This window comes from Amia ocellicauda, chromosome 8, assembly GCF_036373705.1.
Source record: "Amia ocellicauda isolate fAmiCal2 chromosome 8, fAmiCal2.hap1, whole genome shotgun sequence".
In the NCBI taxonomy this organism is placed as follows: domain Eukaryota; kingdom Metazoa; phylum Chordata; class Actinopteri; order Amiiformes; family Amiidae; genus Amia; species Amia ocellicauda.
This window is the reverse complement of record NC_089857.1, coordinates 26712274-26775011: the sequence shown is the minus strand read 5'-3', so window position 1 is coordinate 26775011 and position 62738 is coordinate 26712274. Positions and strand designations below refer to the sequence as shown.

The window sequence follows — 62738 nt, the reverse complement described above, 5'->3', positions numbered from 1 at the left end:
TCGACTTCCGTCATGAGAGGGGAATATGTGGCATGGTGTTAGGAGGAGCAAAAAGTCACTCCATCTCCCAGATGCACTAGGGTATGAATCAACACATGGGAGCAGATGACTTGCAGGGTTCCTGTTATTGGCCCAGGTCCTGCATAGAAGCAGGAAGAGGAGACGTCCAACTTGTTGGGGAGTAGCAGCTGGTTGGGAAGTTGGTGAGAGGGAGTGATTGGAGAGTTCATCTGCAACCTCACTAGGGAGCAGATGCCTGAGTGTGCTGGGGAGAAAAAGACCTCATGGCAACTGAACTTTGCTTTTGGACTTGGACTTGGAATACAGACTGTGCTTTGGAGAGTTTGCTGCGTGTTTGTTTCTCTGTCTTGTGCCATCAGTAGTTTAGCTGCCCAGCTTGTTAGAGAAGGACCTCAAGAAGTGTGGTTAGGCTCAAGAGGGAACACATTTTTCATTGATTTATTTAACCCCTTCACTGTAAATAAATAAAAGCTCCTCCATTTGCACCATATCACTGCCTTTGTGTATCGGATAGAGCCTAGCACTGTGGGACCACTGTGTTATAATATTGAAAACATTACAAAACAAGAAAAAATAGCACAGAGTGTAATAGGTCCGATTCTGTTCCACAGCAGAAAGAAAATATGTGATTAAGGGCAAAAAGAACCACTATTCTCTGTTATCAATAGTCAGTGCCAAATACCGTATGTGAAGATGATAACATTCCCCTACTGGTTTAAACATGTTGCAATGTTTGCATCATTATTAATCATTAAGGCAACTTTTAAAAGAGCTCATCTTTCTCTTGCTCTATTTTAAGTAAATGATAACATCAGCTGCTCAGGTTCATCCCAGTTGAAATCCCAGCAGTGAACAGTTATCTATGACTCCCTTATCTCTTCTCCTTGAACTTGAGTGGTTAAAATAAACCATTTGCCTGTCTTGAACAAATATCAGTGTGGAGCCCCTTCCAAATTGCATAACTGCCGGTGTTGACGACATTTTTCTTGCCACAGGATTCTAACTTGCAAAAACACTGGCGTTGGGTTCTTGTCCTGTTTTCCAAGCCATGAATTACATTATTGTAATGGACGGTTTCCTAATTTTAATATATGTTACATGATTGTTTATTTCCATCAAAAACAGATGCCTTTTGTATGTCAGGTTTCCTGGGTCAACCAAAAAGGTGCTAGTTTATTTAGCATAAGTTTGTGTATGTTAGCTGTGCCTTACAAGTAAATAATCATTTTTTATCTATTGTCAAAAGGCAATGTTTATGCTATATAATGAGATGTTAAGCTAAACAGCAAAAGTTTCCCAGAACGTCCAGGAGTCTACCTGAACCATTGTACCATTCACCCGTCTCCTGCAAATGAACAAAAACCTCTCAGATGATATGTTTAACCCTCAAGAACCCCTGCATTCAGATTTTTCATGACATCACTTCCCTGTGCCATAAAAAAAAGCCATCTGGAAAAAAAATCCTCTTTCTATGTATATACCTAAAAATGGTGTTGTCCATACAACTGAAAATGTTACACAGTGCCCAATGACATTGGTGGGCATCTTTCAAATTCATAAGTGCTGGAAATAATGCAGGAACATCACACCGTGAGAAGATGACTGTCCATAGAGGTGCAGCACAGACAGCAGAATTATGACCATTTATGAAAGTAATTTTTTTAATACATATGTACTATCATAGCCTGGTGTCCAAATAATAAAATAACCTGCTTTTTCTAATTTTATATGATAAAAGTACGAACCCTGGTGTGTGTTAATGTGTATATACACCGATCAGCCATAACATTATGATCACCTGCCTAATATTGTGTAGGTCCCAAAACAGCCCTGACCCTTCAAGGCATGGACTCCACTAGACCTCTGAAGGTGTGCTGTGGTATCTGGCACCAAGACGTTAGCAGCAGATTCTTTAAGTCCTGTAAGTTGCGAGGTGGGGCCTCCATGGATCGGACTTGTTTATCCAGCACATCCCACAGATGCTCGATTGGATTGAGATCTGGGGAATTTGGAGGCCAAGTCAACACCTTGAACTCATGATTCATCAGACCAGGCCACCTTCTTCCATTGCTCCGTGGCCCAGTTCTGATGCTCACGTGCCCATTGTAGGCGCTTTCCGCCGTGGACAGGGGTCAGCATGGGCACCCTGACTGGTCTGCGGCTACGCAGCCCCATACCCAACAAACTGCGATGCACTGTGTGTTCTGACACCTTGCTATCAGAACCAGCATTCACTTTTTCAGCAATTTGAGCTACAGTAGCTCGTCTGTTGGATCGGACCACACGGGCCAGCCTTTGCTCCCCATGTCCATCAGTGAGCCTTGGCCGCCCATGACCCTGTCGCCGGTTTAGTGCTTTTCCTTCCTTGGACCACTTTTGATAGGTACTGACCACTGCAGACCGGGAACACCCCACAAGAGCTGCAGTTTTGGAGATGCTCTGACCCAGTCGTCTAGCCATCACAATTTGGCCCTTGTCAAAGTCGCTCAGATCCTTACGCTTGCCCATTTTTCCTGCTTCTAACACATCAACTTTGAGGACAAAATGTTCACTTGCTGCCTAATATATCCCACCCACTGACAGGTGCCATGATAACGTGATTATCAGTGTTATTCACTTCACCTGTCAGTGGTCATAATGTTATGGCTGATCGGTGTATGTATGTATATATTAACTTTTTATGAGTGTTTTTATATATATATATATATATATATATATATATATATATTATAGCGACCTTGCCTCGAGACAGAGTTTTTCCAAAACAAAAAAAGGTACTTCCCTTTCCCCCTTTTTCTTTCAGATTCTCTAAACACACAGATGTTTCTCTCTATTAAACTCCCGCTCAACTCAAACCCTAACCCGTCACCATGCCCTTATATATTCCCCTATCTGGTGACTCCCTCCCGTCCAATAACCGCTCTCCGGCTGTACCACCCTGAGACGGGGGGAGCCACACAGACATACTTACCCAAATATATCCCTCCCTAACCCAACACAAGAATGCCCCACATGTAACACCCATTCACACTCATGCACACACACACATAGACAGACAGAGTCCCTGAACTGACTCACCCACCCTGCATACACACTTTTACACTTTACACTTTTTAAGGGCGTCTGCCAAGAAAGACCCTTATGTGGCTGATGTCTTGCTTGATGATTATCCATAGACAATGGAGTAAAATCAATCAAAATTATAATTTCTGATAATAGCGAGTCCTAATTTGAAAAGCCAGAGAGAAATATCAACAAGTACAACAAGGGAAATAATTAAAAAATCAAAGTACATTTTTTAAGAAGCGGCTGCTCACCATAAAACATGATGTAGTCATGAAATGCATCAATGCAAAACATTTATCAGTCTGATTGGACTTTATGTTCTTCTAATTCAGTATAAACCACATTGATGTAGGCTAATGTAAGCTACTGTTGACTCTGTACTGCAGGAATATCGGAAATACATTTTTAAAATATTGTTTTTCAATTGTAAAACTTTTGTATTTTTTTCATTAAGAGTTTTTGTTTGTCCACTGGCTTCTTTATTGCTTGTTTTCCAGCTGTGAGCAGTTGGTGAATCACTGCAAAATGATTAATCTCATAGTAAAACTGGATAGTGCAAACATGAAGGGAAAGCAAGATTCTACCTAATTACAATATTTACCTTCCCAAACATATTTTTAAATACATTTTATTACAAAAGTCACCTATGAAGTCAGAAGGTGTAACTCTTTCGCAGTTTGCTAGTATCACCCAAGCAACCTGTTATATCATTTGAGGAGTGAAAAGGTCAGGGAGGATTAAATATAAGAAGAATACTCTTATGTTATGAGGAACATGATTTAAACCTGTGAGGAAACCAGTGGGTGTGAAATTTTAAACACGTGCAAAATATATATATATATATATATATATATTGGAAGTTTCAAGTCCAATTTCATCATGTTGCCGGAGATCAGGGGCGATTGCAAACAAAATGTTGAAACAGTACAATGATTGGAAAGAGGAGAGCTTTGTGTAAGACTGAAATGTTACAATCATTTTATATTCATGTTTTATAAACATTTTGGGCATCTTCATAAAATTAGATTGCAATACATTAATGATGCATCATGAAGCTGTGTAAACAAGTTAAAGCATTTACAATGAATTACTGATCTATAACGTTTAAAAATTGTACACGGTAATTTAATTCATTTACTGAGCTTTCTTTCTTTTTTTCAGCTACAGAGTGATTTAAGACTTCCATCACCTCATACAATGTATACATTATACTTTTATGACTATTACAGCTTAGAATGAATATTATTTCTCTAGCATGTTTGCAAAGCAGGCATATTCAGTTAGCACAAATACTGTCCCTTTCTCTTGCCAGTGACAGTGTAACACACTTATAAGCTTTAGCCCCATCTTAATGAGGGTGCGCAATCCTGAACACTTGCAATGTTGATCTTTATTTGGAAATATTATCATACCATAAGATGGTACCATAAGATGTGTAGCAGTAAATGGAACCACATCCCTTAGATTACTCATATCATGACATTATAATGTCTGTGCTTATTCAAACCTGAAACTAGGTATTATTCCCTCTTTCTGACAAGCATGTGAGTTTTTGTCTGGCCCTCTGTGTCCAACATTTTTTTTAAATTTTATTCCCATAAGACACAGTAGTCTCAGCACACCATCCTCCATTCCACCTCACTAGCAGGTTAAATTGATATGAAGTTCTATTCTCAAACAGTTTGCAGTCAAATTGATTTTTGGGATGGAATATGGAACAAGACGAGTCTGTCCCCATCACGGGTATCTTTCACTATTATCTCACTGAGTAGATTCACATTTGTCCCCCTGGTAAGACACAGAGTCAACCAGTTTTGGAAACCTCTATGCTTACAGTCCTATGACAAAAAGAAAACTTAAATTAAAAAGATATTCAAAATAAAACAGTTTTTTAAGCAGACAGGCTTACATGTAGAGAAAACTAAACATATGGGAGAATAAAAGGGACTATCTGAGTATGGGTCTGATAAGAATCTATCAAGTCAAATAAGAATCAAGTCAAACAAGGTTTTTGGTATTCTGCCTGGATCGTTACAATATCTAATTGGTAACCTGCAACTTGCCACCACAACCACAACTTTGGCCTCATGCTTCCAGACTTCTCAAGGTCACATCTACAAGTGATTGCAAATAATCTCTGACTCTCCGGGGTATTTTTTAAATGTGGTAATTAGGGCTGACTAAGTTATAAAACTCTTGTTTTGAAATATAAGCCTATATACAAAGGAATGGAAAAAATAAGATTTTACTACTGTTAACAGTGTCACTTCAACACTCATCTGAACTAACTTACTTGTGTGTGCGTGAGAGAGAGAGATGGTGGGAGAGATCTCTTAATGAAATGTGGATTTATAGGCTACATTTTAATAAATAAATTAAACTGGAGTTAAGGAAGTCAATATTGTGAGAAAAGGAAAACAATTAGATATTTGTGCTTGTTTGAAGTTTGTGTTGGTGAGTGATTTGCTATACAAGCAGAGTGGGATTAATGGATTATTCTATTTAGAGGGAAACCGGGGGCGTGCAGAGACATTGAGAGCTTAGTATGTTGAGTCTTCATATATGAATAAACAAAATCATATACTCTTATGTAAAATGAATAGATTGTGTATTCAGTTCATGTATGTTGTTACAATGCATTTGTTGTGGTTAAAGTTGTGTTAAATGTTGTGTAAGGAATGACAACTCCGAGACAGCTGTTTCCAGTAAAACATGTAAAGATTTAATCTCGAGAGCCAAAGTCCTCGCTCTGTACACAGTAATCAATGACGTATCACAACAGTACTATACATCCAACATAACTACGTAGTACCCACACTGTAGAACTGTGTGTTACTGTAACTCACTGCAGCACTGTAACTCAGTGTGCAGACATAACAGCATTATGGAAAGGGAATTGTGGTTTAAAGCCCCCTTACCCAGTCTGGACTACACATTGGTATAATCAAATGTAATGATATGTCATGTGTGCATGTGGTATGAACATTGCTATTGTGCTTTAGTGTTTTCATAGTAATTACTGACACAATGGGGGAATAATATGGAATCTTCTGAGAAGGGAAAAGCCAGGACTTTCAGAGTTGTGTCAGTCATTCAAAGGGAAGGGAGTGGTGCTTGAGATACTTAATGTCTGATAGCATTCAGTAGTATGATTATTTTGTTTGTTTGTTCTTTATTGTCTGTTTATTTTGTTTTAGCTTGTGACTAGCATTTGCTATTTTCCAGTTTAAGGTTATTAGGTTTTATTTTATTTTTTGCTTTGTTTTTTGTTTTGTTGTTATTTCATTCACTCAAAGGACCTATCATTGTTCCAGCTGATATCCCCTAAGAGCAATCAACTGTTTGTTTGGAATCTGCTTTTTTCCTCTGAGCTTTCCCATCATTTCCCTTCATTATTAACATTGCTGTGGGTTCTTCTACTAACATGTGTATGTAATTTATATTTGTCTTCTGTGCTCACTGCTTAACTGTTTCTTGTTTTCCTCAGTTTTTGACATTTTGGAATTTTGTGTTTAGTACTTTTAAATGGGAATTTCATGCAACTCACTTGAAGTCAGTTGGAAGCCGTATGTCAAACTGCCTTGAAATATTGTACAGTCATTATAATTTGTGATTTGGTCAAGGTCCAACTTTTCTCAATATGCACCAAACACTGTCTTGTGCTTGATGAACCATTTTAATAATTCAAATGTATTTTTGATTTGATATGTTGATATGTATGAAGCAAATCATATATGCTGTAATTAGCTTTATACACACTACAAAGCACAATATATTTATTAAACAAGTGCTAAAAATGTATCAGCAAGACATAATCTTTCAAGTACAGCTTAACAAGTTAAGTGAGGACTTGGACTTCTGTTTCCATTCTGAGAACACTTGCTCAGCAGTGTCTAGGGGTATTTTTAAAGAGGGGTCAGTTGTCCATTTAGGCACAGAATGTCAGTCAGCTTGTATGTCATCACGCTTCCTAAAGTGTGACCTTTAATATATGTGGTACATATGTTATACACCTTTAACCCTAAAGATGATTTGTCGGGATCTCAACTATGGAAAGGAAAGTTACAGGTATTTTGTGGAAACTGCTGTTTGGGGGGATTTAAAACACATCCAACTGGAATCACAAGGCACATTTCTGTCCCAAAGATATTGGTGTAAAGTGTTTTTCCTATTATATGAAAATATGTTAAGAGGACAGTTTGGGGTAAAAGTAAGCTGGCATGGGCTGGTACAAAAATAATAATAAATAAGAAGAATAACCATTTGAGGTAAAAGACCAATCCGAGAAGCTGACAACAATGGCCGCAAAAAGATCCCATCTTAAAATTGCCAAAAAAAAGAGCTTCCAAGTGCATACAGTGCATTTAGCAACAGCAATTTGGCCGCCGATGTTTTGCCGTCAGCGAGAAATGACAATAACCATTGATCATTTATTTACACCTTTACACCGATCCATGCTTCCAACTATTGTGTGGACAAAACCACAGCCAGCTCCACTGCGTTTTTCGTCTGTAGCTATAAGGCCCTTTCTTCTCAGTATCAAAGTACATGCACTCATGGCACACTAAAGTGATCAATAACAACTGGCCCAGATTTTCAGTGACAGCGCACAAAGCGCACAAAGCCCCTACAGGGAGACATCATAGACCCTACTTTACATACCATGGCCAGAATGTTGTCTCTTTCTGAAGCTCTCTGTAGCGTACAAGTGTCTGCTCATACTCAGCAACCATGGAACCAGGACTGTAGACCCTCTGCTGAGGAGCTTCACAGCTTCTTGGAGATGGCTTCACCGAGCAGGAGGGGACTATCATTAGAAGGGTGTATGCCTGGCAGTGTTGTTTGTGATTTCGACGGCCTGGATACATTTTAACACAGTGTAATGTCGATAAGGGCACACAGTTTGTTTACCTCCAGCAGTTACAGGAAGTCTATTTACGCAGGCAAATAGGTTGAAGTGGAGATGGTGTAAAGGATAATATAGCGGTCACTTAAGGCTGGGACTGGAAAATGGGTCCCTAAAGGCTGGTACTGTCTAAGAAAATCATATATTTTGACCCATCCATCCATCCACTGTCAACTACCACAACACCCAGTTCAGGGACACAGTTTATAACATTATAATATGGAGAAACATTACTATTCAATACAAATTTCTAGAACCTTCTAATATTTCAAATGTGCAAATTACACATAATAACAAAAATAAACTGGTTATTTTATAAGAAAATCAATACAATAATGATAGATAGATAGTGTTGGGAGGGTTACTTTGAAAAAAACATTATTTTACAGAATACAAGTTACTTTCTTTGGGATGTGCTGCACTTTTGTGTCGAGATTCATAATGAAGCTGCACAAAGTGACAATATCGTAACAGACTCCCACACAGTAAATAGCCTATCTGCAAACAAATACACACTCCATTTGTCCTCAATGTATTTATCATTATTTTTTAATGAAGAAATCACTATAATCAAGGGGACAATAAGCCAGATTTAAAAGTTCAGTTAAAAGCTAAAAGAGATAGTAGTCCCCCAGGAACAGGGAAAGGGGAATAGCCTGATAAAGAGGATGAAGTAAAAGGAACAGAACATGAACACAGTGAGAACACAGTCTTACTGAGAGAGGATCTGGCATGAGTGCAAGAAATGCAACTTCAATAACATTGTGCTCTGAGCAGAAAGGTTAACTTTGGAGTCTGGACTGTTGTCATTTACGCCTGTGTCAGAACACTAGGGGAGAGTGTAGCATTACCTTTATTTCTTCATGAGCTCAGCAAAGGAAAAAAAATATTTAAATGAAAACTTTCTGTATACTTTGATGCTCTGGTAAAAAGCTTGGCACCTTCCATTGTCACGTATTGGAAAACAAAACAAACAAACAAGAATGCAAAATGTGGGTCTCAGACAGCTCTGCATCAGCTACTTACTGTTCCTGCTGTTGCCAGTGTGCAGCTTCCAGCACTTTAAATAGAAAAGCTATATTTAAAAAAATCAAACACTTTACTGCAACAGGGATTTTCTGTTCTATATGCCCCGTGGAGATTTTTCAAACAAACGAAAAGCAGACTTTGTATTTGGCGCCGACCTCTTATTAAGCATTAAAATCCTTCCTTGATATTAATACTTGATCTCCGCCACTATGCCTCACACTGATAAAACGTCTTAATTAGTTCAAAACACAACAGCAGCCAATCACCCAATTAACAATTGTGAACTACTGTTGAAAATATGTGTTTAAAGCACTTGTTTAATAATGGGATGCACAGAAATGTTTAATTAGGCTTGTAAACTTATCCCAGTTGATTGTTAAGCAGTCAAAATGTGCACTTCTGAGAACTCCAGGGGCTGGGCTCTCAAACACCCACATTCAGGGAACTGGATCTCCACTGAAATCTGGAATTCAAATCAAGCTTCCTTCATTACAGTGATGCAGTTTCAGCAAAAGCATTTTACAATTTGAAAAAGAGTAAACGATTTCACGTTTCTAGTGTAACTGCATGAAGGCACATGGAGAGAAAAGAAGTCCTTTGTTACAGTGAGACTCATGGAAATATGGAAGGAGAACTTCAAGAAGAAAGTTGTGCATTTCCTGTGCCACTCACTTATTCCATTACTTCCATCAATCTAACCATATGGAGCCAATCTATATTGTTATCAAATGGCAGAAATATGAGATCCTTATATGCCAAAACGGGTCCCATTTTGTATATTTAAAATATATGGGATAACTATATTTTAGTCTGTAATCCATGTTTATCTTATATGTTGAAAATATATTGTAGAAATTAACCTCATTGTTTATTGTATGTATAGTATACATTTATATATTCAATCATATGTTAAATATATATTGAGATTACTGCTTGTCTTTCTTTCTCTGGAAAGCTATACATTTATATTCATTGATTAATCCGCCCTATTACTTGGAATGGTTGAGAAACCACTTCAATGTTCTCACTTGCTCCAGGACTTGAATACACTTTACACTTTACTTCAACTTTAGTGCTGATTTCAAATGTGGCACTTAATGCACTGCCTGCTCTTTCCCTTCTCGTAATGCTGACTAACATTACGTTTATTGCTCTTGTTAAATTCTTGCTTATCCGTTCAGTTTTTATTTTGCTGGTGTCAACATTATTTATCCACTTTGTGGATATATGATGTATTGTGTTGCATTTGCCAGCCTTTTCTTATGCACTACTCAATGCTGTGTAGTCAAGAGGGGAGGGAGGAATCATGTTGACAGAGGCCTCTGCAGGAGAAAGGCAGTAGTACACTAGTACACCTCAATTACATAATTGAAAAACAAAACAAAAAAAAACACATTTCAATGCCTTTCAGGGGAGTCTGACCATGCTTGCTTGAGGTCTGGGTTGCCAAGTGAGTTGCCTAGTGTCCCCTGTGCTCCGTCATTATTTATAAGCATGGGTTTACAGGATTATTACCAAAATGCTCTCACCTGTAAACCACCAGGAAATTAGTGGTATGCATCCTTTTTTTTTCTACATTTATCTAGTGTTAAATAGAGACACAGTATCTTACTCTTTCCTCTCTCTCTCTCACTCATATGAAATAAATATATATTTTTATTGTATGGTAGAAATATGTGATCCTTATTTTTTCAAATGCCAAAACTGGCCCTTTTTGGCCCGAAAAAAATAATAACTTTTTCAACCTATCCCAAAAGCTTGAGCCTCAGAACTAAATAAAAATCACCAAAACTTATTTTGCATCTTAAATTATGGGATGGGATTATTTTTTTAAGGTAACTGTAAACTTTCAGCTGTCCCAATATCATACTCTTTAGTTCTCTGTGTGTGTGCATAAAAATTTACCATTTTGATCAAAACCTGTAATATCGGGGTTAGGTTTGGGTGGGGGGGGTTTGAATATATTATAGTTAAATTCCCTTTAAAGGTAATGCATTATAAACAAAGCAGAATCACACTAATGACATTTTGATATCACAAGGAGCTGACAAGAAGCTTGACAGCTTCACGGTCTACAATGGTCTCAGCAAGATATAATAGTGTTTGTAGTGATCCCTGTTAAGACAATACGATACACTTCTGTTACGTGATTTTTTAATGTGTTGTGTAAAATAAATACATTAATTAATTAACAGGGTGGGGGGAAAGCCAAGATATAGCTTGTGTTAGTTAATAAGCTGAAAAGCAAGTAAACTTGAACCACAGAGGAATGATCTGGATTAGAGGAGAGCAAGTCCAAGTTTAACACAGCTGGTGAAGACTCACCACTCCCGTGAGACTCTCAGCATGTCTGTGCTGAATGACAGGGTTTGGACTGTGCTACGTGTTAGCACAACGCTGTTCTAATCAGACGGGGCTAATCAGTGACTATAAAGATTGTCTCAGAAAGATAGAAAGCTGAAGCAAATCACACAAAGCTAATAAGGGCCATGCCAGCTATATACTTTCACCTATAGATATGCCTTTGGAGTAATTATTTTAAGAAACTGGTTAAACATTCAAATGCATGGTCAATAGAATGATACCTAAAAGAATGCATTTTCCATGATGCTGGCAAATTACCTTGCACGTGTAAAACTGAAATCCAGATGACTAAGTAGAGAAATCGTAAAATGTAACCATCTCTGTGGAATACAATTAGAAAGAAAATAGATTTTCTATTTTGCTATGTCAATTTGAAGATTTACAGCAAATTACACCTATACTTAATGCAATCATTGTCGGCTTTGGGAACAGCCATGGTATTTGGTCGTGTACGCTGCATAAGAAAAAAACAAAAATTTGTATTGCAAAGGAGTCACTCTTAATTATCTGCAAGGCCTGGGGCAGAATCACACACTATGATTTTTGGAATGGACGTGTCAGCAGCCAAATACTGGAAATGTAGTTTCTGTGCGCTGCCAACTTATGTTGGGAAAAGGTAATGTATGCCCAACTTCAATAATTTCTGGCTCTGCAATGTCAGATAATTATCATCCAATTGCCTAAAGCAAAAAATAAAAAAATAAAAAACACAAAAAAACAGCAGTTCTTTTCAAGTCCTGCCATCTGGTAAATGATTATGAATCAAACCTTGCCGCTCCCTCAGTGAGCAAGCATGACTGAAGATGCAGACTAGCACTCCTTTCTGTATTCCATAAAGTTTTAGCAATGAAACAGTACGCTGACACAGAATAATGACATTCCAACACTAAACATGAACAACTGTATCTTTTAGTAGGCCAGTCTAGTTTCTATTCTATTCACTTGTTATAACAGAAAAGGAGCAGAATGAAGGAGGTGTGACATGTCTGCCAGCAACAATCCTGTACATTTAGTGATATAGTAATGCTTTTCAACTGGATTTTTCATTGATTAGGGTTCCAGCTAGTTCCTAGTTGCCCTCTCATATGATGGGGGTTATGTTTCTGCTTGGTTTCCTGAGTGAAAATGAACCGCAGATTTGTTGTTGTGTGAAAAAATGTTTTTTTAAGGCCTTACTCCTAAAGTTGATCTGATATAAGAGCAAATTGCAATGTTCAGAATAAAGTGCTAAACATCTGCTGCTGATGTAACATGGCTGTAATGTTCCTTTCCTCATACTTTAAATCCTGAGGCGTTTTTAAACTTACATAACCAATACTGTTGGCCCTGGATTCAAACTACTGTCTATAAGTACCCCAGCTACATAGCCCAAACAAATGTCAAACTTACCTTGTCAATAGGACCAGTTTCTGAGCACAGAGGTGTTGTATACTCAGAAGAAGTTTGGGGCAATGACATTTCTGTAACTTAAATCTTAAAAGTGAGATGTGATTGCTTTCATAATGTCAGCATGCAGGCTAGGGAATATTCCCATGTGACTCCTGTCTGCTCAGATCCACTACCAGCTGAAAGAAGAATGCCCTGATGCTTCAAGTTTAACTTTTGTGAAAAACTGAAAAGTAAAAGAGATCAAAACAGATGCTTTCAGACATACATTTGATGCGAACCACACAGATGCAAATTGTTTTAGGTGAAGAAAAGGAGACTATAGACCCAGTATTGTAACAGTTAAAATATTTCAGTCATTCTCCGTTACCACTTAGAGTTCTGTCAACATGTTGATTGTATATTCATGTTCATGCTCATATTCCAATGTGTTGTGTTGTTATTTTCAAGTGTATTTGTGTGTGACTGTGGGGGTGGGGGGTGGGGAGGTTTAGATATAATTTATACTTTATCATTTTTTCTATCAATGTGATGGTTAAAGAATAAAGTGTTGTTACCCAGTAATTAATAACAATACCAACAGTGACTGTCTATTATAGGATAACATTATAACACAATGTTGTTCAGGTAAACACTGCAGTGGGATCCTGTAAAATCAGTGACATGCAATTTAAATAATTGTTGTGCTATGCAAGTTTGTAAAGTTTTCTTGCAGCTTTATCAGCTGGCCATGCTACACCCTCTGCATGCTTAAATTACTTAAAATTGAGTTTTCAGAAAAGGGCCAAAATTAATAATCTGAATCTGACAGTTTTCTGTGTTTATAAACCTGTCCAATTAAAGCTGATAGAATTCAACTGCACAAAGCATTAATCTTTTAGGGTGAAATATATAGGTCATGTGCACAAACAAAGTAGCTGTAATCAAGGACAGTGGACTGGTGTATAGGTTCAGTGCAGAAGAAAGGAGAGACAAAGGCGAGGTCAGCTACAGGTGAGGGAGGGTTCAATTCTTGCAGACAGGGTTAACTAGGGAATACAGTAGTCATAGTCAGAGAACAGGTTAGAGGTCAGTACATCGGCAAACAGAACCAGGGGAAATCCAAGGGACGTCAATGAGAAGGAATGCAGAAAGTCAGGAACACAGGTAAGCAAATTGAATGGACTGTTGCATGGGAGGGGCACAAGACTTCGCACTGGAGGTATGGCTGGGCTGGGTAAATATACACAGTAGTTTTTTCCCCCAGACTTTAATAATATGTCTTTTGAAAAGCACGTTTATATGTATGTTGATATTGAAATGCATTTTCTGAAAAATGTATTTAAAAATTCTCATGTCCATATAAACACTGTAATAAGTGCTAGACCAAGGGTCCCCAACCTTTTTCATCATGAGAGCTACTTTGCGTAAAGATCTTAGTCGGCGATCTCCGGTGCTGTTGGGGCAGGGGTCATTGCTGACAGTACCTTGTACACAGTCTGGGAGGGTGGGTGTTGTCCTCGGTCCCTGGGGGGAGGGCTGGGGGGGGTTCGCTAATGGCATTTTGTCCTCGGTCCCGGGTTGGGGGGGTGCTGGCAGCATGTTGTACTTGGTCCCGGGGGGGAGGGGGGGTGTGAGGACAGTACTTTCTTCCGGGTTCGGGGGGAGCCGCTATTTTGCTTGTATTTTCTAAATCATTAGGTGAGCCCCTCAGAGAGGTCCCGCAATCGACAGGTAGATCGCGATCGACCGGTTGGGGACCTCTGGGCTAGACCAAAGCAAAACTTTGACCTATTCACAAACTTGTTTGTAACATACAAACCTGTACCCTATCACAGCATAATTTGTTGTCAGGAGTCATTTTATACCAAATAATAAAGTCAAACAGGACAGGGTACACATTTGTAATTTGCAATTGGCCTAAGCAAAATGTCTAAATTGGATAGGCAAGGCAAATTTCAAGCATATAGATGCATATAGATGTATATAGCATATAGATGCATATAGATCCTTCCTAAAAAACAGACTTTTCCTGAAAATGAAAATTATAGAAACACCCCCCTCACACACAATTTTACAGGCCCCAAAATTGAACTTTTGGCATTCAAAGTTGTTGACTATTGTTCTTTCAGTCAATGTGAAGCTGAGAATTAATTTATTTTATTTACAAAAGACAACAGTCTTCTCTGGGGATGCTTAAGTTTACACAACCGTTTCCCTTTTCATTGCTTGTAGGAAGCGGGAGTTTTTCTTGCTATGGCAGTAACAAATGTGTCTTCCTTTCAGTTGTGTTGCAGAATATTTACCTGAATTAGAATACTTCATTATGAATACATCTTAGTCATACAGCAGTTCAATTGGTTAGGAAATATCTCTCAGATCTTAGAAGTCAAAGAAAGAACTTATTACACTGGTTCTAGTAGAAATGTATCATAGCTTTAGGGAGTTTATTGATGTTTCAGCCATGAAAAAAAGAAATATACGCCTATGGAGTGAAAATATTGTCATGTCGGGCCTGAAAAGGGTTGGAGAGGAACTTACACATCAGGCAAAGGAAGTAGTAAAATAAACCAATCCTTTATTGATTATTAATAAATAAAATTTTGATAAGTAGCCCAAAATAAAAATAATAATAAAGGATTCACACCTTCTGGCAATCCTGTGCTGTCCATTCCTAAAGCAGCACCTTTTCACTGTATTGAATACGCACTACGGCAATAAAATGTACAAATGGTGACATACAAGAAAATAAGGAAATAAATCAAATACGGTCCAACAGAGTACAGATACCATTTTATACTCTCAATTTACACAATAGATATAGAAATAGAAACAGTCTGATGATCAGGCATTTTTTAGTGTTATAGATACAGTGAGGAACCCATTGCGGTTTGTGCTGCGCCTCTGACTTTCCTGCATTCAATCAGTCTGTTCACACCTCTCAACCACAGGGGTTCAGTGGGTTCATTCTGGGCTTGTTTTCCATCAGGCTTTGGCTGCTGCAGCATGCCCCTTCAGCGGCTGATCATGTGGCAAAGGAGTGCACAGAAGACACTCCATGAACTGTTTCCCATTGGTGGAGAAGAATGTAAAATACTGTTTATGTGACCTGAGAAGGCACTGAGAGAGAGCTGTGGTGAGGTGACATTGCTCTCTGTTTGAAAAAGTAATCAGTTCAATGGGTTATACAGCCCATGGGGGTTGAGTGTATATAAGCATTGTTGATTTGCTGCCTTGCTAAGGAGACAGAATAATAAGCCATTACACTGTTTTGGTGGGAATTTTTTTCTGCTGCTCAGGAGATCAGAGAGGTGGAGTAATCAATGGTAATGGTAATCAGTAATCACTTCACTTTGTTTACATTGCAGTGTTGATGTTTTGCCTCCAATAAGTTTTTGCATATGTTACCTGCTATCACTTTAAACCTCACAGGGCCTTTATGATTTATAATTCATGTTAAACTCAAATGTCTGTAAATTATATCTTCGGTTTGGCCAGAGACTAGAAGCTTATCTATTAAATTAGTTATTTTCCCCTGAATGGGTTATTAACGCTCGTCTTTAAAGTGTTGCTTATAGTCAAGTCAGAGAGAACAGCTTTAATCCATCAAAATCCCAACCTAAGTGTCAAACAGACTTGGCTCAATCTGGCTACACCAGTTTCCTACAGTTTATACCACACATGATATAAATCTAGAAAGATACTGAAAGCTACACAGCACTAGCGCCAAGCCAGTGAACCCAATTGAACACCTGCGGGTTTTCTTGGACTGAGATCTGTGAAAACATTTAAAAAAAGCCTCCATCCCTGGTCCCCCTCTTTCACGTCCTGTGCCAGGATTGCAGATTTCATGCTCGCAAGTGTGTGAAAAGCACCACCACAAAAGTATTTACCTCACTTATAATTTGTCATGTGCTATGGATGTTTCCAGAATAAGCAGCTGTTCTTTCAGACTTGAGTTTCTCTTTAGTGAGCCGGCCATTATGCTGTGGTGAATATGGGGAATCTTCTTTATGTGTTTCTTATTCAGCAGTTTCATTTTATAATATAATCCTTTTTTTGGTAATACAGCATTCTAGATTGTTCATTAGTTTCCCTTTCAATAAGTGTTTATTTATTTCTCTAGCAGAGTAATGGAGCTTTCCATTCCCATGCAATGTGTTGCTCTACCTTACAACAGACAGGAGTGTTTGCTTTAATTTGCAAGTCATGGCATTAATAATTTATGTATTTAAATTTGGGTTATGACGCAACTATTGTTTGTATTTCATAAATCTATTGGACTTCATAGATAGGTAGCAAGTACAATATACTGTTGGGGGAAAATTACATTGATACGTTGCCAAACAAAAGGAAAAACACTAAGCAGTTATTGATGCTAAATTGGCTGCACTCATTAGTATCATGAAAGACTAGCAGATATAGCTGTGTGAATAGTTTTCAATAAGTTTTATGCATGACCACTTTGCATAAATGAATAAGTCATGTCTATAGTAAATAAACTATGTTTTGAGGACCAATAACTAATCTTTAGATGCTAGAAAAATAACAAATTTCAAGATGCTCCAGTGAATTTGCACAGTCTAATAAAGAACTTGACAAATAAATAATGTATGTGGTTGGCACATGCCACGCATTTACAAAGTACTGAAAAGATCCCCCTAAGATGTTGAATGTGTTTATGGGTTTGAGTATTTTGACCTCCCCTCAGGGAAAGTATTTGAAAACAACAACAACTCACTAGTCTCATGCAATTTTCGAATTACAAAATAAAGTTGTCTCTGATATTTATGTTAGCAAAAGGTCAAACAGAATAGATAACAACAGTTCACTCAAGGCAAACTACATGTTAAAAAAAAAGAAGAACTGGCACATTTTTCATTATGTTGATTTACAATTTGTGATTTAGCCACACACTGCACAGATTTTCACAGGAAACTGAGCCAGGATAGAAACTTTAAACATGTGCATGTGCATGTAAACCTCATGCTGTTAGATGCTTTAAATGGTCCTTTCTTGGATATTGATATTGGTGCAGAAAGACATTGGCAAATAATTAAGCTGTTACAAACCACTATTATTAGAGTGTGTTGCTTACCATAACAAAATCAAACCTTGGATGTACCCACTAAGAGAAAACTACCAATGCATTCAAGATAGCAATTATATTTTTGAGTAGAAGACCATTTACCTGATCTCTGTTTTCCCGAAGCCAAGTGTATCTTCAATCTTGGAGAAATGTCTGTTAGAAATGTTTGGTTTAGGGCATTTAGTTCAAAATGGCCACCTTGGAAGCATATAATGTATATAGTATATAATGGCTAGGTGTCTAGGTGCTAAATCAACAAAGCAAAATGGCTTCTGACCTCTGGCTTGAGGGGTCAAATAAGCAGTGTTGGTTAAAGAAGTTATTTGTATCATGGGTTAAAATGATTTAAACTGAAATAAAGATGTAATAGATTTGCTGATACTTAATTATTAAATAATATTTTGTGTTTGTTGGGGGGTGGAGATAACCTTCAACATGAACCTGTTCTTTTTGTTAATAAGTGTGAGAGTTGGTAAATAAACAACTGTCAAACAATTATTAATTAGAGATGTAAAGTTGATGTAACTTCACAGACGTTATCATTTCAAATCGGGGTACAATATAAATATTTGTATTGGCATGTCAGAAGCTGTAACTTTAGATGCAATGACTGATGGGTACTGATGGCCAGATATTAAATAAGCGTACAATGAGTTTATTGACTGCAGGAATTCTTCAATTCTGTGCTGCTGCTCACTAGGGTGGCAGTGGCAGGACCTGAACTGCAAGTTGAGAATTATCCTCTTTTTTAAATGAGCATTATCACACTGGATTTGTGTTCTGTCTCTCAGTGTAATTGAAATGGCTAAGGTAGAGTGGGTCTTAGACTGCAGGGAAAGGTATGACTAGAATCCCTAGATTAGGAGTAGATTGAGATCTTAAGAACATTATTGAAACTCTCAGCAGGGCGACTGTCTTAAAGCTCAGACCATCTTTCTCCATGTGCCAGAAAATCGAAGCAACACAATAACAGCGAAGCCATCGAAATGTTATTTATTTATGTGTTTGTTTGTTTGTTTATGTTATTATTATTAATAAAAATAATAACATCTATAAACTATGTCTTTACACTGCAGCAACATTTGACTGGATCTTTGTGTCTCTCATTTGTTAAACTGCCCAAACAGGTACTTATATATAAAGCATGTCAACTGATACATGCTTCCTTATTTACAACAATACAAAAGTAAACAACATAAAAATAATATTAACAACACAATGTTTTTTGGGGGGCTCCATATTGAAATCAGTCTTTTTGAACGTTTTAAAAAACATACATTTTGGAAGTATAAGTGACTGCAAGTGATGGCTTTTATAGTTCTAGTTAGAGAAGTTGCATATTCCAGTAAAAGGAATGTAAGGGATTTTCTGAGGAAAATTATCTGAATACCATTAAGGCACGACACTCACCAAACTTGTCTGGTTGGATCATCATGGTGAATTATGTTCCATTATTTGAAAGCACAGTGAAAGAATGTCAAAAACATAGGAAAACACATTCAAACTAAGCTAAAATCAGATTAATATCATGCTAAAACAGCAAATATCATGTGGTAAATGTATCACGTTAAACTTGAATAAGAGTACAATATGACACCCTGACATTATTATTATTATTAGTAGTAGTAGTATTGCATTAGCATTGTTAAATATTTTCTTTTGCCTTATATGAACAGATAATCCCCCATACATTACTTAAAACTGCCCTCTATTCTTTCTACCAGTCAGACTGGGGGAACAGCTAATCCATGTTACTTACTTGATGAATAAGAGTCAAATTTGCATAATCAATTCATGTTCAAGAGAAGCTAATCTAATATGTGGATAATAACAAAACAAACCAACAATACATATTGTCTATATTTATAATTAAACAATCCTATTACAAATGTATTATTATTATTATTATTATTGAATTCATAAAAGACTATTATATTGTTGTGCCATCTGGTAATATAGCAGCAGGGTCACTTTAGCACAGGTTTTAGTTTAGTTTAGGAGCAATGTTGAAAATCTGTCCTGTCTCAAATGTCCTGGGATAATTGGAACAGGTGTCAGATTCTATACAAAGGTCTTCAGCAGATTGCCCAAGGATTATATTCCCATGTAGAATTTAATTTCATATTGAGGCTCCTAAAGTTTAAAGGTTCAAATTGACACAGTCAGTCATCAGGAACCAATTTGTCACATCAGTGGGAGAATTGAGCATCTGCAGTTGTCACATCCTGCGTGGTATCTGATCAAGTCATTCACATGGAGAGCTCTTTTGCATACTTTTTGGATTTCGAGCTGATTATCGATCTGAGCTGAACTTTTCAAGCCCAGAAGGTCACAAGATAATTGGTTTGGCAGGGAAGTTTATCAATATTGTCATTGCTGAATGTATTAAAGTGCTTGTAAGAGCAATGATTGTGAAAGATGAGGAATAGTGACACTGACTACATCACATTTCTCTCCATAGCTTGTCTAATGAACAAACTCCTCCCAGCAGCCATTTTCTATGCCTTCACACAAAACTGTGCTAAACTGTTTAAATTACTGTATAATTAATTGGTATGTACTTGTAGATGAACATCCCCCTGCAATGGGCCATTAACATTCTGACATCAGGGAAATGTACCTGAATTCCTAATTTTATTTGCTTATTTCCATTGCTAACTACATAAATTAATGATTTGCTGAATAGTAGACTTTATTGTTTGCAACTTGTGTTCTATCAAAATGGATAAGAAGGTAGTAAGATAACTTTGTTCCAACTTTAATAATCTTATCTCCACCTGCTAATAGTTTGTTACCCAAACTGAAGTATCAGTACTTCCAAAAAATAAACCAACAACAACAAACTTCTGAGGAACTTTTGATGGGGGTCACCAGGAATGTCAAAGAATAAGGGCCCAAGAAGCTGAGTATACTGTAACACAAAACTAGTCAGCCTGGCCTTGTGTGCTTTCCAGCAGAGCTCAGACAAACTGGATGGGTTTCATAGCCTCCCACTGGTCAATATTATTTAATGGTTTCCTTGAGTCAGTAATCTCAAAATATTTGACTAAAATCTGATAAAATCACACCTGCTTGGGTCACTTTTGGTATTCTTTCTGAAAATGCACAATTTAGGTCAAAGTCAAAAATAGAATTCAATAAACCACATTGGATTACTAATGACTTCCCTTATTAGCTCTTCTTGTTTGAATGTGTTTCAAGTAAACACAACTACTGTTCCCCTTTCTCTTTCTTATATATATATATATATATATATATATATATATATACAGTGAGGAAAAAAAGTATTTGATCCCCTGCTGATTTTGTACGTTTGCCCACTGACAAAGAAATGATCAGTCTATAATGATCAGTCTATAACAGCGCTAACCACTACACCACCGTGTCGTCCATATATATATATATATATATATATATGTATATATACGTATATATATACGTATATATATACGTATATATACGTATATATACGTATATATATATACGTATATATACGTATATATATGTATATATATATATACGTATATATATGTATATATATATATGTATATATATCGAAGACACGGTGGTGTAGTGGTTAGCGCTGTCGCCTCACAGCTCCAGGGGTCCTGGATTCGAGTCTTGGCTCAGGGTGTCTGTCTGTGTGGAGTTTGCATGTTCTCCCACCATCCAAAGACATACAGGTTAGGTTAATTGGCCATGCTAAATTGCCCTGTGTGTGCGTGTGCCCAGCAATGGACTGGCATCCCATTCTGGGTTTGTTCCTGGCTTGCGCATATATGCCCTATATGTAAATTGTACATAGATGAGTTTTCCCTATGGGCCTCCATTGACGACAGGCGTCTGTACTATACACTCTTTAACTGGAATTGATAGAAGTAACTAAATGGACAGTGGCAGACCCCAACAGTTTATTTTGCGTTTTTCAACAGGCACTTCTTTCCTTTACATCAAATTTGTTCTGTATCTACACTATTAGCAAGAATTTGAGATAATAATATTAAGACCGAGCAGACATCACATGGAGAACACACCAGGAACACAAAATAAATCTATGCCTATAGTGTATGAATTCCACTTTCGTCAACAGCGGATTAAGATAACACAGACTTAAGCAGATTTTTTTTTTCTCAGACTCTTCAGGGGATTATTATATCAGTCATTTTAGAAGGATTTGGCCTCATACCTTTTCAGTACATTGTGCCGTTCCAGATTCTGTAAGTATGCTTTAAAACCCCATTAGAATAGGTAAAGCTGCCAATTACATCTGGAGACTTAAAAGTCACCCTAATCAATAGGCCTTCCTTCTTTGTTTCAATAACGTCACTCAGAACACTGACCTCAGCCATAACCTTCCCATAATCCACTGCAGGCAGCTTGCGAGAAAAAGCCTTTTGATGTCAATTGTCAGTGTGTTGACTTGGCATGTAGTCAGACTATGGATGTAGCTGGAACCAAAAGCGGAGAAACCTCTGCACACTTAACCTCATCAGATGAAGCAGCCGTCATGCTAACCTCTTACACTATACTCTTTCCATTTCTGTTTGATTACAAAATAATAATAATAATCCGAAAGTTAGAACCAGCCCATAAAAGGAGTGACTTTCTTTTCTCTCTCTCTCTCTCTCTCTCTCTCTCTCTCTCTCTCTCTCTCTCTCTCTCTTTTCTAGGTGCATTTACTCTGTTCCTAAAATAGACATCAGTGGAAATTCTGGCATGGGGCCATGAATGGGCTCCAGCTGGTGCCCACTGCTGCAAAGCAAAAAACAATCAACCCATTTTCATCTCTTTACAGAAACCTAGTACTAATAAGTGCTTACATTCCCCCACCAGGGAAGAGGGCGCAGCATGAGTGCAGCATGGGGAATTTGCCAACACTGGATCTCTCTGTAATTCTACATAGAAAAGCTGAAGGGGGGGGATCGTGGGGGCAGTGGTACTTGAATTATTCCAAATATTACTGGCCCAATTAAAATTCTCTATGGCCTGCATGGAACTCTTCCTCACATTTTACAAGGGCTGTTATTCTAGCCGTGCTGATGCTTGGGGTGTGAATACATTAGGAAAGTGCACATTCAGAAATACACCGATCAGCCATAACATTATGACCACATACAGGTGACGTGAATAACACTGATAATCTCGTTATCATGGCACCTGTCAGTGGGTGGGATATATTAGGCAGCAAGTGAACATTTTGTCCTCAAAGTTAATGTGTTAGAAGCAGGAAAAATGGGCAAGCGTAAGGATCTGAGCGACTTTGACGAGGGCCAAATTGTGATGGCTAGACGACTGGGTCAGAGCATCTCCAAAACTGCAGCTCTTGTGGGATGTTCCTGGTCTGCAGTGGTCAGTACCTATCAAAAGTGGTCCAAGGAAGGAAAAGCGGTGAACCGGCGACAGGGTCATGGGCGGCCAAGGCTCATTGATGCACGTGGGGAGCGAAGGCTGGCCCGTGTGGTCCGATCCAACAGACGAGCTACTGTAGCTCAAATTGCAGAAAAAGGTGCTGGTTCTGATAGAAAGGTGTCAGAACACACAGTGCATCGCAGCTGCGTAGCCGCAGACCAGTCAGGGTGCCCATGCTGACCCCTGTCCACTGCCGAAAGTGCCTACAATGGGCACGTGAGCATCAGAACTGGACCACGGAGCAATGGAAGAAGGTGGCCTGGTCTGATGAATCACATTTTCGTTTACATCACGTGGATGACCGGGTGTGTGTACGTCACTTACCTGGAGAACACATGGCACCAGCAGGGGCTGTTCTGAGGGGGTGCCAGGGCGGACCAGTGCCCCCGTGACAGCAAGCTTGGCCCCCCTGCGGCCCCCCTAATTATCACTGTCAGCCACCCCAACCCCCCTTCTAGCACTGCGGAAAAAACACTGTCAGCACCGCCGCCCCCCCCCCCGCAAGCACCACAGACAAAACAACGTCTGCACCCACGCTAGCACCGCAGATGAACCATCGTCAGCACCCCCCCCCGCCACTAGTACCATGCTTTGGGCAATGTTCTGCTGGGAAACCTTGGGTCCTGCCATTTATATGGATGTTACTATTCCCTGATGGCATTGGCCTCTTTCAGCAGGATAATGCACCCTGCCACAAAGCAAAAATGGTTCAGGAATGGTTTGAGGAACACAGCTACGAGTTCAAGGTGTTTACTTGGCCTCCAAATTCCCCAGATCTCAATCCAATCGAGCATCTGTGGGATGTGCTGGACAAACAGTCCGATCCATGGAGGCCCCACCTCGCAACTTACAGGACTTAAAGGCTCTGCTGCTAACGTCTTGGTGCCAGATACCACAGCACACCTTCAGAGCTCTAGTGGAGTCCATGCCTCGATGGGTCAGGGCAGTTTTGGTGGCAAAAGGGGGACCTACACAATATTACACAGGTGGTCATAATGTTATGGCTGATCGGTGTATATGTAATTAGTTTCCTACTACTCATGTATACACAGTGGCTATAGGAAGTATTCACCCTTCTTTAACTTTTTCACATTATGAAAGCAAATGGTTGCAATTGAGCTTATTTAAGATGTCATAGCAAAGGGGGTGAATCGTTCTCAAATTAAGACTTTTCAGGTTTAAATTTGTAATTTAATTCACTCCCCATCTGTGTTTTTAAATTATTCATTAAGTGTTGTTTCACAATACAAATTCTCTTACCTCAATGGGGAAAGCAATCCCATTTAAATGCATAAAAACTTCAGTTTGTAACACTACAAAATGTGAACAATTTCAAGGGGAGTGAATACTGTATTTGAATGTATATGTATATATATATATATATATATATATATAAATGAATGATGGAAGCAAAGGCCACAGTCTTCAAGGGTAATGTAAAAATAGTTAGGCCTGCTGCTCTTTTAGGTGTCACCTGTCACTGAGAGAAATTCAAGGAATACGGCAACCCTTTATGGTAGCATATTTTAAGGCCGTACAGTTTATCTTGCGCTTAGTTAAGGAGATTAGCTCAAGATCACCTTTATTATAAATATGTTTTTAGCTATTCATATTTTTACTTGGACCATTAATACTTTGTTTGACCTTATTTGTTTATTATCTGTTTGAAATTATTATTTATTTACAAACTTTGTGGTACAAATGTTCCTTAATTTAATGTGCTCATTTGAATGTACAGTATATATTTCATTCTATTATCTTATAGTTCTATCTACTGTCTTAAAGTTACAGTTTTTCTGAGTAATATTTTAGGATTTTCCATTTTGCACTAATTAAGCGTGGGAATCAGAAGATTCCTTTTCCCCCCATTTTCGGTATTAAATTCAAGCACTTTATGTTACAGTATGTGAGTTTTTTATCTTTTTCAGACATAGTTGGAATCATTACTGCTAAATGATAACAGGGGTGACAAGGGAATTCATTCACCAACAAACAAGAGAGGACCTCAAATTCACTTCCTCCTGCAAAAGTGCCCTACAAAACTCACTAACCCTGGTAATCGCCTGCACTCCTAATGATAAATAAGGATCGTGTAATTGTTATATGACAGGCGGGCTTGACACTTGCTATCTAAATTGACCATAATGATGTGGCAAAGTAGGTCACTGATAAGACCACTCCCAGCCCAATGACTGACCTTGCCAAAGGCCTGGCAGCCTATTTTGACAGTAAACATGGAGCAGATATGTATTGGTTGTGTCCATTTTCAACCTTTTACCCTAATAGCATGGACAATTGTAAAGCATTAGTCTTTCTCTTTGCATAATAACTTCACCAGTGTTATATGTATTAGGTCTGGAACTAGTTTGCTTTCCCTTGGGGAATCGTAATGGTCAGTTCATCAGGTGATTATGCTGGAAAGTGTCAAATAACAATCAACCCTTATGAAAGTTAACTGTAGTGTAACATGGTAAAACCACACTAAAATGTAGAAAAGTAAAGTGGAAGCATGGAGAGGTATCGTAAACCATGCTACAAACAATGGAGAAACCAACAAAAGATAAGACCATGCAAGGTAAAACTGCCATATTACCGTACACATTTACTGTGGTGGTGAAAATTCCACATCAAGTAATCACAGCAAAGGGATTATATGTACATTAATCCCAAGACACTAATGTTATTGGAGGATTAAGTCCTTCACAAGCCCATGGGACAGACGGTCAGAGCTGATGTCTATGCCAGGATTTTTAAATTTAAATAACCAAGGAATACAGATTACCTCCCATATGGAACAAATATATACATTTTTATTTTTATTTTAATACATAGTAAAATGTGTGATCCCTATATGTTATTGTAGAAATGTGTGATTCCTATCTTTTTCTTATGCCTTTCTTGTATATTTCAAATATGGCATACATTTTAAATGTATTTTAAACTGTAATCCATATAATATGTTGCAATTACTGTATATTGTAGAAATCAACCTGCACATTTCTTATCCACCACATTTTAAACATAATTGTTCCATTGTTCCATATGGGCTATGAAGGGGACACAATAGACCATCACAAGTTAAGCAGCATCAAACACTGTGACCCATGTCTACCATCGTTTATACTGGAGAAAGTGGGGTGGGGTAGCTTGTTCAGGGAAGTGAGAGGCAGTGTGCCATAGGGAATTTGAACTCTTGACCCCCACCCAAAGCCCTTACAACTATTCTACCTATTCTGTAATAATATAAACATAAAGCCATGTCCTTAAATGTCTTACTGGCAGCAACTGATACTGATACTGATCTTGATAATCACCAGCCACTATAGAAAATCGGATCACAAACACCTTCAACTAATTCTTCAGTGTTCAGGTGGACTGTAGTTCTACACCTCATTTCTTTATTGCAGTCTTACACTGTGTTATGTTTCTCTGTATAACTCTGAAGGTTGTATAACAGTAAGCAATTGCATTATACCACTCTACAATACAATAATAAAGTAGAGTTATAATATACTTGTACAACTGGTGTGTATTACTGATGCAATGTCTCAGCGGATTGTTATTACTGTATCAGGAAGCACTTCTCTTTTCAACGTGTTACATTTATTTCCAAATAATTGACTTCATAAATGTCACAATATAACAGTGTTCCTTTGTTATTTATTTTTTATTTTTTTACTTTTTCCACACACACAGTAGATTCTTGTTTTGTTCACAGCTGGGTTGTGGATACAGAATAGATGGCTTTTAAGTGAACATCAGTCATCTGCATGTAAACTTAAAGTGACATTAAAGTGCAAGAGGAAGTCTTGAAAACCTGCACATCAGTAACTTTGAGAAGCATTCTGCCCTAACCACAGTGTCTTAGTAGCAACCACACGATTGCAAAATGACTATTAATGTATCTGGGTGTTGCATTGACTAGTGAAATTTGATGCTGCAGAGTTAATCAAGCAGCATAAAGAGGTGTACTTGCAACTCACTGGTTTGCATACTCTTGCTAAATGCCTGTGGTAATCTATCAGTTTCAGACACAAAATAAACTTTATTGTTATTTTCTGTTCAAAGAAAACCAAAGTCACTAGTCACTAGTTTCTTTTCTGTTCCTTATTGGAATGCAATTGTTAAACGTGAAATGTGATGTCATACATTGAAGAATTATGGTTTTGAAATGACATTTAAAGATGTAATATGTCTCATTGTATTTTAGCACTTTGTAACACTCTGATAGGAAACCTGGAAATAACTCTTTAATCTTGTTGCATCTTACTTCTTCTTCTACCAGTTTACCAGATCTCACGGAGCTATCCAGCACTAACTCCTACCTCGCAACGATCTCCCCAGTAGTGGACAGTGTTTCCCAACCCTTGCTGAGAACAGCTTGCCGTCCCGCTGTCCCCTCCTAAGGTGCCGAATGGTTTGCCAAAACGACTTTGAAGCTATTCAATAGTCATTCTCCATGGCCTCTCCAAACTCCTCCCGCTTTCGCTTTGGTGACCTCTACTGCTGCAGCCCTCTTGACCAGCCGGTACCTCTCAATCGACTCCGGAGACCTAAACGCGAGCATCGCTTGGAAGGCCTCCTTCTTCGACTTGACAGCTTCCCTCACTGCCGGTGTCCACCAGTGGGTCCTAGGGTTGCCACCTTGACAGGCACCAACCACCTTCATGCCACAGCTTGTTGAGGCCGCCTCCGCAATTGAGGTCTTGAACAAGGTCCATTCAGACTCAATCTCCTTGACCTCACTCGGGATAAAGGTTCAGATCGGAGAGGCTGTTCCTCCCAATCACCACCTTCCAAGTATTTCCATCACTCCTTACGTGATCATTTAAGTCCCCTAATAAGACTACAGAGTTGGTAGGCTGCACCCTATCAAGCACCATACCCACCTTCTCCACCTCCTTGTTCGGTGCATACGCACAGACAACAGTCAAAGTTTTCCTCTCTGAGACACGAAGCCTCATCGAGGCGACCCTCTCGTCTACAGGGACAAACTCCAACTGTGCGGCACCCAGCCTGGGACTTGTGAATATCCCCACACCCGCCCGGGGCCGCTCACCCAGGTCCACTCCGGAGTAGGAGAGAGACCACCCCTGATCAAGAAGTTTGCTTCCAGAGCCAATGCTATGAGGTGAGACCAACTATATCTAGTCAGTACCTTTCCACCTCCTCCACAAGCTCCAGCTCTTTCCCACAAGCCAGTCTCCATCGCCAAGGTCCAGTCAGTCTAGGTCTATCCCTACTGTTGCCAATCTGGCATCGCACCCGACCCCCACCCTTCGCCTTGCAAGGCGGCTCTACGCAGCCATTCCGGGCTGATACCGACATAATAGTTGATAAGCAGGTGTTAAGAGTTGATTAAAAAAAAAGGAGAATTGAAAGAGTTTGAAACGTGTTTGTCATTTTCTTAAGTGTGTTGTTACTAACACATTTTAGAAAACAACAAACACTTTTCAAACTCTTTGGACTCTGACCATACGCCAAGATAGACAACGAATCGCCCACAGTCCCCCAGGACAGAAGGGACATGTGAACATCCCTGTTTGTTGTTCATATGTGTCTTCTGTCCTAGGGGACTGTGGGCGATTCGCTGTCTCTCTTGGCATACGGTCAGAGTCTGCAGTGTCACTACTACTACTACCTCAAACACGGAAGAGCCATTCCAGGTCACAGAAAGTGTAGTGGGACTGTTCATAGGTGACCTGAAAGACAACATCCATATCAATCACAGCTCAAGAGGCACACATCCCAGGAAAATAAAATTCTGCTTAAGAACTAGTTTCTGAAGATTAGACTATAGCTGGCTTAAAACTGTGCACCCACTGGATACATTTGTTTCACACATTTATTTATTTTTGTAAATCATCTTATTTATGAGCTCCTATGAATTTACAGTAAAAAACATAATTAATATCATCATTTAAGTAAATTATATGGCATATTTATACATGTATATAACTACAATTTATAATGTACAATGTATAGCATTTGCATTCGCCTTCCTGAGGGAGGGCCTTTCTTCATCTTGTTTGAAATGAGAGAGAAAAGTTATAAGAGAGATAGAAAGGGGAGCACTGAAGAGAGAGAGAGAGAAACAAACTATTTACCTACTTTAATTTGAGTTAATTCCTTATCCTAGGTTGAACATAAGAGCAGGAAGGCATAAGCTGCTATTATTTTGGTGAAAACTGAGGCTTTAGTCATGTTTTTTTTTTTTTTAATATAAAATCTCCAGTTGGGGATTTGGAAAACCTTTAATGGCACAATATTTCCAGAGATACAAAGAAGAACACAATTTCAGGCACCTACTGTTCAAAGTCGTTGTCTAAGCTGCAGTCATAAAGTTCTCGCAGTTTGGAGTCATCGAAAATGGAAAACATGGACACAAACTCCCACAGGTGCCTGCATTGCAGAGAAAGCGGTCATGAATCTTTTAGGACTCTGAGAAGCAGATTCTCTTTAGTCCTGTATTGGTATGCAAAGGGGAGCTGTTTCAAAGGTGGTGTGTGAGTGTGTGTGTGTGTGGGGGGGGTTCTCTGATCCTTGGAGAAAAGGACAAAACAGAATCTCTCACTCTTTGGAATATTCATGGATATTCATCTCAATTATTAATCAGTTTCAAAATAATTAGTGGATAAAGGGAGTAGGAGCTATAAAGAAGCTTTGCAAAGTTTTGAGAAGTTACAGAAACACTGGGCCCTGTCATATTAAAATGAGCATTCTCTCCCCCCAGCACTAATACACCTATGGTACGGTTGGTCTGGTTGCCAGTTTGCCACAGTCATTTTGCACTTTATCTCCTACTTTTCTGTGACCATGTATTTATCTGGGTGTTTTTAAAACATAATTTCACATTCCTTAAATATGCTTGCAGCTTAACTACACTCTATTAGCATAACACTGTAATTAGTATTAAACCATTAATCTTTTGATATGATTGTCTGTGTCAGGGTGTGCAATAGGCACAAGGCCAGGCTGCCACGTACTGCTGTGTTTGGGTGTTCTCCCTTTTGAACTTAGTGCTGAGTCAATTGCCTATTATCTCTACATCAAGCCTCCTATTATTAAAACTCCAGAAGCCTGTGGGTATTATAACCTTTTGAATTATGATCTGCTGCTTGCATGTTGCTCATGCAAAATGTATTCACATTCATTCACAATGCCTTTCATATTTATGCTACAATTACTGATGATTCTGGGACATTACTTATGGCCAGACAAAAGGGATGCAAACAGCTGTGGTACATTCACCACAAAACAAAAAACGCAACGCAGGTGTGTACTGTCCTAATTAGTTACAGGTGGAGTATTTAAAAGCCCCCAGGACCTCTGCGCCAGCAGTCAGCACCATGCTTCCGAAGGACAGGGACTCTAGCTCTGGGACTCCAGCGAGGAGAAGACTGCAAGGAGATGCTGCACAGCAACAGCAGGCAATCATCTCTCCAATTCCAGTCCTGCTCTCTCCTTCCTCTCGCCCTGCACCTACACGCCATTGGCTCCCTAATCCCTCTAATCTAAGCTCTCTGCCTCTCCCCTCCTCCTCCCTCCCCTCTATTACACTTTCTGGAGGCCTGTGGAACTACCACTCCGCTTCCAACAAGGCCGACTTCATCTCTGTCTTCGCTTCCCACCACTCTCTGGATTTCCCTGCTCTCACCGAGACATGGATCTTCCCTGAGAACTCAACCACCGCTGCTGCACCATCCTCTCAGTTTGTCCTGTCCCACTCCCCCCGTTTTATTGGGCGGGGAGGAGGAACAGGGCTCCTGCTCTCTCCTTCTCTCCTCTTCTCTGTCCCCCCCTCTCTCTCCTCTATCACAACTAACACGCAGTGGAACTCACCTCTCCCTCTCACCTCTTCCTTCTAGTTCTCTACCGTCCTCACGGTCCACTCGCCTCCTTCCTGGATGAACTCAACTTTCTTCTCTCCTCCCTCCCCTCACTGTCTGTCAACTGTGCTACCTCCTCTTTGTTCTCCTCCCTCACCTCCTCCCTTAATTCTCAGTGTCCTCTTACATCTCGTCCTGTCCGTCCCTCCCCTCCTCAGCCTTGGATCTCTTCCATTCTATGCTCAACCCAATCCAGTCTGCGTGCCGCTGAACAGAAGTGGAAAAGGTCCGAACTCCCAGCTGCCCTCAAACTCTACCGCTCTCTACTGTCCACATTCTCCTCTTCACTCACCTCAGCCAAGAAGTCTTACTTTCAATCACTATTTGAATCCACTGTCAACAACCCCCACAAACTCAACTCTACCTTCTCCTCCCTCTTTGCCCACCTCCCCCTCCCCCTCCCCCTCCATTGTCTCTCACTGCTGATGATTTTGCCTCCTTCTCCTCCAAGATCACGGATATCCGCAAACTCTTCAACAGTCCCCCCTCCTCTCCCATCATGCCCAAACCACCCACCGATCAAGCTTCCTTTTCTTCATTCTCACTTCTCTCGGACTCTGAACTTTCCTCTCTCCTCCTAGTTCACAAACCTACAACATGTGCCCTGGACCCTCTCCCTTCCTGCCTCCTCCATGCGACTGCTCCTACTCCCCTTCATCTCCTCCCTCCTCAACTCCTCACTTCTCTCTGGCTGTTTCCCCGCTGCATTTAAACAAACTGCTGTCATCCCACTCCTCAAGAAACCAACCCTTTACCCCACCTCTCCTCAGAACTACCACCCTGTCTCCCTACTCCCCTTCCTCTTAAAGACCCTCGAGTGTGCTGTCCACCGAAAGCTCTCTGCATTTCTTTCCCATCACTTACTCCTGGATCCTCTGCAATCCAGCTTCCACACAGCTCACTCCACTGAGACGGCTCTCCTGGCAGCCACTGACTCCCTCAGCTGTGCTCGGGCGGCCTCCCTCTCCTCAGTCCTCATCCTCCTTGATCTCTCCGCAGCATTTGACACCATCTATCACTCCATCCTCCTCTCCTGCCTCGCTGACCTTGGAATCTCTGGAACTGCTCTCACCTGGTTCTCCTCCTACCTCAGCAACCAGACCTACCAAGTGACATGGCGAGGTTCCTTCTCCACCCCCCAGCCTCACCTCACAGGCGTACCCCAAGGCTCCGTCCTGGGCCCCCTCCTGTACTCTCTCTACACTCGCTCCTTGGGCCCCCTCATCGCATACCATGGCTCTCCTACCACTTCTACGCAGATGATGCTCAGATCTTCCTGTCTTTTCCCTCATCTGACCCTCTCATCCCCTCTAGCATCTCTTCCTGTTTGTCTGCTATCTCCGCCTGGATGCACTCGCACCACCTCAAGCTCAACCTCTCCAAACTGGATCTCCTCTTTTTTCCCCACTCTTCCTCACCTTCTGCTGATCTCTCCATCTCAATCCCCTTGGAATCTATGACATTCTCTCTTCTTCTGCTGCTAAGAACCTAGGAGTCACCCTCAGTCCTGCGCTCTCCTACACTCAGAACATCACCACACTGACACGTACCTGTAGATTCTTCCTGAGCAACATACGCCGAATCCAATCCTGCCTCACCGACTACTCGACTCAGCTGCTCGTCCAGTCCCTGGTCCTCTCCCGCTAGGACTACTGCAACTCTCTCCTGGCCGGCCTGCCTGCATCTACTACCCGCCGCTCCAGCTCATCCAGAACTCTGCGGCTCGTCTGATATTCTCTCTGCCCCGATTCGCACACGCTACTCCACTGCTCCGCTCCCTCCACTGGCTCCCGATACCGGCACACATTCAGTTCAAGACACTGATCCTCACCTACCACTGTCTCGACTACACTGCACCAAGTTACCTTCAGACACTCGTCTCTCCATACATCCCCTCCAGACCACTGCGCTCTTCCGGTGCCAGAAGACTAACTCTGCCTCCTCTCCACTCCCCTTCCTCCAGAGCCACTCCTTCTCATCCCTGGCCCCTAAATGGTGGAATGACCTGCCCACTGAAGTCAAAACAGCAGAGTCCTTGACCTCCTTCCAGTGCTTACTCAAGACACATCTTTTCAGACAGTACTTGTAATTTAATCATTTACTCTCCTGGAAGATAGCACTTTACACTGTTTTATCATACTACTTGCCTTGCGTTACTAGTACTCGTATTGTTATTTTGATTTCCCCTATGCTCTCTTTCCCTTGGCCCTTGACTGTGACCTAACATCCTGTCTGCACTCAGCTTTTACAATCCAGGATGTAAGACCTCATATATTGTATACACTTGTGTAAATTGGAATGTGTAATGTTTTATGCCTTGAACTGCACTGTATTTTTGCACTTTGTATTGCGCTTATATCTTGTAAGTCGCCCTGGATAAGGGCATCTGCTAATAAATAAATAAATAAATAAATAAATAATAACAAATGGATAGGACTTGAGCCCGCCACACTTGATGATCCCATGCACAAATTGTGATGAGTTTTGTTTCTTGTTTGTATTTTCACACCTCTTATTCTAACAGATAAGGCAGCTATGTCTTGAAAGTAAATCCATTATATAAGCAATTGGGAGTACAATGGAGTACAATGCCAAAGCTGGTGTGAGTTTCAATACGTGGTTGCAAATCCTTTGTCTAGAACCCATAGACATCACCAGATGCTGGGCATTTTTCCGTCAGTTTTGCTATAGAAAACAAACCAATCAGAGAGATAGCAAAAACATTAGGTGAGGCCAAATCAACTATTTGGTACATTCTTAAAAAGAAAGAACGCACTGGAGACCTCAGGAACACCAAAAGACCACGGAAAACAACTGTGGTGGATGACAGAAGAATTCTTTCCCTGGTGAAGAAAAACTCCTTCACAACAGTTGGCCAGATCAAGAACACCCTCCAGCTGAGCAGCATTTCATTTGCTGAAGGCAAAACTGAAGGCAAAACGCCCCAAGAACAAGCAGGAACTAAAGACAGCTGCAGTGCAGGCATGGCAGAGCATCACCAGGGAAGAAACCCAGCATCTGGTGATGTCTATGGGTTCCAGACTTCAGGCAGTCATTGACAGCAAAGGATTTGATACCAAGTATTGAAACTCACAATTTAATTCATGATTATGTTAATTTGTCCAATCACTTTTGAGCCCCAAAAATTGGAGTTAACCCCATATAAAAACGGGTGTAATGCCTACACTTCACCCAACTGCCCTCAAATTAAAGATGAAAGTCTACACTTATAGCACATCTTGATTGTTTCCATTGTGAATTCAAATCCATTGTGGTGGTGGACAGAGCCAAAACGATGACAACTGTGTCACTGTCCAATTATTTATGGACCTAACTGTAACTCTTGTGACAACTGTAAATTACCCTGGGTAAGGGTGCCTGCTAATAAATAAACAAATAAATATAATAATTAATAAGGGTTTAAATCCAGTCTTTGGTGTCTGCCTGTGTTGAGTTTGCATGTTCTCCGTCTGGCCGTGTGGGTTTTCTCCAGGTGCACTGGTTTCCTTCCACTTCCCAAAGTCATGGTTAATTTCCTTGGCTACTCTAAATTCCTTTGTAGTCGTGTGACTGTAGTGTGTAGGTGTGTGTGCTACCCTGTGATGGACATATATATAATAAAAAAGCAGTCAAACTGCACATCCTCTGTAACAGTAGGGCCTGTGTATAGTGCACACATGTAGGGAATGGTATAATCTAGTTTGACTTGATTATGACCTAAGCACTGCACGGGTCTTTGACAACCTATTTTGGGTGAGTAATACTGGACAAAGGAAAATCTCCTGGCCATTGGAACAAAGGTCAGGTTCCCCTCACAGCACTGGAAGCTAATTGATTCTGCTGCAGTGAGTCAGGAAATGGAGGCTATGAGATGCAAATTAAGTAGAGAAAGATTAATTAATTGATTAGGACCTGTAATTAACTGACATCAGCTATTGCATTTCTGCTAGTTGGATTATTAATGGAGCATTATTGTACAGTTTCCTTTTATTCTTCTGTAGGCTGAGGAAATCATACACTTTTCTACTTATAAAAAGAAAAGAAAAATCCCACCAAAAAAATGAAATGATGATGTGCACGGCAATTTCACATCCAAATACGTTCCATCCTTATTGAGCAATGGTCAGAAATACATTAGATTAACTAACCTCCTGATCAGTATCCTTATCGAGAAAATAAAGAACACTAAGCCCACCAATCAGGAAACAGAATGGCGTTGGGTTTTCACTTGTGTTAATTGAATATTGGATTTCAAAAAACGTAGATAATCCCTATGTCAGAATCACTGAAAAGAAAAGTGGTCCATCTGAAAGTATGAACAGAAACAATGTATTCAGTTGTTTGTTTTTGAACCCTATTTCTTATTTATTATATTTTTATTGTAACAAACTCTGGATAAGGGTGTCTGCTAAGAAATATATTATTATTATTATTATTATTATTATTATTATTAATAATAATAATAATAATAATAATAATAACAACACAATGAGTTCAAAACTTATGCCAAGTGACAATTTAGTTAAGGCAACTATAATACAAATATGGGGTTAGGTCTATAAATAAATTAAAATAACATTAAAATGTGTCCTGTTTATCACTACTGCAGCACAAACTGATCTCTGTATGCACCCAGTTTAGGTCAGGTAACTGTAAAGATGATTGCTATTGAGTGACCCGAGGAAGGAACTCTCAAGAAAGGGCTTTTAAAATGTAACCAGGCTTGCATTTGCAAATGCTCTTGGACTGCTCTAAATATAGTATTCACCCCTGTACACATCAATGTGAGAACTTCTAATCACAATTCCACCCAATCCACTTAATCAAGCTCACCTGTTAATGAGTTGTCAATCTTTCACCTTCAAAGACTGTGAACAGGTGCTTTTGATTGAAATGAGAGGGTTGAGGTGTGACTAGAAAAGGTCTCTCTTTGAACAACAGTGGTGAATATTAAGTGATACAAATGGATCTGAACAAGATTGAAAGTAGCCACTGTGTCCGATACAGGTACCAACTATTGACATACTTCTCCCACTCCTACCTCTCCTCAGGATTGTGGTATCTCTTCATATTAGAGTTGAGTTAGCTGACGATTGCAAAAAGGTACTTCTGGAAATGCTGTAGTTCTTCCCCCAGGTCTAGAAAATCTCTTTAGTTCAGGAGCTTTATCTCTCTATTCACAGGTTTCATGTATCGCTTGCACTGGAGACAGGGGAATAATTAACTATCCTTGCTAGCTCAATCTTCAGTCTTCTATCTATATTCTTCATCAGCCTGTACACACTGTAATAGAATTGCTGTAGATGTACTTGCATATTACTGTATTCAATACAGTAAAATACTAGGTGACATTTTAACAGTATGATAATGTAAATTGCCCCGATTTCTAGGACACCCATTCTCTGATAAGGAATGTGCATTTGTTACATGGAACAGTAGTCTTGTTGCATGGAAAATTCTGTGGCCGATCCCGGCAGGCGCAAGGCAGGAATACAACCAGGACAGGACGCCAGTCCATCGTTGTAATGTGAAAGATTGTAAATTCAAATCTAGGTCAGCCTATGTTGTGCCAAATCTGTCCTAGAATAATTATAGTTCACCATTATTTACTGTAAAATGTGCAGTTTGACACTTTACAGGTACTCCTGTAGACAGGAGTAAGATAATGTACATTTTTACAGAACACTGAACATTTCATTTTACAGTGCAAGTTCCAAACAATACTAGGATATTCCAGTCCCAAATATTTGCTGCCCTCTTTTAAGAAGGAAGCTCAGACCTATTCGCAAAAGCATATTTTTTGTTGAAATTGCTTTTTGTTGATTTAGAAATCTATATCACTATGCAAGGATGAAACAATTTTTAAAAGATACCTTGTGGTGGATAATATTTTACAAGTGAAGCTTGGCGTTGAAAGTCAACAATCTTGTTCCAAAATGGTTAAAGAAACTTTTGTTAATAATAAGAGAAAGAAGACATATCTAGCTAAATATGAAACCAACAGAATGTGTAATCTTCCTGTTTGAAAGGCCTAAATGCTTATCAGATGATTCAGCAAGGAGATCTCTGATATGGCACAGTTTATGAACAGGGGAATAAGAAGAGTCTTGTTTCTCTATAATGCTAGAGGTAGCTGCCCCCTCTTAGGAAAGATAAAAAGTCATATGAGATAGGATAGGACCAGCCAGACAAACAAGATTCTGTATACAGGTATTGAAAGGAAGATTTCCCCTAATGTCAACAGCAGAAGCAGACGGTGCTCTTAGCGGAATACAAGTCTTAATGAAATGCAGGCCATTAGCGCATCTTTGTAATTGCAGTAATGGATTGGTGGTTAACTATTCATTACTAAATCCCGGATTCCGATGCATTTTGCTTGTGTCCATTTTGTTTGACATACCAGGTAGTAAACAGTCTTGCCTGCTTTCTCCCTGGAGATTTGTTTTGCAAGATGTTTTTCAGCTGCCACTTTGCAATCCTCAGCTAAGGCTTCTGTGGCCATGCAGAGAGAATAATTTGTCTTGAAAATTGTAGAAATACAGGTAAAACCCAGAATCTATAAGATAATCACAGTCCTTTTCCAGAATGCTACTTTAAAAAGGCCCAGTTGGCATTTTTTCTTTTTTGGTTATAAACTATTAGTAGGGTGTTTTCCGTGTGTAGGGGTAGAGATTTGATCTATAATCTTGAAAGAAGCTGACAAAAAGGAAAAGGAAATTAATATTTATGCAAAGAGTGCTAGGTGTTTGGAGCAAAACTCTGAAATAATCAGTAAGTTACCAGCAACAAATCAAAAAACATTGATCAAAAGACACTCTCATTTGCATCCTCAGGTTATTTGTATAGGTTATTTGGAGAAAACAGAATTCCAAGTGAATTTGGTAAGCTAACTACTGTTGTTAATAAATCAAATATAATGTTGGTAACTGTTCTGTTCCCATTCCAATCACAGTATGCATTATTAGATGTTATCTGTCTGACTCTCTGGCCTTTATTCATGGATTGTTATCTGCCATTCCTATCAGCAATGCCTCCGCCAAAAGAAAAATACAAAAACAATCTGTTATAAAAAGAAAACAGGGCATAAACCAAACCCTTAAATGTGCTTGAATGTTTAATGCCTGGTACTCCTGTGGAGTCACTCATGTGTTGTATTTTGCTCTCCTTTTGTATCCTTTGATTACATTTAATGTACATAAAACAATAACACTTTGCCAACAATAAAGCCCAGATTTTGTTAATGGTTTCTGAATTGAAGTTGTGATTTAAACATTATTGTTCTAGAATCCAGTAGTAGACAGCTTAATTACATCATTACTTTACAAATGTAAATGGCAAACAATAACAACAACAAAAAAAATACCTTAACAGTATTCAGTATTCAAAAAGTTCATTGTTAAATATCTTGGGAATATAAATACCTATTAACCAAAATAGTGGATTGGTTATGAGCTTTTTTTTCATTATTATAATAAAATGAATAATTCCAGTACTGCCTTTTTTTTTCAATTAATATACTCCTAATAATAATTACGTCTACACAATGAGGAATGTTTAACCACCCCGGTGTCTACCGACATAATTGCGTTCAGTTAATTGCGATTTTCAGTATAAAAATGGCGTATGTTAGGTTCTCTGTACACTAGTACTAGCACATCCATGACAAGTAGATCAATTATTAGATACAAGCACTTACAGTAAATGTATTAAAATAAGTATTCCACTCAATTAATTGACTTGCCATTTCAAACATTTAGAAGATTACCCCCCACACACACACCCATGATGTTTGGCATCATTGTATGGTATTGTGAATTCCTGTGTAACTATGGCCTTTTGATCGTTTTATTGTTTCCCCTCATTGAACTGCTTGCAAGACCCGGTCCAACAAATAATCCGTCCCCATGTAAACGGGGAAGAGGGGATATATCCAGCCCTTGGTTACAAGTTAAAACACTATGGGGTATACAAAATATGGAACCACATTAAAGGACATACAAAGAAGTGTATGCACTTGCCAGCTTCGCCTTGCTAACACGAACTGATGCAGCTTCATATATTGAACCCACTTTTCTTTCTGTTTGTAATACTGCTGTACGATATGTATGCACGCATGCATGCATGCATGGTTGCTCAGCTCATAATGAAGAAAACCTGTGCAAACACACGGAGCAGACTTGACTCCAGGCCGCACTTTGACTCCTGTGAGTGCAGTATTGATCTCGGGGTTTGGACCGTCTGCAGCCCGGGCATTATCACGTGATCATGCACTGATCACTGGCCGGGGGCGCGGCGCCCCATTGGCCGACCGCGAATCCGCCGCCAGGTGATTGGCTGTGGGAAAAGTTACACGTGAAAGCATTTTGTGGTACAAAGCCAGTTTGTGCTGAAGTAGCTCCAGTGTATCAATAGCCATGACCTGTCGATGGGCGTCGGGAAGGATGGTAGTAAAACTGGGGTGACACATGTTAGACTGAATACAATTAGACGGTGAAAACGCTACTTTAAAGCGATACAAGTGATTCTAGTCTTGCAAATGTTTCAAATGAATTGCACCAGGTAAGTCCTGTAGGAAGTTTTGCCGGTGTCATTGTCATTCACATGTGTGCTGTTGGAAGTTCTGCCGTGTCAGTTATTATTGCATGTGTACCGGTTTCCATGCATGCTTTTTTGGAAACCGGTTTCATACCAAATCATAAGACCAAGACATTTTGTTCTGCACTTAAATCTACCAAACCAACAGTGCTGCTGCGCTCCAGCTCAAAATCCACAGTGCACTTCTCCAAGTTTTGTCCGGCAATCAAAGCGAGGAGCAGAAATGGTGCCGCACGTCCTTGCACACGCAGCCGCGCTGCACTCCGCCACTTCGGGGCCTGGGAAACGGCAGCTGCAGTTTTGCTCTGCTGTAGTCAGGCGTTCAGCGCACACGGTGCAACTTTTCCATCAATGCCTCCGCGTACTTTTGCTGTTAAAAATGATGTTGCGTCCGGGGATGAATGGGGAGCTGGATTAATTTCCTTTTGCCTGACGGAAGGAGAACCATTGGCTCCGAAAGATGGTTTAACCTCTCGGTGAAACCAGGAAGAGACGCTGGCAGGGCTCGAACACATTGCGCACTTTTGCAATTGTATGCGTCTGTTCGCCATTTCAATGAACTCCTCCAGGTATTCTTTGAAACATGGTTTGTCATGTATGTAGGGGGTGGATGGGGGTGAGGGGGTGCTTTATGTTGGGCTGCATCTATTTGTGATGTAAAGCTTGCAGGACCACGGTACTGTATGCAGGGTGTATTGAGGCTGTCTATGCTGCCCGTATTGCAGCTGAAACTATGCTTTTTGAGATTGCAAACATGTATTTTCCAGACTTTATTTTATGCATTCTTCATACTCTCAAGTAACCTCCATCACGCAGATCGCCTAACCGCACCTCGGGCCAAATTGTAAGTGCGTTTATTTTGGTGAGGAATTTCACAATGCGTTTTTTAAACCAATTCTTCCGAAACTTAACAATGCATGCTTGATTTTCTTACTTTAAAGGTTGCGGGTTAGTTTACCGGTGCTTTGTATGTGTCTGTTGGCGACTGAACTCCGGCGTTTAAGTGCTTGTATTTAACATCAAACTACTGAGATTCAGTAATGCAAACCGTCGGCCACAGTGACCTTGTATTTCAATACTTTTACATCTCATTTAAAACTAATGGGCCGGTGATGCAACCTGTGTGGAAAGTTGGTGTACGTCGGCAGATGCAGATGACCGCAATGGCATTGGCAGGTCCCCGAAAATGTCGCCTGGCCCAGTTCATCAGTAGTAGCCAGTGTGTTTGATGGGTAGCACCCGGGCTTTACTTTCTTTTACTGCAAAAGGTACTGCTAAATATTAGCAGTTATTAAAATCCTTGGCATACTTTATACATATTAATGTTGCATCAACCCTAATAAAACGTATTGTTTGCATCGCCTACATTAAGAATTTAACAATTGAAACTTGCTTTCTCCACTGGTTTTCAGATTTTAATTATGCAAAGTGTTACAATATTGTAACTTGCATTCATGTAGAGGAATTGAAGTTTTATTTAAAGTCTTGCAGCTCTGTAAATGTAGGGATGTGGTTACCAGTGCTGAGGAAGGATTATATTCTGACCAAGTAAACAAGCTTTTGTGGGTCATTCATGTATATTATGCACCCATCTAAAAAAAAAAAAAAAAAAAGCTTTTAACTGTGCTGTAGGTAATGTTTAACATGCTTTAAATAACTGACCAGAGTTTGAAGGTGATGTAACTCAGAAGTTAGCTCAGTGCTCCACTTGGTTTCTTGGTCCTCCTCTTCAATTCGCACAGTTGTAAGCAAGAAGCCCGATTGTTCTAGAGGCAGGTGTGCTACGGCCATTGCCTAGGAATGCATTTGCCTTTTATATGATTTTGGTGTTAATGCAAAAGTGTTTGTCTTTTTTTATTAGGATGAATTATAACAAAACTAAGAACATGAGAAACAATTAAAATGCACTAGGGTGTGCTCAATTCTTTTGGAATGGCAGGTGTCACCGTGTGCTTAATCTGATCAAGATTCCTTATCCAATTTATCAGTTTTATTAAGCACTGTATTTTTATTTGCCTAACAATGCACACATTCAATAGGTCCCTTGCATAAAATATAATGAACAAGAAAATTTATACTATTGGTTAGGATGATCTGTTGGCAAAGGATGTTGATGATTGAAACTTGAGGCCTTGGGATTCTTTCCATGTTTCTTGTGCAGCCATTCAGCCTTGATTGCTTTTCTTGTCACTTGATATTTCTAGTTTTGTTTCCAGTGGAAGCTGGTATGCTAGGTTACCACTAAATTATTTATGAAGCATCAAGGTGGCTGTGGAAAGTTGCCATGATCCCTGAAATGTGTGTGTGTATATATAAAGCTGGTAAAGAATATGTATACATAATTTTCTGTTGCTAAATGTATTTTTTATGGTTTGTTTCAGTGTCCTAGGCTTTTTCCCTCACAAGTCTAGCATGCCCATAGAATTGGCCATGCCTCTGTACCTGGCGAGAGATGACTTCTGTTACAAGAGGGGGCCCAAGCTGGCCAAGCCTCTGCGGCCCTGCATTCACCAGAGCTCCAGCCAGAATGTCAAGCAGCAAGAGGTCAGCAGTCGCTCAAGCGGGGTGTCCAGAGCCAAGAAACAAGTGTCCTTCGCTGACCACAAGGGGTTCTCTCTCACCGTGGTCAAGATCTTCTCTGAGTTTGAAGACCCCATTGACATCCCTCTCAACATACAGGAGCTCATCGACACAGTGGTGAACATGTCCTTAGAGCAGGACCGCCTACTCTTGGACTTTGCCCAGCCCTCTGCAGACTACTTGGCCTTCCGCCAGCGGCTGGAGAGTGACCGTGTGTGCCTGGAGAACTGCATGCTGAGAGACAAAGCCCTGGTGGGCACAGTGAAGGTGAAGAACCTGTCCTTTGAGAAGTCCGTCAAAGTTCGCATCACTTTCGACACCTGGAAGAGCTTCAAGGATGTGGAGTGTCAATATGTGAAGGACACTTACACGGGCTCCGACCGGGACACCTTCTCCTTCGAGATCGGCCTGCCCAGCAAAATCCCCCCTCATGAACGTATTGAGTTTGCCATCTCCTACGAATGCAATGGCCTGACCTTCTGGGACAGCAATCGGGGCCAAAATTACAAGGTGGTCAGATCAGTGCTAAAAAACACGTGTCAGAATGACATCAACGGAGACCATCACCAGCGAAACCAACAAGCGTTTGAGGAACTGGGGATTCATTTCGACCAGTATGGCAGCCCCAGGTGCTCGTATGGAATCTTCCCAGAATGGCCGAGTTACGCTGCTTACGAAAAAATTGGGCCTTACTATTAACCTTGTCGTCGTTGAATGTTGATCCAGGTTTGAGTAGGTAGTCTAATGTTGCCATTGTCTGTGATTATGTTTAAAATGGAGAACCTGTGCAAAGAGCTCTGAAGAGTGGTGAGGTAACATTCACTGTAGGGACCTCTGACAAGATGAATAGTACAATGAGACTGAAAGTTGTGTGTGAATTGAAAAGTTGGGAGATGGACACTCTTTGAATTCAATCTGAAGAGAATGATCCTTGTGGATTCCAGTTTCATTGTAAAAAGAGAACCTTCAACCTTTTTCAATTTATTCGGTGCAATACTCTATGCTTCCTGTAATCTATTAAGGGAACATTTTTGAAGCCAGTATTTATTGTTGTGACGGGGGACATGAGACTTGACACTCGGGATTATATGCAAATGTATAAATAACGGCTTCTGACTTTATCTTTTGCTGCTATTGTTTATGAAAGCGTGCAAGCTAGCTATTCAGCGACTGCGGATGGGGAGCACACGACATTCAGAAGGAAGAAAGATGCAGCCAATGGACTATCACACTTGTCTGCTGTAGCATTATGCAATACTTTTTCTTCAAGCCCAGTGGGCGTACAATTAAGATTCACTACTCGGGGAAAAGGTAAAAAAAAATGGTTAGGCTTGTTTTGATTTATTTATAGGTCTTTTCAGTGTATATAGCTGTACCATTTACCTTCTGCTCAAAAATAGTTTCACTTAAACTATGGTACATTCTCCTGAAAGATCTTGCTTTTTGCACTCAAAGGAAGATTCTTTTTTTTTTTAATTGACAGAGACCATTTTGTAACCAGGATGGGAAATTGCAATATTCTGCTGGAAGAGTGAAATATGGAGTGGAGAGGGGTGGTTCTTGTCTAGATAGTATGGTTTCTGCAGTGCAGGAATTATCACTTGTCCCATTAAAATAGCCATATTTCCTTTGCCTAGCTAGAAAAAAGGGACTTGCCATCACTGCTGAAGCATGAAGTTGTTCAAATTTTGTTTTGAATGAATTTTTTGCATATACTTGGCTATTACATTTTTAATTATTTTTCCATGTAATATGTCTGATCTCGTGTTCGTTCAGTAGGGCCAGAAATATTATCTCCGTACACAAGGCTTTTTTTCCTCGGTTAGCTCAATGCATGTAGCTCAAATCTAGAATTTAGTGTTTCTCCCCCCCCAATTCCTTTTGAGATGTAAATCCTTGTGAACATTGTTAATTAATACATTTTAACATTAATCCCTCATCTGAGAGCTCCCTCTGTAATTTATTTTTTTAAAGAGAAAACAAATTATATTAATACAATCGTCCCATTAAAATCCCTTTCCATGTTTCAAAAGGTTTTTATGAACAAAGGAATCAATATCTAGATTTTGTTCTTGGCATTTTTGTCATGGTGTTTGAGACTCTTATTAAAGTAAATGCCCTCTGTTCACCTATGATGTGGTGGAAATGCACAGTGGTCTGTGGCTTTCAGATGAGCTGAAACAACATCAGTCCTGTGTTAAGAGTTCTAGACCTGCACATTAAGAAATCCGATGTGCACATTTTTATGGCTACATTGTACGCTGCAGTTTTCCCTTTGCAAAACCTACAAAATGAGAAGGTCTTGTACATTTGTAACTGGAGAGTTTGCCCTTTTTGCAACGTTGAAACAAGTGTTATTTTAAAAGGTAAATATACTAAAGAGCATGAGTTGAGCAGAGTGCATGTGGCACAACCCTTTTGTGGAAAGATGGTTATATATATTTTTTTTTAAAGAAGAATGGTTGGTTAAAAAAATAAATGTATGAAACTTTTTAAATTGTTAATATTCAGCAAACTAAAAGGGTAGCGACACTGTTTTGTATGTTTTAATAGCATTATTTGCTGATCAGAATGCATTTTCAGAGTGACCGTTCTATGGTGTTTTACTAGGTTTATGCTAATATGTAAGGGGGTTACATTTAAGGGAAAACCATTTTATCACTAACTTTTTTTTTCCTTTTTCCTCTAGTTTTCTTATCTTAGGGCTGGAATGTAATAAACATTTTGTCCTCCCACCCAAAAAAAAAATCAAAAGATATGTCTGCCGTAATATGCCATTTTGAAGTCTAAATGATTAAAAAGCATCGGGAACATATAGAACTGTCTGGTGTTTGTTCTTCCATTGGCAATCGGAATGTTAAAATGAGAGAAAATGTTGACCTAGTTCCTGCACTTTAAACTAGATATAACAACACTATTTCACATAGAAAGAATGGGTGAAGTCTGAGTACTAACCACTATAAAAGGGAGATATCTATGTGAATAATGTGAAGTAGTTTTGTGTTTCGGTCTTTGTTCCTCTTGGAAATGCAGTTAATTTTACTTTTATCATGTTTCGTGTTTTGAGGATGTTTCACATGTAAGTGTGCACTGTAGTACTAATTCACAAAACTAGACTCACTCATTAGATGCTATTACACGCCAGCTCATTCAGTAATGGTAGGGGAAGTGGTGTGTGTGTGCATGCACAGTTCATTGGAAGCTCTTCATTTAAAAATAAAACGATACAAAATTTGTAATGGTTTCATAGACATTTCCTAGAACTTCTGTTATGATGTACTGAAATTTAGTTTGCTTGTTATGCTAAAAAGTGCCTTGTACTATAAGCTTTGATCAAAAGGATCCCTTGGTACATTTGTGTATGGGGGGCGGGGGGGGGGCACTTTTAATTAAAATGAGGTAAGAATTCATCACTTTTTTTGAGGAGACAATGGAATATTTTATGTAAAAAAAAAATAAGGAAAAGATTAATAAAGGTTTTGTAAATAAAGTGTTTTATTTTTACGGTTGTTAGCGGTCATTTATTCCTTCACAAACTTATGTTCCCTTTAATGTCTCTGGCTGACCAAACCCATGGATTGTGTAACAGTGACCCTTGACCTGTAAACCCATGTCACTTTAGCAGTGTTCTCTGTGCTGAATGCTTTCATTGCTGGATCAGGTGTTCTGCCATGTAGTAGCTGTTTCTGATTTAAATGGAGTCCTTGTCAAAGCAAATCTGGCCTCCCAAATTGACTCTTCTGCTTTTGGATTATCTGGATCACATAATGTCTCCATCACCAAACCATTTCTCATGAAGTAATTGTCTTCATAAGTAGAATAACCAAATTGCTAGGAACAATCTATAGCCATGTTATGCAAGATGATGCTACAAAGTCACAAACTTTACTCCAGTAATTCTGTTCAACAGGTTCGCGACTCCTGTAGGACAGCAGGGCCTTCAAGTTTTGTATTGCTCATTTTAACTCCGTCTAATGTTGGCTAGCTTTTCCCAGTTCTTAAATGTTTGGTTAAATGAGTGCCACAGGTTGAGCTTTGGTCCTCCAAGACTGAAATTGTGTCTCTGAGTGACAGAGATGAAGTACTTGTTGCTTTTATTGACAGTAGATTGTTCATTGATTGCAATGAAGGAGATTGTGAAGTATTGAAGGGGCTGAGAGAGACTGAGAGACTGCCCGTTTAAAAAAAATGATGCATGAGTTTTGTGGAGATGTGTAATGATCGGTTTCTCTTTTGCTTCAGCAGTGTTCTCCCTGCCTGAAGCGTAAATCGGAGTTGAGTCCATGAACTTTGTTCTCGCATCTCGTACCTTTTTAACGATCAATGCCAATCTGGCTCCTCTCCAGTCACCCTGCGGCAGACAGCAGTACAGTTTGGAGGCTCTGTTCAATTGTAAAGCATTTCAGAGAACCTTATATTACTTCTTTGTGACAGTTTTCACAAGTTATTAAATTGTACAGGTTCTTGCTTGCTCACTTCACTGGCATGTGGTTGCTAATTTCAATTAGTATTTCTAAAACTCAACTGGTTTCACTGACCCAGATTAACACTAGTCTAGGACTACCCTGTTATTTCTATACCCTTCTAAACTGGACCAAACACACAATTGAACTGCACATTCAAATATGAACTCAGAATTGCAAAGCAACACTTAAAAATCTGTTGGTCTATCTACCATCTGAGGCATTAGAGAATTATCCAGGATAAAGCTACATTTGGGAGATTAAGTTATTTGTGGTATATTCATTGGAGGAATAGAAGCTGAAATTGCAGTTCAGCCAGTTTGTGATCCTAATGGATAGCTTTAACCTCACACCATTAGAACAGGGTAAAATCCACAATGTCTGTGATCCTCAGTGAACATTTCCATAGTCGGGAAGGAGGAAATAGCAGTAGATTGTGCTAATTTACTTTATCTTTAGAATTTGCAATTTTCTACAGGTGCTGCATGAAATGCAACTTGGTTACCTTTGTAGTTTGTACTCGGCCACTCCTGCTGCCTAACATTTCCCTAATGGCTGTTTACCTTCAGTTAAAGGAGGTCATTATTATCATTGTTGGCTTCTAGCCTCACTTTAGAAACAATCATTGCTTCTTTGTTGCATTTACTGTAAGTAGAAAAAAAAATGTATAGATGCCATCTGTTGACACTACTATAATTTTGTTTTTAAATAAAATGATCAGTGGTAAAACTATCCACCACCCAGTTTATATGAGCTAATCCTTCTTCCTCCACCCCCCCTTGTTAGAGGTGTTGTAAACGGATATCTTTTGAACCTTTAGCATGCCTGTCAACAAGCAGATTAAAATATTGTACCAACGTTACAGGAAGTCTAAAAGGTTGTTAATTGGATAATGAAGTTGCATTTGGCTTTTGAAATGCTTCTACTGCTCAGGAATTTAAGTGTGAAAGACTGTAGATATGATAGGGTATGGGGGGTCCTGTAGACAGGCACACTGTTAAGGTAATTTCAGCTTTTTACTCACTTCTGTTTGTGCCCCCTGAGCATCAAACTGGGGATTACATACAACTTCAAAACAAAAACAAAAAGGTTAATAACAGACAGTGAGGTCACTTTTCTTGGCAAAAGCAGCTTAGTCGGTTACTGAAATTTGAACCCTAACCAGTAACATTGTTTAATAATTTCCAGTACAGTTTTGTTCTTAAATGTTTGTCTCAAAGCCAAAACTCATTGGTTGACCTATATGCAGTTATCGTATTTTAATTACAAGACATCAAAGGTGATTGTTATGGGCTGTCTATATATGGTTCAACCGAAAACAGCCTTGTGTTCAAAAGTATTTCATATATCAGAGTTAGTTAGCTCGAGATATGTGATTTATAAAGCATATTTATACCCTTCTGAAAGGCACAATCTTTTTCTAATTTCTTATTTAGTATTTTCCCCCTGATTATCCTGAGGCCCATTCGTTCTAAAGATGAAAATGCAAACGGCAGGATGTAGAAATTGAATGTGGCAAAGAACATGATTCAACAAAGTAATAATTACACAACTGACCAAGAGGCACTCCTTTAAGCCAGGCAGCCCACTGGCTGGTAAACAATTTTAAATGTAGGGTGCGAAACCAGAAGAAACCGATTCCGTAAATGAGCAGGAAATTAAAAGATTGCGTGATTTTATCAGCAGTGTTATAGAAAGTCTTACTTCTCATATGAGTCAGGGCTCTGTCATTGTGCTTTGTGTAGACTGAAAAATAAGGTGCTACAACAGCGATGCCCAGACTTAATTATATAGTGACACGGCACTAATGGAATCGATCATGAGAAGACCATCCCATTCAGTTTAACCCAACAAATTAGAAGTACCCACCTCCTAATGTTCATGCCTTTGCTTCCCCACCTGTCATAACCATTTATTCACATCTCACATGAAATGTTGAACTTATGTAAAGGTTTCACAGGCAAAGTGGTAAGTCGCTTAACACTAAGAAATCAGTCATAAACTTGACTGCATTATCCTCAGGGCACTTTACCACTGGACAGGGTTTTAAGACTGAATGACAACAATTTCTCAACACTAGTCTATGTTGTGCAGTTTAACAGTCACGCCAGTCATCAAAACATGTTTCTCAAGCCATCCCATAAAAGAAATTGAGCAACAACAATAACAAAAGAGTCATCTTTCTGCAACAATTGGTTGGCACTGAAAGGTGATCTATGTATATTGTTGGGTGTAGAGGTTGCAAAGTGTGCATACTTACCCAGTTACCTATGTAACTTTTTTGCACAACAATTCTACTCTCTGAGAGTCATTCTTGACTCATGACAGGTTCATTCTGTTAGTCATAAATCAATCCACTGCCACGTATCTCCCATCAGGTCTCTAAAATTGTTGGCATATAAATCACTACGTGCTGTTTGCACCATATAACCCTCTTGTTTCTTGAACATTTAAATTCTATGTGTTTTTGTCAAGGTGAGTTTCCCTGAATGAAAGTATCAGTCAAATAATATTCAATAAAATGTTCATCAAGTCACACAAAGACAATTATACAAAGGAAATGTATTAACACATACACCGATCTGCCATAACATTATGATCACCTGCCTAATATTGTGTAGGTCCACCTTTTGCCACCAAAACAACCCTGACCCGTCGAGGCATGGACTCCACTAGACCTCTGAAGGTGTGCTGTGGTATCTGGCACCAAGACGTTAGCAGCAGATCCTTTAAGTCCTGTAAGTTGCGAGGTGGGGCCTCCATGGATCGCACTTGTTTGTCCAGCACATCCCACAGATGCTCGATTGGATTGAGATCTGGGGAATTTGGAGGCCAAGTCAATACCTTGAACTTGTGATTCATCAGACCAGGCCACCTTCTTCCATTGCTCCGTGGTCCAGTTCTGATGCTCATGTGCCCATTGTAGGCGCTTTCGGAAGTGGACAGGGGTCAGCATGGGCACCCTGACTGGTCTGCGGCTACGCAGCCCCATACGCAACAAACTGCGATGCACTGTGTGTTCTGACACCTTTCTATCAGAACCAGCATTCACTTTTTCAGCAATTTGAGTTACAGTAGCTCGTCTGTTGGATCGGACCACACAGGCCAGCCTTCGCTCCCCACGTGCATCAATGAGCCTTGGCCGCCCATGACCCTGTCGCCGGTTCACCGCTTTTCCTTCCTTGGACTACTTTTCATACTTTTCAATAGCCCACAAGAGCTGCAGTTTTGGAGATGCTCTAGCCATCACAATTTGGCCCTTGTCAAAGTCGCTCAGATCCTTACGCTTGCCCATTTTTCCTGCTTCTAACACATCAACTTTGAGGACAAAATGTTCACTTGCTGCCTAATATATCCCACCCACTGACAGGTGCCATGATAATGTGATTATCAGTGTTATTCACTTCACCTGTCAGTGGTCATAATGTTATGGCTGATCGGTGTATATATATATATATATATATATATATATATATTAAAGGCACACAACAAGCTTGAGGGTAAAGTTTGTTTTGTTTGTTTCCTGCCCCCACCAGAATACAAAATTAAGTGTACTTCAACTTTTAGTAGCATTTCTGCCCATACAGCACTGTCACTGATAATTGGGACTTGCTCTGTGTTGTATATTTGGACGATTGTTTGGTTGGCATTGTCTGAGTGAGATTAGATTAGCTAAATAGATTGGATCAGGCTAGAGCTGAAAACTAGACATTAGAAAAGGAAAAGGAAAAGAGAAGTGAGAAAGCAGAAAGCAACCCACCCCCTAAGATCTCTTATTTAATTTTATAAACCTGAAATAAAACTGAATGACCAAAAGTAATAGGACAGGCCTCTCTTGGTAAAGGAGTGTATCAAGGGCTCATGTGCTTTGAAGAGGCTGGTTTTCTGTGAATGCTACCATGGCAGACTATTAGGTGTACTGCCAGTATGGAAGTGTTTGGTGAGGGTAGGGAGGCACACCACAATGGCACACTAAGAAAGGTTTAACTTTATATCTACGTTGTATTATTCTGTATGTTATACCACATATCTGTCCATGTACATCTATGGAACTTTTGAATATATTTTTGAACAGCAACATTTGTGGTAACAGTGGCAAACTGATTAATGGTCTCATTTTCTTTGGAAAGTCATACAGGTTATGAACAGTTCATTATTGACTTTTGTGTGTGTGTATAGGTTATTAACTGTGAAGTTGTTTCTGATGTACATTTCCAGAAATGCATTGTATTATTTTCATTTTGTCGCTACCCTCAGTAATACAATTTTATGTCTCTGCAATAGACTCGTTATGCTCTTTATGGCTGTATTCCAGAGAGAATCTTTTTTGTAATAGACAATCTCTATTACATTGCAGTGCATGTCATTTTATATTGGAGAAGGTCCCTATCAAAAAAGTTATTGCTGCTAATTTTAGGTTCAAAGGTGCACTCTCATTGCAGAAGTTGTGGTTTTTTGTTTATTTTTTAGTTCAGTGCTTTAGTTGTTGTTACATATTTCTGTAGCTCAGCTGAAAGCTAGACATCTGTAGGAAGGAGCTCTACATCCGGTCCTAGAGTTAGACATCACAATTCAGAGAAGATACAATGCAAATAGTGCAAGAAAGTTATGACAGAAGGGAAACACCTGATTTTGATGATTGCACGTCCATAAGGATTAGCAATATAATTTAATTAAAGTGTTTATTTTATTTTTGTACATTTTTGAAAGACAATATACTGCTAAGGTGTACCAAAACTTCTCATTTTAAACTTGGTAATTGATAGGCAAAAGGTGGATCAGCAGATTAAAATGCTTCTCTGGATGGGAGATTCCTGAGAAATAAATCTCAGTGTGAGATTAACTTTTGTTCTGACAAAAGGAAGAGAAAGGTAAATTTAAATTGACCTAGATTTTGGATCAAGACGGCAAGAGGAAATGATCTAAATGACTTTGAAAGAGAGGTCATTATTGGGGCACGAATGGCAGCAGCTTAAGCCACAAAGACTCCGCTCACCTGATTCAATAAAATGAAGCTTTTATAATACAAGAGTTCTGTCTAAATGCCGAATAAGTGAGAGTGCGGCTACAAAATCTAATTTTCTTTATATATTGCTCACGTGTTGAATTGTAGTTTTAGAAATGGACAGGATGGCATTTAGGAATAAGAGGTTTGTGCATTAATTCTGTTGCTTTGTTGCATTCATGTGGCTTTGTTAGAAGCTGTTGTCAGATCAAGAATCGCACTGCAGATACGGAGCTTTCCTGGATGTAGAAAGCGTGAGAAAAAATCGCTATTATCGTTTTGTGTGTCTTCTCGTATGTATATACACTCACCTAAAGGATTATTAGGAACACCTGTTCAATTTCTCATTAATGAAATTATCTAACCAACCAATCACATGGCAGTTGCTTCAATGCATTTAGGGGTGTGGTCCTGGTCAAGACAATCTCCTGAACTGCAAACTGAATGTCTGAATGGGAAAGAAAGGTGATTTAAGCAATTTTGAGCGTGGCATGGTTGTTGGTGCCAGACGGGCCGGTCTGAGTATTTCACAATCTGCTCAGTTAGTGGGATTTTCACGCACAACCATTTCTAGGGTTTACAAAGAATGGTGTGAAAAGGGAAAAACATCCAGTATGTGGCAGTCCTGTGGGCGAAAATGCCTTGTTGATGCTAGAGGTCAGAGGAGAATGGGCCGACTGATTCAAGCTGATAGAAGAGCAACTTTGACTGAAATAACCACTCGTTACAACTGAGGTATGCAGCAAAGCATTTGTGAAGCCACAACACGTACAACCTTGAGGCGGATGGGCTACAACAGCAGAAGACCCCACCGGTTACCACTCATCTCCACTACAAATAGGAAAAAGAGGCTACAATTTGCACAAGCTCACCAAAATTGGACAGTTGAAGACTGGAAAAATGTTGCCTGGTCTGATGAGTCTCGATTTCTGTTGAGACATTCAGATGGTAGAGTCAGAATTTGGCATAAACAGAATGAGAACATGGATCCATCATGCCTTGTTACCACTGTGCAGGCTGGTGGTGGTGGTGTAATGGTGTGGGGGATGTTTTCTTGGCACACTTTAGGCCCCTTAGTGCCAATTGGGCATCGTTTAAATGCCACGGCCTACCTGAGCATTGTTTCTGACCATGTCCATCCCTTTATGACCACCATGTACCCATCCTCTGATGGCTACTTCCAGCAGGATAATGCACCATGTCACAAAGGTCGAATCATTTCAAATTGGTTTCTTGAACATGACAATGAGTTCACTGTACTAAACTGGCCCCCACAGTCACCAGATCTCAACCCAATAGAGCATCTTTGGGATGTGGTGGAACGGGAGCTTCGTGCCCTGGATGTGCATCCCACAAATCTCCATCAACTGCAAGATGCTATCCTATCAATATGGGCCAACATTTCTAAAGAATGCTTTCAGCACCTTGTTGAATCAATGCCACGTAGAATTAAGGCAGTTCTGAAGGCGAAAGGGGGTCAAACACAGTATTAGTATGGTGTTCCTGATAATCCTTTAGGTGAGTGTGTATATGTGTATACCAGGCCAGGCAACATTTTTCCAGTCTTCAACTGTCCAATTTTGGTGAGCTTGTGCAAATTGTAGCCTCTTTTTCCTATTTCCTAGTGTTACCCGGTGGGGTCTTCTGCTGTTGTAGCCCATCCACCTCAAGGTTGTACGTGTTGTGGCTTCACAAATGCTTTGCTGCATACCTCGGTTGTAACGAGTGGTTATTTCAGTCAAAGTTGCTCTTCTATCAGCTTGAATCAGTCGGCCCATTCTCCTCTGACCTCTAGCATCAACAAGGCATTTTCGCCCACAGGACTGCCGCATACTGGATGTTTTTCCCTTTTCACACCATTCTTTGTAAACCCTAGAAATGGTTGTGCGTGAAAATCCCACTAACTGAGCAGATTGTGAAATACTCAGACCGGCCCGTCTGGCACCAACAACCATGCCACGCTCAAAATTGCTTAAATCACCTTTCTTTCCCATTCAGACATTCAGTTTGGAGTTCAGGAGATTGTCTTGACCAGGACCACACCCCTAAATGCATTGAAGCAACTGCCATGTGATTGGTTGGTTAGATAATTGCATTAATGAGAAATTGAACAGGTGTTCCTAATAATCCTTTAGGTGAGTATATATATATATATATATATATATATATATATATATATATATATATATATATATGACTCTGAAATTGTTTTGATAACCAAAATGGCCTGATGTATGATATTACTATTAAGCGGGCAAGCCCAGCCTATTAATGAACACATTAATTAATAATGTGTCAAATCAAATCAACCACTACCTTGTGTTCACAAAAGTGAGATCCAGTTTCAGTTTGAACTAAGACGCTTTAAGTATTTCTGCAAAGGGGACGTTTGCTTAATTGTGTGTCTTGAATGTACTCACTATGAATGTGTTTAACAAGTAATAATATATGTAAACACATCAGTAAGTTAAGTTGGAACACGTGTGTCGTCGAGCAACTGGAAACTGATATGGATTAGTATTATTTGTACTTTTTAAATAATTGACTGAAGTCAGAAAGTAGTGTATTTTTTTATTTTTGTTATTTACTGTGCTGACCTCGTCAAATTGACGTATCCGATATTTACTAGTATTAGCTACTATAACGTGAATGAAATACCATTCTGCATTTCTATGTATCCGTTCAGATGCCTTATGTTTTTAGATCTTGTTGTTGTTGTTTGAAGTTCATTTGTGGACATATAAAGAAAGAACTGCAGTAGTAGTAGTAATAAAAGCAGCTTTGCTCAGGGAGAAATGCGATTGCAGGTCTTCACAGTTTCTCTGTCCCCTTCATTTTCGATGTAACTGCTCTTCCACGCCGCCAGGGGCTCTAGAGACGCCGCCGCCGCCGCTGTGTCTCAAGCGCGACCCGGAAATACATTGCATGAACCGGGAGTAGCGGCCGGATGTTGTCATCGCTGGAGGAAGAAGAGCTCATTTTGAAATGTTATAGATTTATTTTAAACGCATACGGGTGTGACTTTTGCTTCAGCAACGGAAATAAAGAGATTAGATGCCAACATAATGCTCAGTTTGTCTGCAATATAATATAATTTTAGTATTTTTTTTATTGATCCCCAAGTTTAAATTGAATATATCAGATTGCAGGGGACTGTGGAAGCACCAGCTGGTAATATAGCGGGAACGTGTCTGCTGAGGATAATAGCTGTGTACTCTGTGATAATTTAGACATCGGAGCTGATCCATTTTACCCAACATGATAATGCAGGACCAGAAGGAGAATATAAAAACGCAAATTGAAAACAAGCTGCAGTTTACTACTCCAGAGATGCGAGACAATGTTGAAGTAAGTGCACTAAAACATACTTATTGCTTACTAGCACTTTCAGTAAGCACAAAATAATGTTTGGCACAAAACATTACATTTGTAGAATATGAAATTATTTCTGCTTAATATTTGTATTAAAACTTCATTATGTTTTTGTTCAGAGCTCAATTATTGCTTATATATATATATATATATATATATATATATATATATATATATATACTGTAGGTCAGGTTTTTCAGTATCAGTCATCAGTAATGTAAATTTGATGTCAGCCATTCCATTGCCACAGTGTTTTGATATGAACGTATGTCAATAGTACAGAATAAAAAGTGAGATAATTTCTGCTTTTATAATATTGAAATATCTGCAAAAGATCGTTATATATATGAGAAGTCATGGCGGAGAAAGCTCTGTTTGTGGGAACTAGCATTGCACACACTGTTCAGACGGTTTTCTCACAGGGGTGTACAATCACATCGACTTTAAAGATTGAAACTTAGAACTGCAGAACAACTGTGAATGTTTGTATTGATTCATTACATGATCAGTGTTGTTGGCAGAAAGGGGGAAACTGATTTGTGTGGCAAGAGGAGCAGATAAACCCTGAGGTGTAGTGCTCAAGTGATCAGGAACAATTCCCAAAGCTGCTTTTGTGTGTTTTCAGAGCAAGTCCTGCTGTAGACCAGATGGCGCTGCAGAAGAGGCTGCTGACTGCAGCGTCCCCAGTAAAAGTGATTTCAGCGACCCTGTGTACAAGGAGATTGCCGTCGCCAATGGCCACATCAACAGGATGAACAAGGATGAACTCCGCACCAAGCTGGCAGAGTTAAAACTAGAAACCAGGTGAGTTGAAGGCTTTTGCGTACATGTATGCACAAGAGATGGTGCGAGGCTGTTCATTGCATCTGTCATTAAGGCTGCGGTCTCACTGATGTCACTCATAAACTAAAAAGTCTCTCCAAACCTTTACACACAGAAAGCCCCTGTAATTCTTATTAATGTAAATTAATAAATTCTTAATTTTAAAGGTTGCTCTGAGGAGAAATACAGACATTAAACATTCCGATATTAATTTCCTTATTTGTAGGGGCAAATGTGCACAATATAGTAATAAAATGTGGATTTCAGGCCATTGCTTTAGTATGGTGATTTTGTGCTCATGCAGAGATTTCCAGTGTATTTTTATATGATCTGCTTCATTTTCTTCCTGCTCCTCTACCTTCCTACACTGTGTCCGTTTAAATGGAGAATTATGGATAACCATAGTAACCCAGTATTTACCATTACACTGCTCACACAACCAACCCACTGGCTTGTTCCCCATAGTCAGGGCAGTGATTACCACTCCCTGTGAGACGCTCATGTTTTCCCTTGGCTGGCATAATGCAGGGGTGTCAAAGATGTGCTAAAGAAGAGGCTGAAAAGCTACTACAAGAAGCAGAAGCTGATGCAGTCTGTGGTGGCGGAGAACAACAGCACAGACACGTACTACGACTACATCTGTGTGGTGGATTTCGAAGCCACCTGTGAGGAGAGCAATCCACCCGATTATCTCCACGAGATCATCGAATTCCCCATGGTCCTCATCAACACACGAACCCTGGAGATGGTGAGTGAAATGCCTGTTATATCCTCCCATAGTTCAGTACATGGTTTTCTAAGCTGCAGGTTACTGCTTTATTTTCAATGGTACACTAAATCAATGTATGTGCTGTAAATGTCATCAATATTCATTTAAAGCCTCTTTCACACACTGATGCACTAATCTCCTTACATGCTCATTTTCCCCCTTACATTGTTCCACATGGGGGACGAGGGATAAAGACAGCTAATATATATGTGTTATCTAGCCTTGGTCTGCATTCAATTCCACACTCCCCTGCAATCTGATATAAAACATTAATGTAACTGCTAAGGTAGATTGCCTGAATTAGCATTGAAAGGAGAGCTGCTGTCTCGCATGGTTTATAATATGTCACTTGCAAAGTGGATCAGGATCATACAGACCTTGGCTAATGTTAAAATAAATATGTGTAATACTGTCCTTCAGAAGATTGAAATCTCCTATTTTTTCTGAAGGTTGGTCTTATTGGTAAAACTAATACAATAATGTATTGAACGAAGCTTTATGGCACCTGCACCTGATGAAATTAAGTCAATTCATTGTTTTTCTCTCTATAGGAAGATACATTTCAAGCATATGTAAAACCAGAAATTCATCCAGATCTTTCAGACTTCTGTGTCCAGCTAACAGGGATCACACAGGTATATATTTTCTCCTTTTTTATTACTATGATTATTTATTTATTAGCAGACACTCTTATCTAGGGTGACTTACAGTGTACAAAGCATCACAAAGTGCAGTGCTGCAAGCAGTACAAAATACAATAACCATAAATCCTAGTACAATGAGCTAACAAGTGCAGACATAATACAGTTAAGTCCTAGGTATGTGCTAAAGGCAGGGGTAGGCTTTGGAGATGTTACAGTAATTCGAAAGAAGTGCCAACAATATATAATTAAACAGGATCATGAGAGTGCATAAGAGCAACAGTGCTGAGCAGACCAGGAGATTAGGCTGCTGTATTACAGGTACAGTCTTGAGTAATCGCTGAAAGATGGTCAGGGACTGTGTAGTCCTGACCTCTGTGGTACGGTCATTCCACCATGTAGGGGTGAGGGTGGAAAAGGAGGAGCACAGGAGGAAGGGGAGCACAGAGGGGTTACAGTGAGCCTTCTGGCATACTGTTGAAAAAGTTAAAGCATAACTGGCTCATTATTTATTCTTATTTGAACCCCTTTGTGGGAAAATAAACTCATGAACATGACCTTTGCCTTTTTTAAGGAAACCGTGGACAAAGCTGACACCTTCCCTGATGTTCTTCAGAAGGTTGTGGTCTGGCTTCAGGAGAGAGAACTGGGAACAAAATACAAATACGCAGTCTTGACCGATGGGTATGTTCAGGTCTTCAAAGCTGCCACATTATTTTTGTCTCTGCGGACCTTGCGTAAACAAGTGGTAAAATGTATATTTGTTTATTCCACAGCCTTTCTGTTTCGTTAATTGTGGTAAGGGTCACAATTAGAACTTCCTATCACCACAGCATAGAGGGAAAGCACATAGACAGGAATATTTGTATGTCTCGGTTTTATTTTGTAATGTATATTCTGTATTTATTTTTTTCAGATCCTGGGATATGAGTAAATTCTTAAATATTCAGTGCCGGGTAAGTCAGATCAGATATCCTCAATTTGCCAAGAAATGGATCAACATCCGCAAATCCTATGGGAACTTTTACAAGGTGAGCACAGTACTATCCAGTACGTTTTGGGTATTTTTAACATCTGTTTCACAATTTGATGTTTGGTGATTGAAGTCATTTATTTATATCCTCACTCCTACTGCTCACAAAAACATTTCAAATGATGCAGAATAGATCAGAGAAAGGTTTGTCAATGTCCAGAGATGCTTTGTAATGAACTGACACAATGTTAATGTTAATGAAGGTACCGTTTCATCACTTGTTCACTGTCAGATGTCAGAGGGGGAGAAATGGCTGTTTATTCTGTTGCTGGGATGACATAGAAAGTATTTCTCAAACAATTATTTTAACAGACTGAGAGCACCACCTTCTGTTCCCATCTCTAATAACTATATTTTACATCCCATTTATAAAGCAGCTATGATATATTTTTTTTAAGTCATTCTTCTTTTGTACATTTTAATACTCAAAATACACACACTAATTTAAAAACTTTTAATGCAAACTCATTCTAGTTTGAGACCACATCTTTGTGAATGGAAGTCATTCTGATCGTGTTTTCTGGGAGGGGTTTTGAAGGACACAGACTGATAATTGATCCTTATAACTGAAGAACAGCTGCACGGGTCTGTGTTGATTCATAAGCAACATGGGAGAAACTGGGTGAACCGATTCCCCTGGTAAGACGTGCTAAACACCAGGTTGTGAGAAGAATTCCGATATCCTCTCGCTATTTGAATCACCTTCCCTCATTTCTTCCCAATTTCATAAGTACGACCCACTTGCAGCTGTTCTTGATTATAACGGCCCTTCGTGTCTGTCAGTGTCGTTCCACACCCCGTCCTGAAACCCGTCCGAACTGTCGGCTCATTGCTGAGGGAGCGCTGCCACCTGCGGTCAGGTTCCTGGTGCTGAGCTCCACCTTGCTTCCTCTCCCCAGGTGCCCAGGACTCAGACTAAGCTGAGCAGCATGTTGGAGAAGCTGGGGATGAAGTATGAAGGCCGGCCTCATAGCGGCCTGGACGACTCCCGCAACATCGCCCGCATCGCCTTGCGCATGCTCCAGGACGGCTGCCAGCTGCGGGTCAACGAGCGCATGCACGCCGGCCAGCTCATGAGCGTGCCCAGCTCGACGCCTATGGAGGGAGCCCCAGCCCCGTGCCCGCCTCGCTACCGGAATTAACCTCCCAGAATGTCGGGGACTCGTCCAGAAAGCCTTACCTTGAGGACATTTTTGTGTTTTTTAATAGTGAGGATCCTTTCATGGCTTAATCTTGTATGGTTTTGCACTTTTCCACCTCCACAGCTGTTTTGCACAGCTTTTCAATGGTAGACCAGGGAGGGGTTTCTTCAGTCCCTGAATGCCACAGGGTCCCCTGGTTTTCGTTTGTCCTCATTGCATGAAATTCACTTTTTAATTGGAAAAGTCTGAGCCAATTGTTCTTTCCAGTTACCAGTGGGAAGGTGTGTCGAAAGCTCGCAGGAATCAGCCCCTGAGGGCTGGAATTGCCAAGAACAAGTTCAGTGTAGTGAAGGGTTCAGGGGGAATGAAAATCTTAATATCCTGCCTCACGAGGGTGATCCATGTGTGTGGCTGTATTTACACACATGCCTGCTCTGCAGATCGTAACTGGAAACAACAAGTGATGTTCAGAGAGGCTGGAAGAAAGTGTGTTCCTCCTTCCACACATCTGTGTCTGGCTAATAGTCTCCTTTTTAAATAGAGGATGAATACTCCGCTCTGGAGAATGTCAGTGTAGCTGGCTTTATTTCAACACTGTGAGACTAATGGGTAGCAGACTGAGCAGTTGAGCCTTATCACTATGCATCCTTTCTTCGCACTGTATCATTTTGCGGTACTGCCGTTCTGTGGACCACTGGAATACCACGTACCACAGGTCTTCATAAACTTGGTTATTAGACAGTGTTTACTTTCAATTTCATTAACTGCAAACATGGCAGTATATTATGATTATTAAAGAAAAAAAAACTGGGATATGGTCCATGTGAAGCTTATCAATTTCACATTTTAATGCTGCTCTACCTCTTTAGAGAACTCTCCATAAATCCTCAGAGCTATGCCTTAAAACAGTGCTCTTTACCAAACCAGTAACCCGATGTTCCTGTAAGCGAATATCACAGTCCAAGAACACGGTCCTGTATGTGTGTGTCGCTTCATTAAGAGAGTGTAACTGTTACTTTTCATTGTTCTTATTACGTTTATCTGGGGGCCGCGTCATCCGGGCTCCTGTATGTCTGATGTTACTTGTGGCCTGTGGAGCCACACTTCAGGAACACAGACTGAACAAAAATGCCCGCTTGGCATCATAGTAGTGATGGCATTGAACTTCAAACTTTTAAGTCTTGATGTGATCAATAAAAAGAAACCGGCCCCTTTCTTAAACAGCAGAAGCAACATGTGGTTCTATATAGTACTGTATTGTTTGGAATAAGTCTTTTAGATCCTGAATGCAATTGTGTACCACACTGTTTTTCTGTTGTGTATCTGTTAAGCTATTACTAAGACATTTTAACAAGCCTTCATTGTACAAGAAAGTGCTTCAGTATGTATCTCCATGGGAAAAAAAAAGTATTTTGCATTGCTGCTGACTTCAAAACTGAAAATAGCTGAGACAGTCTTAAGTAGCTTTGTGTTATTTATGGGTACTTTTCTAGGACTGAGAGAAACTACATTTTCAGCAGGAATGTTTTTATTTCCTAATTTGCATTTCTGACAAAACCTTTCCAATGTGTGAAATGCCAGTAGGAAAGTCAACAGCCTTTCAAACAGACTAACTGTCAGATTTCGGTAAAGTTATGAGTAGTGTTTTGAATAAGAATGTCCGTCCGACTTTATAAATTAATTTTGTTAGTTTTTGACTCTTCCCACTTCACTTCATAGGTTCTCCATAATCATTAACCTAACAAAATGAAAGACTCTGCTGCTGCTGCTGCTGCTGCTTTGTAATGTCCAGAGATATATGGGATTTTATTTTAGAGATTCATTAAATAAACATTTTAAAATGCTAAGTTCCTGATTTCTTACTTAAAAAATATGAGGTAGCCTGTATATGTGTAGGCCTGTTTCTTATTACATATCTTAAATGTTGTTAGAGATTTTTGTCCAATTTCTGTTAATTGTTTCTCCACACTAATTAACCTTTGAAGCCAAAGTGAAATTGCTTGGTGAGTAAACAGACACTGAATCTGAAGCTCATGATAAGGGTTTGTTGTAGTCGCACAGATGGCATTTTCTGTTCTTTTCCAGACTTGGCTTGGTTGAAAAGAAACCGTAAAAGTGACTACTGCAATAAAAAGTCAACATCTAAGGAAGGTGGGTGAACTTTTCCTGTATTTAAAGGTTAATTCATTCAAAGCTGAAGCTAAATTCTGCCCCAATTTATAATCCCTCTTAAAAATAAATAAAAGGACAACTGAAATAAATTTGACTTCATCACAGTTTCATGAGTCATATTGTCAGTATTAATCCTTCCCGGTCATATTATTTTGCTCTTGAGCATCAGCTGAGAAGACTTTCACAGTGAAGGCCATCTGTACAATATCATCTTGCCTTTTCAAGCTAAGATTACATAAGATGTTTGTGTTACTTCAGTAGACTTGTCTCTTTTCTTTATGTACTAAGTTATCGCTTCTTGCAGAGCACTGTACTTGCAATGAAAAACATGGAAATATGACTGATTTTAAAGAAACTGCTTTTATTTCAGTTATGTCTTGGACACACCAGGTGTCTACTGCTAGTGTGCAAAAGGGAAGGAGTGAAATGTAATGTGTATACATTTAGTCCAGCTGTTATATTTGTGTTTCTGCTGTATTGCAGGAGAAAACCTAGAACTCCCCTCTAACTTCCTGCTAGCTATTATGCCATGTTAGCCAAACCTATCAGATAATTGAACAGATGTTGCCTCAGTAAAAGAAAACCTGTATATAATGACAGAGTGGGTACAAGCTAGATTTCAGTGATTAGTAGGTATGCCGTGTATCTGCAATATGCAGTGTTACAGCAGGAGAAATATGTTTTCATGAGATCTAAAGTGTCCAATAATTTATTGGAAGTTGTTAGGTTGTGTAGATTTGAAATACTACTTTTGGTCTTCACTTATATTTATTTATTTTCAAATGAACTTTAAAAACACCAAAAAAACACTTAAAGGTATAATCTGTTCATCTTTCAAAAGGAGATTACGAGGGAATTATGTCTCTGATTTGGAGGCAATTCTTGATACAAACAGTTGTAGAGGTCTGGAACAAGCTATCCAGATATGTACTTCACCGTCTAATGCAGGTTAAGACCTCGAAAACGACAAAAGAAAAAGTCTATATAGGAATAATTGAAAGAATCT

General features: G+C 39.6%; 2 protein-coding genes across 4 annotated transcripts; both read left to right on the top strand.

Annotated features, from left to right (window-relative positions):
- Positions 1-39504: 39504 nt before the first annotated feature.
- ppp1r3b (protein phosphatase 1, regulatory subunit 3B) lies at positions 39505-45817 on the top strand. 2 transcript variants are annotated; one of them, XM_066710858.1, is made up of 2 exons: positions 39505-39697; positions 42115-45817. In XM_066710858.1, exons 1-2 carry the CDS (start codon positions 39675-39677, stop codon positions 43010-43012), a joined length of 921 nt encoding a protein of 306 aa, XP_066566955.1. In that variant the 5' UTR covers positions 39505-39674; the 3' UTR covers positions 43013-45817. The 2 variants fall into 2 exon arrangements, with proteins under 2 accessions (XP_066566955.1, XP_066566954.1); XM_066710857.1 differs by lacking the exon at positions 39505-39697 and adding an exon at positions 39755-40302.
- An 8911-nt stretch (positions 45818-54728) lies between these two features.
- Positions 54729-61407, top strand: eri1 (exoribonuclease 1). 2 transcript variants are annotated; one of them, XM_066710856.1, is made up of 7 exons: positions 54729-55129; positions 55779-55957; positions 56504-56723; positions 57296-57379; positions 57960-58069; positions 58302-58341; positions 59318-61407. In XM_066710856.1, exons 1-7 carry the CDS (start codon positions 55040-55042, stop codon positions 59558-59560), a joined length of 966 nt encoding a protein of 321 aa, XP_066566953.1. In that variant the 5' UTR covers positions 54729-55039; the 3' UTR covers positions 59561-61407. The 2 variants fall into 2 exon arrangements, with proteins under 2 accessions (XP_066566953.1, XP_066566952.1); XM_066710855.1 differs by having other exon boundaries at positions 58302-58416.
- The last annotated feature ends 1331 nt before the right edge of the window (positions 61408-62738 follow it).

Excerpts from the sequence above, each read along its gene's own strand:
- eri1 (XM_066710855.1), top strand. The coding sequence starts at position 55,040 with ATGATAATGCAGGACCAGAAGGAGAATATAAAAACGCAAATTGAAAAC. Across the intron at positions 55,130-55,778 it reads AGATGCGAGACAATGTTGAA|AGCAAGTCCTGCTGTAGACC; the intron begins GTAAGTGCACTA and ends GTGTGTTTTCAG. Across the intron at positions 58,417-59,317 it reads CCTATGGGAACTTTTACAAG|GTGCCCAGGACTCAGACTAA; the intron begins GTGAGCACAGTA and ends TCCTCTCCCCAG.
- ppp1r3b (XM_066710857.1), top strand. The coding sequence starts at position 40,268 with ATGCGTCTGTTCGCCATTTCAATGAACTCCTCCAG. Across the intron at positions 40,303-42,114 it reads ATTTCAATGAACTCCTCCAG|TGTCCTAGGCTTTTTCCCTC; the intron begins GTATTCTTTGAA and ends GGTTTGTTTCAG.